General features: G+C 42.9%; 1 protein-coding gene across 1 annotated transcript; it reads right to left on the bottom strand.

Annotated features, from left to right (window-relative positions):
• Nucleotides 1-210: 210 nt before the first annotated feature.
• On the bottom strand, nucleotides 211-43,101 carry SPADH (spermadhesin family member). Its single transcript, XM_078076903.1, has 19 exons — nucleotides 42,792-43,101; nucleotides 41,328-41,396; nucleotides 39,915-40,232; nucleotides 25,343-25,660; nucleotides 22,873-22,944; nucleotides 19,406-19,444; nucleotides 17,983-18,148; nucleotides 16,764-16,954; nucleotides 15,516-15,545; nucleotides 14,856-14,897; nucleotides 13,635-13,952; nucleotides 12,117-12,146; nucleotides 11,033-11,350; nucleotides 10,411-10,443; nucleotides 6,795-6,948; nucleotides 5,070-5,287; nucleotides 3,966-4,283; nucleotides 3,534-3,579; nucleotides 211-361 (listed from the first exon to the last, which is right to left on the bottom strand). Exons 1-19 carry the CDS (start codon nucleotides 43,099-43,101, stop codon nucleotides 211-213), a joined length of 3,141 nt encoding a protein of 1,046 aa, XP_077933029.1.
• Between the last annotated feature and the right edge of the window lie 28,988 nt (nucleotides 43,102-72,089).

A 72,089-nucleotide genomic window follows, 5' to 3' on the forward strand; every position in this document is an offset into this window, starting at 1 on the left:
CAGGCCCTCACCAGACCCTGAATCTTGATCTTGGACTTTCCAGCCCCCAGGACTGTGAGAAATAAATTTCTGTGGTTTATGAAGCTAACCAGTTTGTGATATTTTTGTTACAGCTGCCAAGTTGACTAGGTACGTGGAAAGGCCACCTCCTTGAGGAAAGCATGGATTCCAGTCTAATCTGGCCTTTGAAGTAGAAAAAGGCAAAGCTGCTTACTTCAGGCTTGGGATCGCCAGTTCTATGTGGAACTTCTCAGCCACATGTATCACCCAGATACACTCCACGTCAGTGGGGTAGTTCGTTGGATACCAAGGACTGGAGAAGGAGCCCAAGAGGCCTGAAATTACTCCCCCACAAGAGTTACTTCTTCCTGTGGGCAGACAAGAGACCACTGGTTGGCTTCTTCAGGCATGTACCTTGTCTTTTCCTAGGAATAGAATCCAGAATTCCATCAAGCTCAACAGGGAATCACAAAATGGGAAGGGATCATGGTGGTTTAGGCATCGTTGTAGCTTGGCTGGTGTGTGATTGTACCCCTGAGAGGGAATGAGGGGGAAGAAAAGATGTGTGACTGGTACCGGGGTGGGACCCTAAGACTGTAGGCAAGAGTGGAAATGGGATGGGACACATATGTGACAGGTGTGGAGTGTCTAGTTGATATCTCATTAATGCTCTGCCCAGCTTCCTGTCATGCAAACCAGCTCAATTCAGATGTAGACGATCCACCCATCTGTGAGGGCTCCATCCCACCAATTCCTTCCCCTCAGGCAGCCAGGACAGGCAGACATCTATTCTGCTTTTATGAATTATCAGAGTGATTCCATCCTTTACAGGTTATACTTTCAATGAAAGAGAGTTACCTCGTGGCGTAGGCCCACCTTGCGGTGTAGGCCCTTGAGGGATGGGACCTGCAAAAACCGAAACCAAAGAAAATCAGGAAAGAGCTCAGCACTGCAAAAGCATCGTATAGTTACATACAAATGAATGAACCTGTTACTACCCTTGAGTCTTGATACGTGGTGTGGGCTCCCTCATTTCTCTTTTCTCTCCTAATGTGGGATGTGGTCTCTCCCCTTCTTTCAGTGTTTCACCAAAAAATCACCGACAACGCACAGCTACGTGACTTGTTTCTCTTCTGCCTTAGGATCCACCAACCCCAGGGCTATCCTGAGATCGATCAGTCACGAGGCATCACCCACAGTAACATCACTGCGCTTATGAGCGCACGCCACTGCAGAGCATGCAGAAAGGCGTAGGGACAAGGGACGAAAACCAGACAGCCGAGAGCCTGGGTGGGAAAGGCAGGTGGGACAAGCGTTCCATTGAGGTCGACGGGCCCCAGTGGGGAGCTTCCTCCTTTCTTGTGTCCTTTCAGCTTTGATTTCTGTGAGGCATGTATTTCTATATTCTAGATGTATCCTTAGGCACCATTGCCTGGCAGGTCAAGGGCAGGGCAGGTTTTGAAAGCCTGTCCAATGGAAAGCTGGTGCTTGTCAGAGTTTCACACCAGGGACTCGTGGGCATGGAGTTTGAAGCAAATGGGTCAGATGCATTCGAGAAATCCTTTGTCTCCATGGTCCTTCTCCTTGGGCGGCACTGCCACAAACGGCTGAGCAGTTGAGAGCCTGTGTCACCTGCCCTCTCAGTCCTTCGCCAGGAAGGGTGCTGGACAGCGGCAGAGTAAGTTTTTTTCTGACCTCAAGTTGTCTCAGAAGCAATTCCCTCTTGGGGCGCTGGGTGGTGCAGTCGGTCAAGCAGCTGACCCTTGGTTTTGGCTCAGGTAGGGATCTCAGGGTTGTGATCTCCGGGTGGTGAGATCAAGCCCCACGTCTGGCTCCATGTTCAGCGAGGAGTCAGCTTATGATTCTCCCTCCCTCTCCCTCTGCCCCTCCACCCTCTCATACTCTCTCTCCCTCTCTCTCTCTCAAATAAATAAATAAATCTTTTAAAAAAAGAAGCAATTCCCTTTAGTTAAAATGTTTGAGATGCAGTGTTTCCCTGGGAGAATTAAATGGCAAAAGCCTTATTTTGTGTGTGTGTCCCTGCAAATATATAATGCTTTATTGAGAAGTCGTTCATCTACTGGTGGATAGTATTTAGACATAAAAGGTTTCATTTTTCCCCCTAGTGTCTTTTACTCCATGATGCATTCTCTTATTTACTCAGTTATGCATCTGTGCCTCAGAAAAGGAATATTGTAGCAGAGAGAAAAGAGAGAAAAGCCTTCTGAGGTTTGCAACCCTAGATCACAAGTGGGACTTGGCACAGAGCTGTCTGATGAACTGAAAGCCATGTCCTCTCTTCTTCCTCCTCCTCTCCTGCTCTAGGCCAGGGGAGATTACTCACTGGAGAAGAAAGGAAAAGCCAGAGGGCACCAAAGGGAGCTAGCTGCTTGTCAGTCCCCGAGAAATGGTTCTGTGAGCTCTGCCTCCCCTCCACGGCTGCTGTATGCTTTGTTGGTCCCAATGCAAAATGAAAATGTGGGGCCTCAGCTGGAGGTGGGGAAGTCAATCGCCCTTTCCCATAGATTCACTTCTGCATCCTACATGAGATGGGCAGCCTCCAGGGGATGGCGACCTCAACCTGGGAGCCCTTGGGATCTGGACTAGAGTGGGTAAGAGGCCCCCCCCCACCAAGTGTCCCTCCAAATGTGCCAAGGTGGTGCCAGCCCCAGGTAGGGAGAGGCTGCTAGCCACCTTGCCTAGCCCCTAAACACTACAGGGTACTCCTCAACCTTGACCTTCCCCACACCCAGGCCCCCAGTGAAGGCAGAGGGTGGAGGTAATCACTGCGCAGGGTTGGGAAGGAGGCCGGGTGGGGCCCAGGGTGCCAGCAGGCAGGGAAGTGGGCAGCTGAGAGCCTGTCCAGAAGAGGTAGGCGGCTGCAGGAGGCAGGACCACACGTGCTCAGATATCACTGGAGTCTTGAGTTTGGAGGTCACTGCCACACACTGACTCTGAGTCGGTTACCAGAACAATGTGTACCCTTTCTCTATTCCTGTGTTGTTGGCAAAGTCCGAAGGCTCCCAGAGTAGCTCCAAATGGCTTTACTTCTCATGCTCAGCCTGTTCTTGACTCCACTGGGAGAGTGTGGCATGGACTCATCTGTGTTTTCTCCCACACTTTCAATTTCCAACTCATGTTCCTGGGAAGCAAACCTTCCTACCTTCTCTCCTCCCCATCTTGACCTTCTTCTCAGCCATAGTGATGGAACTTCTTGCCCCTTTCCCCTCTTGCCCTTCCTTGCTGTGCTGTCCAGAGGGGTGTTTTGGATGCCATCTCATTCGGGAAATGTGGCTGGTTCTCAACTTGCTGCATGTTGGAATCACATGGGAGGCTTTAAATATTACTGATGACCTGGTTGGTGTGAGCCCAGAGATTCTGATGTGACTGGTCTGGGTGCAGCCTGGGCATTGGGAATTTCAAAACTCCCTTGGGAGATCAGTGCCTAGGTCACTGTCCACCAGTGTCTAGGTCAAGACAGATTAGATTTCTTATTCACTTTGCAGAGATATTACAAGTTCACAGTATTGGACCTACCTGGGGTTGTGGGGGTCACATCTGGAGCCCAGGCCCCAGCATCTGCATGAATTAAAAAAAAAAGGTAAAGTTAGGAAATCTAAGTTACATTTTTGAAGACAAGTGGTGGTTTCCTAGTGTGAGCAGGTCTCAAGCAGGCAAGGTTCATGTGACATAAACAAGAACAAGGGCATATTAGGTTCTGGAAAAGGAGCTCGGACCCAGGAAAGGTTGTAGAGAGAAGGACCTGGCAATCGCATGGCTCTGCGTACATTTCTTTAGAGTGGAGTCAGGCTCTCAGCATTCTTTGTCAATCTGGCTGAGGGGACGTTCTTGTGGGGCCACCATTCTCAGCTCCCCTGGCCCTGCTCTGTGCACACCCTCCATCCATCACTCAAATTCTGCTGGTCGAAAGGTCAGAAAGAACCTGCCATGGGAGGAGAGGCTACCTGAGCAGATGACACCCGCGTCCTCATGGTGGCCACAATTGTGGTCCAACCAGCCGGAGCTAGGGCACTGGCCAAGGTGGTTCTCGCTTCCTGAACACTGAATGTTATCCAGGAGGATGTTTCCGGAGCCGGGGCCAAAGTGAGCCTTTCCAGGGGCTGCAATGGCTCGTCCACACCCCAGCTGTTGGCACACCACCTGGGCTTCATTCAGGTCCCAGAGGTCATCACACACGGTGCCCCAGGCCCCCTGGTGGAGGACCTCCACTCGTCCTGAGCACCGTCCAGATCCGCCCACCAGCCGCAGCTGGGGTCCATCTTCTAAATAGAGCAGGGTTTTAGTTTTGAGCTTAGGAAGTTTTAAGTAGGAAGGATTTCAAACTCCTGCATTTGTGTCTAAGGCAAATGAAGGCAAGAACAAAGCCTAAGGCCGTCTTGATTCAGTAACAGGTCTTGCTGTGTGGGTCTCTGACACAATACTGGGGTCCTGGGGGAAGGGGTCCACAACTCTGTTTTTGAACATGACTTGGGTAAGTGTAGATTTAATCCCCTGAAGGACTTGGGACACCAGGGTGTCTATGAGTTCTTAAAGCCCAATGGGGATGGCTATTTCTGGGCCGATGGGCGGTGGCCACCTGGAATGGCATGCTGTCTCCTGGAGACCTTCCCTTACTGAGTTCACAAGTTCTGCCACACTCACCTTGGTTTCTGTTTCTCTAGCGTGTCCCCAAGAACCTTTGTATTTGCTATTCTCTCTGCCTGGAATGCCCCTTCATTGTCACCCATCACATGTCCCCGAGCAAGGTCTTCTATTCCCACTCAAGCCGCAGGAGCACCCTCCCCACCCAGGCATTCTCTTCTGTCCCCCAGGCTGTCTTCCCAGGCACTACCACTACCCCCAAATCATCTTGTCATTTCAGCCTCACATCACTGCCTGATTTCAATTGCCCATGTGATGCTCTTAGTGGGAAAATCTAACAGCGACACAGCAGGGCTTATGGGGCCAATTGTGGGGTGTTTTAAAAACTGAATCCCAGGCCTTTGCAAATAGGGGAGTCTCTCAAGATAGAAAACTGTTCTGTCTTTTAAAGACCTGAAGCTTCCTACCTGACTCTCCTTCGCCCTGTGGAATTGCGTTGAACAGAGCATAAAAGCCAGTGTTGGTGATCATAGAATCACTTCGGAACACCACGGTCATGATGTCTGAGGAGGAGAAAAATATCACAGCTACTGAGGCACAGAACTTCCCCATGGACAGCGAGGCAATCCTGGGGCCATCGAAGATTTCAACGGAGTCGTAGGGGCATCCAAGGATATCCTCCAGGCTGGGGGCATTGAAGTGGAGGGTTAGTGGCAGGTTCAAGCTTCCTAGATCTTAAAACTTAAAAAAGTATGACAATCATAGGATTAAATATTTGGATTTACTTTAAACTGCATATTGACATATAGAGTATCAGTTAACTTCTACAGATGTCTTATTACAGAACTCTTATTCTGTGTGAGGGTTGTGGGAGGCTTATGGTTACAACTTAGGAACAGAAAACCAAAAATTATAATGACTCTGGCCAATCACCATCTACACGGAACATTAGAAATGCTAGTGTACATTGCAAATAAATCCTTCCCAGGCCAACACCCCGATGATCATCATGTAATCAACATCACACCCAGATTTTCCTATCTCTATATTTCACAACATTTTCCACACTCAAATTCTTGGGGAGAAAAAGCTTGATTTTAAAATAAAAATGTCAGCATGTAGAGAGTATCTGCACTTTGGCAGTCACTCATGAGGGATGTGTGTGAGGCTGATTTTGAAGGAACAGATTACCTATAATAAGAGGGACTTTGGAAGTGTGCGTTCAAGGTTCTCACTTCCTGTGGGCTCTCCGTGTCCTTAGGGTTTTAGTCAACAAAGACAATAGGTTTCTAGGGTATTCTTTGGCACAAGGTGGGCCTGGCTCCATGGACCACACAGTAATTCAGTGTATGCTGAAGGGGGATTTTCATAGCATCTCATAGTGTTGCTGTGTTTGTGGCAAGGTGAGTGTCATATACAAGAAGGGCTTTGCGCAGACTCTGCCCACAGAATCACAAGTTGGAGAAGAGGTGGAGCTTTGACAGCAGACAGACCTAGCTGGTTAGCCTTGGGCAAGTCAGTTAACATCTCTGAGCCTCAGGTTCTCATCTCTAACGGAGATGACAGGGGCATATACCTCGGGCTGTAGTGATGCTGGAGTATTACAAAGCATACAGAACACATAGTACAGAGCATGGATACACAGCCAGCATTAAAAAATGTCAGTTATTATTTCATGCCATGGAGATAAAAAATGTCAGTGCCTTAGAGAAATGTATCCCCTACATGCCAGAGATAAGGCCATGTCTGCCCTGGCTCCTTTCACTTGGAGGCAGCACTGAGAAGATCCAGGGCCTGGGGCTGGAGTAGGTGGCTCGTGGGTGTGTATGAAAGCCTTCTACTGCTTGTTTAAAATTTATAAAGGAAAAAGAAAATCTAAGAGGATAAGTATTGGTACCCATTGTATAACAAGGGCCAAGCTGGTAAGGAGGATTTGGGTGACATTCTTAGAAAAAAATAAAAAGAAAAGCTATCATCATAAGGTTGAGTTAAATATGTCAATAAACCACTTATTCAATTTTTCAAACTAGAAGTAACTTGTTGGATAGCGCTACAAAATTAATTTGATCTTCAAATTGGGAAGAATTTTGTGTTCTTCTGTCCCCCCCGCCAAATGTTTCCCACTAAAAGAAATATATTTATTCTGAATTCACATTTAGAAAGAATCTTCTCTGAAAAAGTCGTTTTCTTACTTCAAAGTTGGAATCATGAGTTCTATGCGGAATTTTTTATCCACATGAATCTCCCAAACACACTGGATGTCCGTCGGGTAGCTTTCCGGGTACAGCGGACTGGAAAAGGAGCCAGAGAGACTTGACAAGACCCCTCCGCAGGCGCTACTTCCCCCTAAAGCCAGAGGAAAAAGGATGTGAGCATGTGCCCCGAGGCACCAACTGTGGGACCCCAGTCATGACCCTCTCACACCTGGTGGTCGGGTGGAGTCAGGCAGGTCCCCCCGGGGGGCGGGGGGCACACCCAGGTGTCTGTACGGACTTTTAGCCTAAACGTCTCCAGGGAAGGAGGGCCCATTCAATCTCATCCTGATGGGGCAAAAATATTAGAATATGGGAGTTCTCTGCCTTTTCCTCTCCCCTTACCCTCTGCCAAAGAAAATATTATATTTGTCAGGTCTGTTCACTATCTCCTCCTTCTTCTAAGGCAGAAGGATTCTTGCTTGTGGGGAGAGAGGCAGAGAGGATCTACATGGGGGGTTGGGGAGGAGGGACGAAGGGACAGATTCTATTGAGCCTGGGCATGGTGCGAGTTTGGGAAGGTTTGGGGAACGAGAAGCTCCAGAACAACTTTGGGGTCTGAGGAGCCAGAGAGAAGGGGACGATGTGGCCTTCATTGAAGGGGACTATGACTGGCCACCCCCTTAAGTTCTTTTTCACCACCTTTTCTGGGTAGATTGTGTTTCCTTTAACTCAGTATCTACTGAGACTGGAACTTACAGGTCTTTGGATTTATAAGAGTTACACAAGTGAAATCTAATTTCTTCCGTATTGTATTTTACGTCATATTCATATAAATCAATACACATGCTTATGTACACACGTGCACATACACTTAAAGCAGCATGCCATGCAAAAAAGCAAAAATCTTAGAATCATCAAATTATTTTAGAGGAAACATGAAAACATAACATGAGTTGTTGACCCTGCCCCCTAAATTACCAAGCTGCTTAATTTGCTCCTTCCTGTTTTTGCCTAACTAACTGGTAATGCTCCCAGAATTCCAAGATTCTTGGTCTTTCCTGCGACAGATGGCGGGAAGTAGGGACGCGCCCAGTCATCTCGGAGCTATCCTGTTGGCTGTGTTGTAGTTACAACTGGGCCAGGTCAGACAGACACAAAAACCCTGGGACGGGTTTCTTGAAACCTCTACACATGAGCTGGGACCCATCATGGGTGCCCCCTACAGGACCATACCCAGAAAAGGCAGGCTGGGTACCACCAGGTGTGACCAGCCACAGTCTCTGTCACCCCCCCACCTACTCTGACCTGGGCAGATCCACATACCCCCTTCCTAGCCTGCCCCTTTGGCTAGCAAGTCAGTATTTACAGGCCTTAGCAGTGCAAATGGATGCCCCTTGACCGAGGGGCTGTGTCGGCTGAGGTCCTGACTCCCCTGGCGTTCTCACGGAAGGGGCCATGACAGGACTGGCCTGGGAGGTGGACAAGCAGCCCCTCACCCGTGTTGTGCCAGCCTCTCTGTGCCACATCCTGGGCACACTGCCTAGCATCTGCTGTGACGGTTCTCTCGGTGTGGAGTTACATCTCAATTTAAAACAAGTGACTACCTGTTATATAATCCCGAGAAGCTGTGGAAAGACCTAGAAGGGGGAAAAAAAAGGGAGGTCATGCTGACATCCAGGGGAAAAATACTGCATTTCATCTATAAGTTAGTGAAATGTGAAGGGTTTTCTCTGAAGTGTCAAGGTACTTAGTGCCAACTGAGAAAGGTCTGAAGGTGCTGAGTGAATATTTCTACTGTCCTGTGGCAGATTAAAGAAGGCCACACATTCTTGGACATGCCTCCTGTCATGAAGTGGGATCTACGTCTCCTTGCTTGAACCTGGGTGGCCTCTGTTTTGGCCAACAGAATATGGTGGAAGTGACACTGTGCTTTAAGAGACTAAAGCTTCCACTTCTTGTCTCTGGGAACACGGGCTTGTCTGTGGCACCCTGAGCCACCTTGTAAGGAGTCTGATTAGTCTGCTGCAGGAGAGACCGTGTGAGGAGTCCTGAGACCACCTGGAGAGGAAGAGGGCCCTGGCTGAGCCCACCCTTCCAACTCCTCCAAGCACAGAGCATGTGAGTGCAGCTGTCCTCAAGTCTCAGGACCACCCTGTAGGCGAGCTCCACCGAGTGACCCTGCTCAGAGCTACGTGGAACAGAAGAATCTCCTATCCCAGCTCTGCCCAAATTCCTGACCCACAACAACATAACATGTCATTAAATGGCTGTAGTGTTAAACCACTGTTTTTGGAGTAGCAACACATAACCAGGATGGTTTCTTCCACTCAACATGGTCTTCCTCATTTCCCTGTCATCTATGTAAGCTTCAGCATAGCTGAATGAAAACTACAGGTAGGCCTTCATTTGAATATCCACTGCCCTTGACCTCTATCCATGGCCTTGGAAATTTGGACAGTCCTCCCTCCCACTCATGATCCCACTTCTCTACGCAAGTGTCCAAGAGAGATGCTTCTGCCAATGACTTATGACTTGTGTATGTGGAGGCAGCCAGGTTCATTCAAAGGGCGAGATGGGGTCTGCAAAGTCCAGTTCTGCTACTTTCTTTCTTCTCTCTCTCTCCCTTTTCTGAAGATTTATTTATTCATTTACTTGAGAGAGAGAGGGAGAGCATGAACGAGTTGGGGGAGGGGCAGAAGGAGAGGGAGGGAGAATCTCCAGCACACTCCCCGCTGAGCGCAGAGCCTGACATGGGGCTCAATCCCATGACCTTCAGATCATAACCTGAGCCGAAATCAAGAGTTGGATGCTTAACTGACTGAACCATCCAGGTGCCCCTAGTTTTGCTACTTTCTAATTGAGTTATCTTGGGCAGGCTTTTGGATCTCCTTAATCCTCAGCTCTGAGGATGAGATAAATTTATTCATACAGAAACCCCAGCATCATGCCTGCTCTGGTGCAGATGCTCAGAAATGTCTATTGCAATGAAACAAAATGCCTTTTTGTTTACCTCCAGTATCATTTCAGAATTTACATTGCATGTGTTGGTCTGGTTTTTCTAATCTTTGGTTTTTATTACAGATGAATATCACTCAATCCTTAAGTTAGAAAATCTCTGAAAATAGGCAAAAGTCGTAAGATCCCCAAGAACATGTACTTTGTGGGCAGACTGATCCGTGTCAGTACTCGGTTCCACCATTAACTTACTGAGTGATCTCAAGAAAGTTACTCAACCTTTCTGTGCCTCAAATTTCTCTTCTGTAAAATATAAAATGCCTTTTTGCAGGATTAGCAATAGTCTGAGCAAAATGTCTCCCCGTCTTTGTGCTAATTTTACCTTGTCTTTGTGGAGCTGGGGTCAGTGAAAGGATGTGGTCAATGAGACTGGTGGCCAAGGGTTCAAATCCACTGGCTAGCCCTGGGTACATTACTAACTTTCTTTGCCTCAGTTCACCCAACTGGAAAAGTACTTGCTTCAATGCATTATTGTGGGGATTAAATGAGTTATATATGTGAGGGGCTCAGAAAAGTGCCTGTTTCTTAGCATTTGCAAGTAAATTTGATATTATTATTATTGGAAAGTTGTCTGGACTAGAAAAAAATATGGACATACCTGGAGGTGTGGGAGGAGGCAGTTCTTCTGCATCTGAATGCAAAAAGAAAGGCAATAGGTCACTCTCTTTAGTGAATCCAAAGCATGGGGGCAGGGTAACGAGGGTGCAGGTGGCAGATGGAGGGGAAAGGGTGCAGGTGGGGAATAATGGGAGAGGACCCTTGCCTTTTGGGGCACAAGACTCAGCCCTCCTCTGGCAGGGTCTCTGGTCTTGGGAGGGGTGGGGCACAGCAGCTGGATCCTCTCTGCCCCACCTCAGGCAGTGCAGGATTACCCATGGCCCCTCTTATGCTGAATCACCCAGGCTACTTGTGAAAAGGCAGATTCCAGCAGCCCTGCCCAAATTAGTTAGTCATGATCTCTGGGGCTGGGGCCCAGGATTCTGCATTGCAATACCTCAGGTGGGGCTGGTGTACACAAACATTCGAGACCTCCCGTGTGCAACCTGGCGCTGCCTAAGGGTGTGTGTGAGCCCAGGGCTTGGTGCAGAGCAGACGTTCAAGGATTGTTTTATGAAAGAATGAGCAAATGGGCGGATGGATAAATTCCATCTGGGATGCACAGTTTCAAAATGTCTTCAATAAAAACATTAGAAATTACTGCCCGAGAGGGGAGGGGCTACCTGAGCAGATGACGCCGGCATCCTCATGGTGGCCACAGTTGTGCTCCGACCAGCCCGAGTGGGCACACTGGCCCAGGTAGAGCTCCACCCCGGAGCACTGCAGGTTGTCCAGGAAGATGTTTCCAGAGCCCGGGCCGAAGTGGGCCTTCCCCAGGGCGGACACGGCCCGTCCGCACCCCAGCTGTCGGCACACGACCTCGGCTTCGTTCAGGTCCCAGAGGTCATCACACACGGTGCCCCAGGCCCCCTGGTGGAGGACCTCCACGCGTCCTGAGCACTGACCTGAGCCGCCTACCAGCCGCAGCTCTGGCCAGTCCCCTGCAGATAGAGATAGGGTGAGTGTGTGAGTCCCCAAATGACCCACCTGGGGTGCACCAGCATCAGGCCTCAGAGGCCAGCAGGACTATGGCTTTGTGGAGGGACATGGTGGGTCATGAACCCTGGGGCTTGTTCCTCACGTTTCTGAGGTGTGTTCCTAAGCTGCAGGTTGTGGGGTCTTGAGCCAGTTTAATCTCATTTCAAAGGAATTTATTGATTGCCTTTCCTGTTAGGCATTGATAATACCTTATAAGCCAAAGAGATGTGGTTCCTGCCCTTGGGGCGCCTAAAGTCCTTTAATCAAAAGACAGTGGGACACTGCACTATTCACAGTATGATAAAAACAGTCAAGGGGAAGAACAGGTGCTGGGTTATAAACAGGCTAAAGGGGGCACATGGGAAGAATCCTCTTCAAACAGTGAGGAGTGGGCCAGGGAGGAGGTGGGGAAAGGCCTTTGAGCCAGAGGGAAAAGCATATGCAAAGACACTGAAATGCCATTTCTTCTTCATGTATCTCTAAAAAATATGGACTCACATACATACACACACACACACACACAAACACACACACATGCACACACACAAACACAGAGCCATCACCACGTGTAAAAAAATCAAGAGTCATAATTCCACTGGTGTCTCAGTGGTGTGAAAACTTCTGCAATTTAGACAGAGAGTGAACTTAGAGCTGAAAGAAAATAAATAGCCCGCAGAAAAATCAGGGAGAGCTGATATTTGAGTCCCATCAAGATAAAGTCTGACTTACCTGGACTATTAATGAGCGATTCTTCAGCATCTGTTTATAGGAAGAACAAATATGTCAGTATGTTTCAGAAATCCTGCCTTCAATGACTCAATGCAAAGATTTGAACTACATCCTTGCAAGTGTTTATTGATCTGATCTGGGAAGAATTAGTCCCATTAAATAACAGTGCTGGGAGACCCAGATTCATCCGTGGACATAAACGAGAGCTTCTCTCAGGCTGTTGGCTGGCTCCTGCCGTGAGGAAACCATCAGCCATGAAGGGCATGTGTGGGGTCCGACTTGAACTGCTGATTTTGTGGCAGATGAGTTTCATTTTGAGGAGTCTTTGGGGGCAGCTCAGATGTAGATAATCATCCTCCAGAACACAGAAACAGGAATAACACGTGGCCTGTGAGGCTGCAAGTAGGTCAGCCATGCCACATGTAACAAGATGCCACGAAGCAAACAGATGGACAGATGAAGGCACCAACAGACATGCTTTTAAGTATCACCTCAGATTAAAGAGCAGGTACTGCTTCTCATGGGGGCGACTCCATGTCACAAATACCGCTTTGAGTTATAGGTACTAATCTTTCAAGTCACACCAGGTACTAGTTTATCAAAAGGCTTCTCATTATTGGAAAGGGTTATTAGTAGACATTTGTGAGGTGACTACCTTACTCCTCGCTAATTTTTGCACATGGATAAATCCAAAGTATCTGAAAAAAATTGTAATGTCATAAGGTGATTAAAATGAGCCATTTTAGGGAACCTGGGTGGCTCAGTCCTTAAGTGCCTACCTTCTGCTCAGGTCATGATCCCGGCATCTCGGGATGGAGTCCCACATCAGGCTCCCTGCTCAGTGGGGAGTCTGCTTCTCCTTCTGGCCCTCACCCCACTTGTGCTCTCTCTCTCTCTCTCAAATAAATAAATAAGATCTTTTAAAATGAGCCATTTTAGTCCACTGATTTCCTTGGGGTATTGAGTGAGGAAGATGGTAGGAAAAATGACTGAATATGCAGTCCCTTTGTCAGGTGTCCGAAAGTGCTTTACAAAAGACAGCTCGAATCCTTTCAGCACTCCTGCAAGAGAGCCATCAGTCCCCAGTTTTACAGATGGAGAAACTGAGCCTCTAAGAGTTTAAGTGTTGCCCAAATGCAGTCTGAGTGTCAGCACCGGTTCTGGGATCCAGACTCAAGTCTGTCCAGCTCTGACATCTTCTCATTACCTCTGATCGAAAGACTTTTAGATCAACTCCTTAAGCATTCCCATAGTTAAATATGTTCTTTGCACATGTCAGTTTTCAGTAAAGCACACCTACCTTTGGTAAATCTTACTACCAAATTAGAAAATCAGAAGGTTTTATTCTGGGAGGCTAGCAATTAAAATCTTATATTTTTGACCAAGTTAGAAGAGATAAAGCAAAAATTGAATGCCACGTGTTTGAGGGCCCTTTGTCCCTGGCCAACTCTCAATTCTAGCAGGGTGGTCTTGAAGACAGTGGGACTGGCAATGACCATCTGAAAGAGGAGGGGCTACCTGAGCAGATGACGCCAGCATCCTCATGGTGGCCACAGTTGTGCTCCGACCAGCCCGAGTGGGCACACTGGCCCAGGCTGCGCTCCACCCCGGAGCACTGCAGGTTGTCCAGGAAGATGTTTCCAGAGCCCGGGCCAAAGTGGGCCTTCCCCAGGGCGGACACGGCCCGTCCGCACCCCAGCTGTCGGCACACGACCTCGGCTTCGTTCAGGTCCCAGAGGTCATCACACACGGTGCCCCAGGCCCCCTGGTGGAGGACCTCCACGCGTCCTGAGCACCGACCTGAGCCGCCTACCAGCCGCAGCTCTGGCCAGTCCCCTGCAGATAGAGACCTGGTGATCATTGTCTTCTAGGGACACCGCACATTGCCCATGAGCTGGTTGAGCTCTCCACCCTGACACTACTATTAGGGTTGGGGAACTTGATAAAAGAGCCAGTCAACTGGTCAACCTCCTAGTTGGAGGTTAATACGCAATTAAGATTGTCAAAATAACATTTAGCCTAAAGCATTCATTAATCGAGTACCTATTGGGCCAGAGGTATGTGCCAATCTATTTTAGCCAAATGCAGACAAAAATTGTAAATAATATTCACAGTAATTTGTGGCTTTGTGGAACGCCTTTGTGTGTGTGTGTGTGTGTGTGCGTGTATGTATTCATCTTCACCTTTGTAATAACTCAGGAGGCAAGCAGAAGAGCACCAGTATGCCAATTTTATCCATAAGGAGACTGAAAGTTGGAGAGGTGAAATGATTCACTCCAAATCCCACATCTGGGAAGTAGCAGATCTAAAGTCAGCACTTCCGGTTCCAAAGTTCAGTATTTTTCTCTGATATTCCATCTCACTGCCTCTGGAATGGCTTTGACGCTCTACTCACTTTGAAAAAGCCTATTAGTTATGCAGATATAGGTTAACTATGAACAAGACTGGCCAAATAAAAAAAAAAGATAGAACCCCACTAAAGGCACTTGGAAGCTGCTCAGGCTTTGAAGACTCTGAAAAACACTGAAAAAATGAACTTTGCTCACCCTGGGATGCTAGAGCCAAAGGATCCCAAGAGTTTTGGATGGTCCTAAAAATGTGCATAGTGTCAACTGGCCCATTTTGCAAACAGAGGAACTACTTGCAGTTGGTCCAGTTCCTGCCCATGCAGCACGTACCAATGCAGGTACCAAGAGGAAAGGATAGTTGGTAAATGAATGAATGCATCCCAGGGCTTACCTGGTCTTGCTGTCACTGTCTTGGGTGTTGCTGTTGGGATTGCTGTGAATACAAGATGACACCCTTCAGATAAAAAGGGTCAAGATGGCTATATCCCTTAAACGCCAAGATTCTGGTTGATTCATTCTCCCTAGCATCTTTATAATAAGTGACCTGCCAAGTCAAACTCTGTTTATGTTGCTCCTCAGATGTGTAGGATCCAACAGAAAAAATATTCCCTTCTGTCCAGTCACTGGAAATATAATGACACTTAAATTGTGCCATGCTGTGCCAAAATGCAAACATGCATGGTGCCCTTCTAGGGAAAAAGCCATTTCTTCTACATGCTTCTGTTTTGTTAACTTTCCCTAAGTGTGCAGTGCTTGATTAGGTGTGTCTTACTGTTTTTGATAAAAGCAAGGAATTAAGAAATCAAATTGGCAATTATCAATTTATAGAAACCCAATTATTGGTATATTTAACTTGGTTCCATGGTGAATGGTCATCATGCTTGTGCAAAACCCGGGCTGACAGACCTCTCAGCTACTTGGACTGATGCAGGAAATTAGGAAATGTATAAGACAGAGATCGAACTATGACACTCCAAGCACCAGGAGGGCAGACAGAGGAAGACACACAATGAGGAATGAAGATAAAGTAGCAACAGTAAATGCGACTCACTGATTAGATGTGGGGTCCTTGAACTTGCCTCTGCAATGACAAAGAAGCCTCGTCAGTAATTGTTCAATCGCAGTGACAGTGACTTCTTCTGATCCACTTTGTGACACAGAGTGCCTCCTCCGTGTTTCATAGCATACTTCCCAAGCGTGCTCACTGAGCCGCCCTGGCGCTCGCTAACAGGGTGGGAGACTAGTCTGAACAGCATCTCAGCCAAGGCGGAAGCTAGAACTGCTCATGAGGTCCATGAGGCAGCGTCTTTTCTCTCAGTGGTAAATAGTGCAGGACCCATGACTGGGTGACCTCGGAACAATTACGGAACCTCTCTAGCCTCAGCTTCCCCATCTGTAAAAAGGGAAGAACCATGGGTTCGTGTGAGGATGAAAGGAGGTAACACGTATAAAGTGCTTACAGGGTTGCCTCGCATAAAAAAGGCATTCGGTAAATGTTCGTTGCCATTTTGATCACTGTTGCTGTGATTACCCAACCTTGAGTACCTGTGCTTAATCAGAAACCCTTGGCTTAGCTTCTGTCTGCCTTCTCGTCTCGCCACATGTCCTGTACTTCCCATCTCTGTGCTCACACTGCTCCTTCACCTGTGTGCCCCCTCCCTATTTCTTGACTCACAGCCTGGCTAGGCTTAAAGACAAATCTAAGGCTGTTTCCTCCTATGTTCCCTTCATGTTTATAGCCTGCATGGCTCTTTCCCTTTTCTAATGTCTTTTGCTGAGATGCATGCATGTGTCAATTTAGTATATTCTAGTCTATTCTATTTGTTTGCCTTCATTTAGTATATTCTACTTGTCCTCTAATTGTATCACATGGGTTTGTCTTGAACTCCTTCCAGGTTGTACACGAGCCCCTCTTAGGCTGGGACCACACCTTCTTCTTCTTCTGTAGGTCCTAAAACACCCACCTAGTACTAGATTCAGTGTAACTCCAGAAGTGGCATCCTAATGGGTGGACTGTAATGAGGTATTTATGGGGAACCAGGCCCAGGGTTGAATCTGCCAAGTACTGAGCCCATGATATACCATCACTGCGCAAGGGCTTGTGTCATTTCAGGTAAGCCCCACGACAAGCCTAGGAGGGAAGCTTCTCTTATCCCCATTATACAGGGAATGGTTTGAGGCACAGAGAGGTCAGGTCTCTTATCCAGGGTCACAAAGTAAGCGATGGGGTTCTAACTGGCCCCAAGGCAGGCACTCCAGCTGCAGTTCCAAAGCTCCTGCTTTTAACCAGCGTTCATACCTTTGGCTGCAGAATAATAATAAGCAACGAAGTTTTTCCCTATGTTGTTGAAGCTTCGGAAGTACACGAGGGTCAGTGAGCTGGAGGAGGACGAGTAGGTGAGGTAGGACCCAGAGCAGGTCTTCCCCAGGGACTTTGTTGAGGATGGAGGGCCGTCCAGGATTTCAAAATATTCATTGGTGCAATCTAGGCTAGGGAAGCAAAGACCAATGGCTGCCTCTTAGCCTCCCCATTAGCAGATCTTAGAGGTATGCTGTGAGGCAGACTCTTTCTTTCATGACAATGAAACTGGGGACAGATTAAAAGCCTGTCAGCCATTTAAACATAGTATAGAATCCTTTAATCCCACTTTTTCTTGAGGAGATGGGATCTTAACTGGAAGAGGGAAGAGGCGGCGGAAGCACTAGGTGGACCCCTGCTGAGGTCTGGGACTGCAGGTACCTGGAAGCCCAGGGCCAACGGCCAGCAATGGCCTGCCTCTAAGACATGGCTTCAGGCTCCAAACAACCTATTTACAAACTCTGCAGGCGACCTGCCTAGAGGAAAGTGCACTACCAAGTCTGCCCTGCTTGCTTTGTGCAAGTCATCTGATCTGTCAGCTCTTGTTCTTCATTGTGAAGTTTTGTCCAGATGCCCCTAGGGTTAGAGTCAGGAGACCATCTCCATGCCTCAGCCTGATGAGCCGTCCATTCTAAGTCATTTTTTGATTAAGCAAAATTCAAAAGTAATAAATAATTTAGGTTGCTCCTGGGAGTTAATTTCCATAAGACATTCATTTGTGAATGACATCAACCTTGACTATTTACAATATTAAAACCTAAAATTTCTTGATTTGTGAGGTCTGGGGGTTCTCTGAAATCTGCATCTTTAACCAGAGACTGAAACATACATTCTCACTCTCTCTCTCTCTCACACACACACACACACACACACACATAAGTGGATATGGAAAGTAGTGAAACAGAATAAGGTCTATGACCTAGCACAGTATTGCATTACTTCCTGGTTTGATATTGTCCTACAGTTATAGACGATGCCACCATTGGGGGGAGCTGGGTGAAGGGTACGTCGGACTCTATGTATTATTTTTGTAACTTCCTGTGTGTCTACGATTATTTCAAAATTCAAAATTAAAAAGGGCATGAAGGACTCACGGCACAGAAAAATGCTTTGAATTTTAAACTACACAGAATACTTAAATCCTGCACTTGTGACTTACTTAAGATATGGAAATGCCAGCAGTATGTGATCAGATGCATTAGCCTTGATTTCCCACACACAGGTTATGTTGTCATGCATTTCGTTCTGTGGGGGATTCCTAATAGCTCCAGATGAGTTGGTAATTACTCTGCCACACCTAGATTTTTCTAAAAGAAGAAAAATATTTTAGAATTTCAATTTTTTTTCATTGTTCAGTTCACTAATTTTATAATTCACACTTTCTTTCCCTTTCATTTTTTTTTTTTTCACCGAAAATGTCTCATTGGTCATTACCTTGTGGGTATGTCTTAGGACATATCAGAGGCATACACCAGTCTAAAAACTCACAAACTTAGGAGATTAGGGCATGAAAGTGTCTGAATTTTGAAACACCTCTCACTTGTCTAGAGAATTCTCCCCTGACGTGGCCTTGTGGGCTAGCCAGCATCAGCCAGAGTCTTTCCCTCTGCTTGTGACTCCCTAGTGCTGGGTTCTGTAGGGTTGACTTCTGTGAGGCCACCACTAGTAATGAGTAAATGGCTTCATTTTCCCAAGTAAAGCTGAGTCTACATGGAACCTCTATGTATATGAAGATGTCAGCGTTCCATCTGCCATCTGTTATAATTTATTAAAATTACACTATTAAAAATCCACTACTAAGTGGAGAGAACTTGCCCTGAGTTATCTACCCCTCCAACACTGACATCATTCTGTGTCTGCCTGTTCACCACTTGTCCGTTTGTTTTTCCATCTGCTTGTCTGTGTATCCATATGCCCAATATTCAGTACAAAATTAAAGGTAACACCTATGGCAATGGCTTTCTCCATCAGACTATCTGGCTATATGAGAATTGGACCTACACTCGATTGGCTCTGATCATCTATCTGTGGCTCTTCCGCAGGACCAGCCAGGCTCTCCAGGCATCAGTATTATTTTAACCCTTTATCTCCAAGTGGTGCTAAGAAAAGTTTAGTGGAGCTTCTGGAAGCCCAAGGTACAGACAAAAACAGAGGGGAAAAAATGGAAGATGCAAAGAAAGCATGAATAAGGAAGATAGAGATTGTCAGAGAAGGGAAAAGGGTGGAGAAGAAGAACATGGTCGTTATGGGCAGCAGCCCTCTGAAATGATGCTCTTGGGTAGCGCCCTGGCAACACTGCCATGTTAAGAGCCACATGCCTGTCTTTCACATGTAGTGTCCATGCTGGAGACCAAACATGCTGGTGTCACTTGATTATTTGGACTGCCTTTTTTGACTACATAGAAATGGAATTGGAACCATAAATTCATCTGCCTTCATTATTGGACTCTTCACTCAGAACACAGGTTCAGAGGGGTGACCCAGCCTGGGCAGTAGTATTTTGCTCAACTTCCTTGGAGAATCACTTCAGGGCTTGAGATAGAAGATGGTGGTCAGAGCAGCCAAGGATACCAAAGTCTCACCTGTGGCCATTGTTCCTGCTATGACAGCCAGTGGGCGATCTGTCAAACACACAAAGGACATGTGGCTCGTCAGCTGGCTCTGAGGTCCCAACACTAGCTGCACATGATACCCTGAGGACCTCATATCAAATACAGTGGGCCCCCCCCCCTCCGAACTGCTGAGTCATCTCTGGGGGCAAGGCCAGAACATGTAGGGGACGTTAATGTGTGGGATAGAAGAAGCACTGATCTAGATCCTCTCCAGATTTTAATAAATTATCCTCTTGTCATACACACAAATGAGATATTTTTAAATTGGGGGTTTAAGAACACTAAAGACATGAAATTCTGCCAACTGTAGCCAATTCTAGTGACCCAAGGCCTGGGAGTTATGAGACTTCCAGGAAAGAATAGGAAGAGGTACCAATTCACCCTTTCCTTTGACCTGGTGTTGCTCAGAGATGGTGAGCCAACATCTAAGGATGCTGTGGATCCTCCTTCATGCCCCCTGCATATCTCCTACCAGTGACACCTGGCCCAGAACCTCCCACTAGAGACCATTTCCTAGGACCAATCCATTCCCACCTGCTAGAGTTGACAACCCAGGAGGGAATATGCCTGAAGTTTTATCAGACCTTTTCTACTCAGCTTTATTTATGACTCACTCTCTGACCAAGAGCCAGCTGAGGGCAGATCATCAGGGAACCTGGGGATTTGATGAAGGAGAGTGGGCACTGGCATGGAAAACTCTGGGTGCTGGCATTAAGAGCATGTGGGAAAACCAATAGCAAAAGAAGTTCTGTGGGCACCAGGAACAAAGCAGAAGCAGGGAGAAGGTGGGAATGGTCACCTTGACTTTGGCCAGGTCCAGCCCACCAGCCATCTGCTCCTGGGCAAGAAATGTCCTTAACCACCTCTTATGTTTTAACCACCCCCCCACCCGTATCTCATTTCTGTTGCCTTGTAACCCTCGGAGCTGGCAAACTGAAAGTGCTATATACAAGTCTGAGAAATTTAGAATCTGCTTCCTGGGTATAAAATGGGGGAGAAGTTGAAAGTGAGGTTGGATCAAATGATTTCTAAGGAACTATCCATTTCTCCCATTGGACAGTCAGGTGACACCACATGTCCCAGTCACTCCACCGGCCTGGAGGATGACACATCCAACTTCCAGCAGCACTTCTTCCCCAAGATTTTGGGAAACTGCCCATGTAAATATCGCCTTGCTTACCCGGGGCTGAGACTGTTGAGTATTCAGCATCTGTAAGCATGAGGGATGAAAATATCTGCTGTGAGCAAGTAAAGTACTGATTCCTTTTCAATAGCTAGATTTACATTGTCTTTTGAAAGGTATTCTCTCAGAAAGAGCCGAGGCTGGGCTTTGCCTGGGAGGGCAGGGGTTTACCTGAACAGATCACGCCAGCATCTTCTCCGTGCCCACAGTTGTGGGAAAACCAGCCGATGTGGGAGCACTCCTCCAGGTGCTGTTCATCTCCCCTGCAGTGCACGTTGTCAAGGAGGATCTTCCCAGAGCCTTCCCCAAAGTGGGCCTCACCTGGGGCTAAAATGGCCCAGCCACACCCCAGCTGCCTGCAGATGATGTTTGCTTCTGGCAGGTCCCAGAGGTCATCACACACGGTCCCCCAGACTCCCTGGTAGAAGAGTTCCACACGGCCTGCGCATCTTCCATGGCCACCTACCAGCCGCACGGGGGCCCAGCCTCCTGGGGAAGAACCGTGGGTCACGGGGTGATCGTCACTCACTCTGCCTTTCGATGACTGGACTATCTGCTACCCAACCTAGCTTTTCTTATTTTCCATGACTTTGCTATTCACACTCTTCATGAGGTCATGTGAGCTCCCATGCTATTCTCTAGGTAAGTCTGCTTTAAGAAGCCTGTAATGTCTTCCTTATCCACACTCATTTAAGACTGCTTGCCTGTGGTAGAGTATTTACAAAAATGACCACCATGCTTCTCTTCCTGATATCCTCACTCTTTACAATGTGACATTGCTGCTCTGCCTATCAAGAAGTTAGCTTATTTTCCCACTCCTTGATTTTAAGCTGCGGCCTGTGACTTGCTCTGGCCAGTAGAATGTGGCAGAAGTAATGGTGCACTCATGTGGAGCTGAGGCCTCAAGAGGCATGACAGGTGGGCTTCAGTTCATTCCATGGAAACACTGAGGGGATCATGTGAATAAGCTTGAGCTAGCCTGTGGGTGATAAAGGATGCATGACCTCATCACCTCTGTCACCTCAGGTAAGAGCTATGGAACTGTAAGACATGTGAGGGAGGCCATCCTAGGCCAGCAGTCTTCAGCTGACCTGTCAGCTAGCCACAGATGCATGAGCAAGCCCCGCTGAGTCAGCCAAGACCAGCCAAGCCTATCCCAGAGTGGCAGAACAACCCAGCTGACCCTTAGACTCATGAGCAGTGGTAGATGGTAGTCATTTTAAGCCACTGTGTTTTGGGATGGTTTTACATGGCAATAGATAATTTATAGACTTGTTTATCCATACTCCCTTCTTAGATAAGTTACTTTTTGTGGTGATCATTTTGCAAAATATACAAATGTGGAATCCTTATGTTGTAGTCCTGAAACTAATATTAATGTTATATGTCAATTATACCTCAATAAAAAATTGTATGCAAAGAAGAGAGCTTGGACAGATATATAAACAATGTTAACATAAAAAACATAAAAAAGAAGATGTGGAGTGTGAATTCAGGTGATTGAAACTCACAGAGCCAACAATGGCGCCTTTGGTAATTGCCACACCCCCAAAACCTTGGCCAATGGCTAGGAGCTATGGCACCTGCTGGGCACTATTCTATCAGGGATGCTCAGATCCCTGGGAGTGATAATGGCTCCATTCTCTCCTCCCTGAATCTTTTGACTATATGGCTAGATTAAGAGACTAAAGGGTCCAATGTTTTATTCCTGCCTTATCTGACCTCAGACTAGACCTAATTTGTAAAAGAAAAAAACAAAACTTAATTCAAGGTCAAATATCCTGAAATATTACTCATCCCTGATCACAGCGGAAAATCATCTCAAAGAGCCACTGCACTGTTCACTAATTCTGTATGGTCATTGGCCAGCCCTATATTCGAATTTGGAACTCATGTTAATGTCTCCCACCCTGCAGCCCACAGGGAGTCAGTCTGGTTTCTTCCCTGCCTGGCACAATCCCATTGCCCCCTCACCCTTCAGGTCCTGCCCAGACCCCTCGGCTCTGGATGGAGAGCTTCTTCTGGTTACACATGGCACCCTGTGCTCCCCCATCAGAGTATTCAGCACACTTTTTTTGTAACAGGTTACTCCCCCTCTTCCCCCAGGAACTTAGTTTACTTGAGTTTCAGCTCTGTTTATTGCTGTATATAATCCCAGTGACATATATTCTTAGTGACACATATTCATTCATTCATCCATTGTTGGATGAAAAAAATTGTCCAGAAGACATAATATAAAAAGAGACAGCCTTACCTGGAGGTGCAGAAGAAGGTGGGTGTTGAGCTGCTGATATCACCAATGATGTGGGAAGCAGGTTCTCATAGGCTGTTGGTGGATAAAAAGGAAGGTCATCAAGGAGAAGTCAGAACATTGGGAGAAGATAACAGTTGCTTCAAGGGGCCATCTGCCTCCTCCCAGGATTCACCAGGAATAACCATGACACTGCATTCTAAGGCCAGTGACATCATAGCCCCAAGATCTTCATTTAGGGCAGAACATGGTATTATTGCCCATTGACAAAGGAACATGTACCACATGGCCATCAGAAAAGCAAAGCTCATGGACAATTTGCCCCATGTGGCCTGCCATAGGAGAGGCCATCAGTTGGGCATGATCTCTCTCTTTGCTGCCCTCTCCCCAGGTGTGTCATGACTTCACCTGAACAAAGCAAGGAAATTCACACAGCAGTTTCTGGAAGTGGAGTGGGGGGAAGGAGGAGAGCATCAACCCTGAAACACGCGAGGAAACCTTTCAGGGCAAGGGACCTGTATTATATTTTCACTGCGGTGGTGATTATACAGTGGCACACAATTACCAAAATCCATCAAACTGGACCTGAAAATGGGTGAGCCTTATGGTACACAAATCAAACATTAATAAAAATATGATGGGTTGATGGATGAGTAAAGAGATGATAGAAAGATTGCTAAATTTATCATGGGATCTAGGTAGGTAGGATCTCATTGTTAAATCCTTCAAACTGCTGCCTATTTGAAAATTCTCATAATAAAATGTTAGGTGGGAAAGTGTCCCTCAATTTCTAGTACAAGACCTACATCTCTGTCCTTCAACGACAACCTCTTGCTTTCCACAGTGGCATACACTTCATTCAACCAGTCCACATGGCTGCTTATCCTCTCTGTGTAGTCACTGAATGTCAAAGGCATAGATTTTTAGGGAGCGTGGAATCCCCTGTGCCTATTCTAATGACATGGAGAGTGACGGCCAAGGTCATTCATCTGGAGAGAGACCAGCCAGGATCAGATTCCTTCAGCTCAGGGCCCTTTGCACTCCCCACACAACCTCCCTTAGTCAGCAGTAGACCAAACGGAGGAACTATGTGAGTGCTTGTCAGGTGCTAGGTGTCTTTGGGCATTGTCATATTCAATTCTCAATCATTCAATTCTCTATGTTTTTCCTACTCTTGCAAAGAGAAATCCAGATGAAATGGGATCAAAAGATGATATAACTTGGCTGAGGTAACATAACTGAGGGTGATCCTATGCCATGTCTGTCCCTCCCATTAGGGTGCAGACCCAGTGACAGAAGGGAGCTGGGGGGGGTGGTGGTGGTTTGATCACTGCTGTGGCCCCAGTGCTTATTGGCACAGAGTAGCACATAGTTCAGTCAGTATCCACTGAATGAACAGATGAGTGAATGAATGAAGCTGGGAATCAAACCAGGATCTGACTTTAAACCTCATGATCTTTCTTATATCATGCTAGGTCTAGTAGATGACGCCAAATGTAACACGGGTTCTACCTGTAGGCTGAGCAGCTGTGGAATCAGCACCTGTAAACATGAAGAGAGATTGTGCATGTTATCATGTCTTATTCAGTGACTGTTTATTGGGAACGTCCTAGATTTAGGGAGCTGGGGGAAGCAGAGAGAGGCAGAGACCCTGCCCTTGAGGGTCTTAGCATTTCCTGGGGATTTGAGACATGAGACCAGGCAGCAAATGCTGAGTGTCCCAGGGGAGCTTCAGAAGGCAGTGCCCCCCCCCCCGGGGGGCCTTAGGTGTTGAGAGGCTCAGGAAGGGCCAGGTGCAGCCTGGCAGAGCTTGTCATTTGTAGGTACATTACTCCAGCTGCCAGTGGGATGGAATCAGGAAAGATTCTGTTGCGACAGAGAGTCAAATAGAAGGACACATAGGTTTGGGAAGGTCACCCGGTCTAGATGTGGAGGGCCTGGAAAATCAGCTGACAAATTTGGCCCATCACCCAGAGGTTACAAACTCAAAATCTAAAGTTTCCAAGGGCCATGGGAATAAAACAAATAAGGGATTTGAGTGATGGGGACTGTGTGAACTAGAAAGCTGTTTCCTGACCAAAGGGTCAGCTCTTTCTCAGATCCAGCCAGTTAATATAATAAAATAATTTGTTGTTTTGAGCCTGAACTTCTGTTTTTATTTTTTTCACAAATGCAAGAATTTGGATTTTTATGCCAGATATTCTGATTTGGCTGAATTCAAGTTCAGTCTGAATTTTCAAACCAAACAAGCCACTTCTGAGCCTGCATCAGTGATTATGAGCCATACTCAACAATCTTTGCAGTCAAGGGGATGGTCAGGCTGATGCATAACTTTGAAAGGATGTAGACAACACCAGTTGCCTGTCTCAATCCACTGACATTTCTAGGCTGTGCTACATTGTGTGTGTGGAGGAATGAGAAGTGAGGGGATAAGAGTAGCCCTCCAAATGAGGACTGCCAGCCAGCCCCTCACCTGCGCAGATGACGCCGGCGTCCTCCAGGTGCCCGCAGTTGTGCCCGGCCTCAGCTCTGTGCACGCATTGCCCAAGGTGGCTCTCACTGCCCACACACTGCACATCATCCAACAGGATCTTCCCGGACCCTGCCCCGAAGTGGGCCCCTGAGGGGGCTGCCACAGCCTGGCCACATTGCAGCTGGCGGCACACCACTGTGGCCTCAGCCAGGTCCCAGAGGTCATCACACACAGTCCCCCACCTGCCCTGGATAAGAACCTCCACTCGGCCTGAGCAACTCCCTGTGCCATTCACCAGCCTCAGGGCCATCCAGGTTCCTGGGGAGATACAGAGCAATGGGAAATTATGAGATTGGCCTTGGTGTCAGCATATTGCCTTGATCCTGTTATAGTGGTCTGATAAACTGCTGATGTCATAATTCCTCTGGGTTGGGCAGATAGAGAGCTCTATGGTCTTAGAACATCAAGGCTAGACTTTCTTCTTCCTGGAAGTGCCTGAAGGGGCTGGAAGACCCCAGGAAGCAGCAGCATCTGACTTCTAGAGGGGGAAAGCCAGAGGCCCTGGGTTCTCAGCCTTACACATGTCAACTCATCCCACCTACAGCAAAAGAACTTCAGGGAATCCTAGACCTGAGGGTTGCATGGATGGGACCCCTGTGACAGCCTTGCCTTGGTGGATAGCTGACCAGAGTCTTCTTATAGAAGTTGCCCAGTGTGTTGTAATCTGGAGATTACAGAGCACTCTTTTTAGCACTAGAGACATTTCTTTGTTGCCAGCATGGTTGTACTTTCAAACATAGAATTTTCACTTAATGTCTATTAAGGTGCAAAACTGGACAGAGTTCACTCCTCAGGATTTATACCCAGTGACATGATGGAGAAACCACACACACTGCACTATCAGGGCAAATAACAAGGAATACCTCTAGGAGTCTAATAGTGCTATCGGTGATGGACACTTCATCTATTTTGGGAGATCAGCCAAGAAATGGCTTTGAAACATGAAGACGATTTCTGCACGTTGATCATAAGGGAAGGGGGCTCGCTCCCGACAGAGTGAAGGGAAGGGCAAGTTCACATAGGAGGGAAATTTGTGGTGCTTCAACTGCAACACGATTTGAATAAATGAGCTCATTTTTTCTTCCTCAAGCACGAGAAAGTCATGCAAATGTTGTGATTTACAAGGACATAGAAAATGGGAAGGATAATCAGAGCTAATGGAAAATTTCAGAACATTCTTTTTAGAAACTAGAGAGCAGACAGAGTGGGTTTGGGGGGATGTTTGCAGAGCATTAATTTGGGCTGTAGTGGGCTAGGCAGGGATGGCTACCCACCAGAAGTGAGCGGACTCACCCCAGAGAAACCTTGCAGGTGATGTGTTTGGAGGAATAGGATGCCAACCAATGTAGGAGTGAGGTGCTGGCAAAGAAGGGGATCATGGTTAATTGTATTTTTGAAAGATGTCTACAAAATATCTCCCATTCCTCAAGCCCTTCTGGAACCTTGACTGTCCCATGTCCCAAGGAGGAGCTTCTGCATCATCCTTCCAAACCTGGGCGGGTTGTGACTTTCTTGACCAATGGAGTATGGTGCGAGTGACACTAAACCTTTTTGAGCCAGGGTGAGGGAAGTGCCATGCACTCGTGTCCTGTTTCCTCCAGGGACTCATGCCTGGGACTTGGCCACCATCCTGGGAGAAAGGCCAGGCCTCATGCTGACATCTGAAAGCTACTTCTCAATGTGTTTAAATTTCTCTGGGCCAATACTCTCACTTCAGCAAAAAGCAAATATTTGATCACAACAATGATGACGACAGTTATGATAAGGTTAACATTTATATAGACTTCCTAGTGTCCAGCACTAAGTAATTGACACCATCAGCTCCTTTAACATCCACCATGTACACAAACCACATCTATGTATATATATGTGTGTGTAGATGTGTTTATATAAATAATAGTGTGTATACATGCATATACACACACTCACAGATGTATTAGATACAAATATATTCTATTATTATACCCATATTGTGGACAGGGGAATTAAGGTACAAAGCAGTTGAGTAACATGCCCAAGATCACACAGTTCTGGGGAACCAGTATTTGAAATTAGGAAATTTGGTTCCATGGTCCATGCAAGAAATCTTAGTAAGATTTATTTAGTAGAAAACAAAATAAACAAAAACTGGAGAGCAATCCCAAAAAGAATCAGATAAATATTTTGTGGGTATAGAACCAAGGTAGTGGGTGAAGTTGGAGAAGGACGCCTGCATGACAGTAAGCCTGTTAGCACTGTGTAATTGTTAGTTCATGTGCATAGAACACCGTGATGGAAGGAAGGAAGGGAGGGAGGAAGGAAAGAGGGAGGGAGAGAAGGCGGGGAGAGAGGAAGAAAGGAAAGAAGGAGGGAGGGAAGGGGGAGAGAGGAAGGAAGGAAAGAAGGAAGGGAGGAAGGAAAGAAGGAAGGAAGGAAGGAAGAAAGGAAAGGAGGGAGGGAAGAAAAGCAGAGAGGAAGGAAGGAAGGGAGGGAGGAAGGAAGGAAGGAAGGAGAGAGGGAGGGAGGGAGGGGGGAAGAGCCCTTTATACTGCAACATTAACTGCGCCTAATTTTACAAATGTGCCTCTGTGGGAGAGGGAAAAGATGGCGGAGGAGTAGGGGACCCTATTCCAACCAGTCCCCGGAATTGAGCTGGATATCTACCGGACCACTCTGAACACCCACAAAATCAGCCTGAGATGTAAGAAGATAGATCTGGATCTCTACAAACAGAATATCGCAGGTGGTTGGTTTCGAGGTATGAAGTGGGGAGCTGTGATTCCGCAGGCAGATATCGGAGGATAAACAGAAGGGGGAGGGAGCCGTCAGGATCCTGCACCACCGGTGAACGATAGCCTCCCACGCTGGGGATGGGGCACAGACTCGCAGACCAGTAGCAGAGGGGAAAGGACTTTAGGGCAGCCCCCCAGATGGAAACCGGAGTGGCAGGGCTGTGTGTGCAATGTGGGGCAGCTGGCTGTTTTAGAAGCACAAAGGGCGGAGATGTGCTCTGACCTGCAGGTGAGGACTGGGAGGGAGGCTGAGGGGCGCACAATCCAGGACTGCAGTTTATAGCAGCACAGATAGAAATGGAGATAGTGTGGCCTGGAGAGCTCACTGAAGAACAGACTGCAATCTCTCTGCTCTGAGGCAGAGGGTTGGAAACGGTCTCTTCTTCTTCTCCTTTTTTTTTTTAAAATTAATTATTTATTTATTTGACAGAGAGAGACAGCGAGAGAGGGGGAATGGGAGAGGGAGAAGCAGGCTTCCCGCTGAGCAAGGAGCCTGATGTGGGACTCGATCCCAGGCCCCTGGGATCATGACCTGAGCCGAAGGCAGACGCTTAACAACTGAGCCACCCAGGCGCCCTGGAAACGGTCTCTTCTGCTCTGACTCTCAGAAGAGACACAGAAAGCCACCAGGGAAAGCCACCAGGGGACAAAATCCCCCCAAAACCAGTTCCCACTGAGCCCATCCACTGCCACAGGGGGCAGGGCAACTTTGCCCAAACAGGGTTGCCGGAGTAACAGCGTGGCAGGCCCCTCCCCCAGAAGACAGGCTGGGAAAACAAGAGGCCAGCAACCCTAAGGTCCCCATAAAACAGGTGCATCTTGCTTGGGTTGTGGTCAATAATTTGGACTCTATACATTCCTTCAACCACCCCTCAACAGAATGACTAGGAGGAGGAACCCCCAAAATAGGAAAGACTCAGAGACTATGACTTATGCCCCAGATTTACAAATGGATTCAGATATAACCAAGATGTCGGAGATGGAATTCAGGCTAGCAATTGTGAAGACAATAGCTTCACAATTTACAGGGACAATCTATAAAAACAGGGTCTTCACAGGCAACATGATGACAATAAATTCATATCTTTCAATAATCACTCTCAATGTGAATGGCCTAAATGCTCCCATAAAACGGCACAGGGTTGCAGATTGGATAAAAAGACAGGACCCATCCATATGCTGTCTACAAGACTCATTTTGAACCTAAAGGTACATCCAGACTGAAAGTGAAGCATGGAGAACCATCTTCCATGCCAGCGGACCTCAAAAGAAAGCTGGGGTAGCAATTCTTATATCAGACAAATTAGATTTTGAACTAAAGACTGTAGTTAGAGACACAGAAGGACACTATGTCATTCTTAAAGGGTCTATCCAACAAGAAGATCCAACGATTATAAATATCTACACCCCCAACATGGGAGCAGCCTTCTACATAAACCAACTGTTAACCAAAATAAAGTGTCATATTGATAACAATATGTTAATTGTAGGAGACTTCAATACTCCACTCTCAGCGATAGACAGATCATCTAAGCAGAAAATCAACAAGGAAACAAGAGCTTTGAATGACACACTGGACCAGATGGACCTCATAGATATATACAGAACATTCCACCCTAAAACAACAGAATACTCATTCTTCTTGAGTGCACATGGAACTTTCTCCAGGATAGAACACTATACTGGGTCACAAATCAGGTCTCAACCGATACCAAAAGATTGAGATTATTCCCTGCATATTCTCAGACCATAATGCTTTAAAACTGGAACTCAATCACAAAAAAAATTTGGAAGAAATTCAAACACTTGGAAGCTAAAGACCACTCTGCTCAAGAATGTTTGGGTCAACCAGGAAATCAAAGGAGACCTTAAACAATTCATGGAAACCAATGAGAATGAAAACACATTGGTCCAAAGCCGATGGGATACTGCAAAGGTGGTCCTAAGGGGGAAATACATAGCCATTCAAGCCTCACTCAAAAAAAATAGAAAAATCCTGATTTCACCAACTAACTTTACACTTAAAGAACTAGAGAAAAAGCAACAAATGATGCCTAAGCCATGCATTAGAAGAGAAATAATTAAGATTAGCACAGAGATCAATGAAATAGAAACCAGAAACATAGTAGATCAGATCAACGAAACTAGAAGCTGGTTCTTTGAAAGAATTAATAAGATCGATAAACCACTGGCCAGACTTATCCAAAGGAAAAGAGAAAGGACCCAAATTAATAAAATTATGAATGAAAGGGGAGAGATCATGACTAACACCAAGGAAATAGAAACAATTAATAGAAATTATTATCAACAACTATATGCCAATAAATTGAGCAACCTGGATGAAACGGATGCCTTCCTGAAAACCTATAAACTCCCAAGACTGAAACAGGAAGAAATTGATAACATGAATAGGCCAATAACCAGTAACGAAATTGAAGCAGTGATTAAAAACCTCCCAAAAAACAAGAGTCCAGGGCCTGATGGATTCCCTGGGGAATTCTGCCAAACATTCAAAGAAGAAATAATACCTATTCTCCTGAAGCTGTTTCAAAAAATAGAAACAGAAGGAAAGCTTCCAGACTCATTCTATGAGGCCAGCATTACCTTAATCCCCAAACCAGGCAAAGACCCCATCAAAAAGGAGAATTTCAGACCGATATCCCTGATGAACATGGATTCCAAAATCCTCAACAAAATCCTAGCTAATAGGATCCAACAATACATTAAAAGGATCATCCACCATGACCAAGTGGGATTTATCCCCGGGATGCAAGGGTGGTTCAACATTCACAAATCAATCAATGTGATAGAACACATTAATAAGAGGAGAGAGAAGAACCGTATGTTCCTCTCAATTGATGCAGAAAAAGCATTTGACAAAATACAGCATCCTTTCCTGATTAAAACTCTTCAGAGTATAGGGACAGAGGGAACATTCCTCAAGTTCATAAAATCCATCTATGAAAAACCCACAGTGAATATCATCCTCAATGGGGAAAAGCTGAGAGTCTTTCCCTTAAGATCAGGAACACGACAAGGATGCCCACTCTCACCACTGTTGTTCAACATAGTACTAGAAGTCCTAGCAACAGCAATCAGACAACAAAAAGAAATAAAAGGTATTCAAATTGGCAAAGAAGAAGTCAAACTCTCTTTGCAGATGACAGGATACTTTATGTGGAAAATCCAAAAGACTCCACCCCCAAATTACTAGAACTCATACAGCAATTCAGTAATGTGGCAGGATACAAAATCAATGCACAGAAATCAGTTGCTTTCTTATACACTAACAATGCAACCGTAGAAAGAGAAATTAGAGAAATGATTCCATTTACAATAGCACCAAAAACCATAAGATACCTCAGAATAAACCTAACCAAAGAGGTAAAGGATCTATACTCTAGGAACTACAGAACACTCATGAAAGAAATTGAAGAAGACACAAAAAGATGGAAAAAACTTCCATGCTCATGGATCAGAAGAATAAACATTGTTAAAATGTCTATGCTACCCAGAGCAATCTATACCTTCAGTGCCATCCTGATCAAAATTCCAACGACATTTTTCAAAGTGCTGGAACAAACAATCCTAAAATTTGTATGGAATCAGAAAAGACTCCGAATCGCCAAGAAATGTTGAAAAAGAAAAACAAAGCTGGGGGCATTACGTTGTCCGATTTCAAGCTATATTACAAAGAAGTGATCACCAAGACAGCATGGTACTGGCACAAAAACAGACATATAGACCAATGGAACAGAATAGAAAGCCCAGATATGGACCCTCAACTCTATGGTCAAATAATCTTCGACAAAGCAGGAAAAAATATGCAGTGGAAAAAAGACTGTCTCTTCAATAAATGGTGCTGGGAAAATTGGACAACTATATACAGAAGAATGAAACTTGGCCATTCTCTAATACCATATACAAAGATAAACTCAAAATGGATGAAAGACTTCAATGTGAGACAGGAATCCATCAAAATCGTAGAGGAGAACATAGGCAATAACCTCTTTGACATTGGCCACAGCAACTTCTTTCAAGATTCATCTCCAAAGGCTAGTGAAACAAAAGCAAAAATGAACTTTTGGACTTCATCAAGATAAAAAGCTTCTGCACAGCAAAGGAAACAGTCAACAAAACAAAGAGGCAACCCACAGAAAGGGAAAAGATATTTGCAAATGACACTACAGACAAAGGGCTGGTATCCAAGATCTATAAAGAACTTCTCAAACTCAACACCCAAAAAACAAATAATCAAGTCAAAAAAATGGGCAAAAGACATGAACAGACACTTCTCCAAAGAAGACCCACAAATGGCTAACACACACATGAAAAAACGTTCAACATTATTAGCCATCAGGGAAATTCAAGTCAAAACCACAATGAGATACCACCTTACACCAGTTAGATGGCAAAAATTAACAAGGCAGGAAACAACAAATGTTGGAGAGGATGTGGAGAAAGGGGAACCCTCTTATACTGTTGGTAGGAATGCAAATTGGTACAGCCACTTTGGAAAACAGTGTGGAGGTTCCTCAAAAAGTTAAAAATATAGCTACCCTATGACCCAGCAATTGCACTACTGGGTATTTACCCCAAAGGTAGAGGGGCCAAAGAAAAGAAGGGGCCCCCAAAACCCCAATGTTCATTATCAGCAATGTCCACTAATAGCCAAACTGTGGAAGGAGCCGAGATGCCCTTCAAAAGACGAATGGATAAAGAAGATGTGGTGCATATAGACAATGGAATATTACCCAGCCATCAGAAAGGGTGAATACCCACCTTTTGCATCAACATGGATGGGACTGGAGGAGATTATGCTAAGTGAAGTAAGTCAAGCAGAGAAAGACAATTATCATATGGTTTCAATCATATGTGGAACATAAGGAATAGCACGGAGGACATTAGGGGAAGGAAGGGAAAACTGAAGGTTGGGGGTGGGAATCAGAGGGGAAGATGAACCATGAGAGACTACGGACTCCAGGAAACAATCCGAGGGTTTCAGAGGGGAGGGGGGTAGGGGGATGGGTTAGTCCAGTGATGGGTATTAAGGAGGGCACGTATTGTAATGAGCACTGGGTGTTATACACAAATAATGAATCATGGAACACTACATCAAAAACTAATGATGTACTGTATGGTGACTAACATAACATAATAAAAAAATAATGACTAATGCTCTTTTTTTTCTGTTCTTGTCTTTAGTAATAAGATGTATTTTATTTTGAAACATTTAAACATGATAATATATGCAGGATATAAGGTACCAATTTATATTTCAAAAATTATATTACTATACATCTTCATATAGGCTAACCTAGAGCTAATAATTCAGTAGCTACGGTAAAAATGGAAATACCAAGACACCAAACAAAAAACACAACTGAGTCAAAAGGAAAGAAAATGATGTCTCATACTTAAATGAAAGATACTCCTTTTTTTTTTTGGAGAGGGCTGCTGCCCATGTAATGTAGGAATTTATTAAGCAGTAATGGATTTTCATCCTACAGAATTTTTATAATAAATTTTAATTTATTAGAGATGAAGATCTGTTTCTGTAGATGCAAAACATATATGCTCACATTCCTTTTATCAAAATATTTTTTCTTTTGTTTTCTGATCCTTATTGTAAGTGTGAATTTACTCAGACTTGCTCTTTTCCCTCACTGCTAACCAGAGAGATTCTAACAGCTCCTCACTGCTGCCTGGGAGAAAGATCTCATCAAGGTAAAAAGGAAGAAACTTCCTTCTTTTCAGTTAGATACAGAAAAACAAATACTATTTTGCTTTATCAAGTTATCAAGTTGTCTTTGCAGATGAAATTTTTGATAAAGGAGAAATAATCTGTGAAATTATGTTTGTCTAGTGAAAGGGTCTGCAATTTGGTGGTTGTTTTATTTGTTGCCTTGGCCATGATATTGATAGTCTGCATTCTAGAATGTTCTTAAAAAAAAAAAAAAAACCTGGTGGGTTTCTCTGTTAAGTCAACAGTGATCTTCAGCGTGTCTCAGTTCCCTACATGGAAGAGAGAAGAAGCAGAACTCACTGCCTCACTGGATTTCTTAAACAAAGAGTTTAAGAGTTTAAAGTCTGTGTCTCTTTGTATGAAGTTCTCTAGCTTACAAAATAGGAGTAGAAATATAATACAGTATAATACAATATAATACAACATAGTATTACTACAAATAAGTAGTAATATTTCTCTAACACACAGGTTCTTTTGAGATCAGTTAGCATATACATGTGAGTAAAATCGCAGGTGGAAATGTGCACCATTAGTATAATCACAGGAGATTATGCTCAGAAAAGAAGGTGAGGAAGCCTGACAAGAGGTTGTAGGTCAAGCTCAGAATGATATATGCCCAAATCTTGGCTTCATCATATTGTAAGTGGGTGATGCTAGAAAGTGATCCTTTTTGTGTCTCACTTTATGAAACAATGATGGAGTTGTGGGGAGAATAACACTGGTAGGTTGTTGTGAGTGCTCAATGAACTGTCCGTTCTATGAACGCATCTGATTCTCTATTTTATCACATTTTGGTTGTTCCACAAACATTAGCTCCTTCGCCCATTTTCCCAAGGACTCACCTGCCAGGGGTGTAGGTGTGGATAGTGGGGCTGCAGGCTCTGATGTGACTGTGGTTGCAAATAATCCATCACCTGTCAGTGGGGACAAACAGAAGCATCTCCAGTAATTGGGACATCTCCTAATCTCAACTTCAGAAAGACCAAGGTTCAAACACCACCCCAGCTTGAAGGTCACAGTCAAACATAAATGTCAGTTCCTGGCTCTGCTCCTATGCAGGCAAGGAGTCCTCCCAAAGCTGTGGTCAGCACTCAGCATGGCATCAGGTCTGGGAAGGGCCAGCCCAGTGTTTGGTCCACAGAGCCCTTCCTCTATTTCCCGTAGAAGAAATGCCAACCGACCTGTCGGAGTAGTTGTCACAGGAAGTGTGGCAGGCTCTGCGGTGGGCACGGCTGCTGGCAGTACGTGTAATGCAAAGAGACGCCTTGTTCACTGCTAGATACCACCCCCACCTCCTCACATCGGGAGAGCGAACTTCTGACCAAAGAGAAGGCTGGCGCAAGTCTGTACTGTTGGGGTTTTTGGTCTGCATTCCCACCTCCTTTCCTGCCACACTCATCCAACCCTGGATCTCAGACTCACTGTGGGATGAAAATGCTCATACTTGGACGGTGTGCCATTTTGCTCAGTGCCCACAGAACCAATTATGGAGTTTTTCCTCTTTTCCTTTGAGGAGCAATCCAGATGTGTTCTACCACAGGGACACGCAATCAATTAAATGGCTGAACGTTTTCCATTTATTTGTAGGGGCTTTATCTGGGCTCTGAATAGCCTAAGCTATGTGAGGCTTCCATAGGGCATTAAGGCAGCCCTGTTTTCATCTTAACTCATAAAACGGCAATAAAGTGTTGTTTTGTTTCCTTTTAAAAACAGCTTTATCAAGGTATCCTAGATATCCAGAGAGCTGCACATATTCAATGTGTATGGCTTGCTGAGTTGGAACATATACAATCACTTGTGATACTATCACCACAGCCATAGTAACAAGACACATCCAGCACCTCCCAGAATTTCTCTGTGTTTTTCCCCTCCTTTTTTTTTTTTTGGTGTGAACTCTTAACATGATGTGTATCCTCTTTACAAATTTTGAAGTGCACAATACTGTATTGTTAACTATAGGCATTATGGTATATGGTGGATCTCTAGCATTTATTCATCTAGCCTAACTGAAACTTCTTCCCCAGTAAACTCCCTGTTTCCACCTCCCCTCAAGCGCTGACAGCCACTATTCTATTCTCTGCTTCTGTGAGTTTGACTATTTTAGATACTTCATATAAGTGAAATCATGCAGCATTTATTCTTCTGTGACTAGTTTATTTCACTTAGTATTATGTTCTCTAGATTCACCTATGTTGTTACAAATGGCAGAATTTCCTTCTTTTTTAAGGCTGAATAATATTCCATTGTGTGTATATACCACATGTTCTTTATCTGGTCATCTGTTGATGGACACGTAGTTTTTTTCTATATCTTGGCTATTGTGAATGGTGCTACAATGAACATGGCAGTGCAGATATTTCTTTGAGATCCTGATTTCAATTCTTTGGACATATTACCCAGAAGTGGGATTGCTGGATCATATGGTAGTTCTATTTTTAATTTTTTGAGGAATCTTTGAAATGCTTTCCATAGCAGCTGAACCATTTTACATTTCTACTAACAGTGTACAAGGTTCCAATTTCTCCACAACCTCACCAATACTTGTTATCTCTCTTTTTAAAAATAGTAGCCATCCTGGGGTGCCTGAGTGGCTTAGTCAGTTAAATGTCTGACTCTTGATTTTAGCTCAGGTCGTGATCTCAGGGTCATGAGATCGATCCTCACATCGGGCTCTCTGCTCAGTGCAGAGTCTGCATGAGATTCTCTCTTCCCCTCTCTTTGCCCCTCCCTGTATGCATGCTCACACGTGCTCTCTCTCTCTCTCTCAAAGAAAGAAATCTAAAAAAAACTAGTAGTCATCTAACAGGTGTGAGGTGATATCTTACTGTAGGTTTGATTTGCATTTCCCTAATAATTAATGATGTTGAGAATCTTTTCATATACCTGTTGGACATTTTTATGTCCTCTTTGGAGAAATGTCTGTTCTTTTGTCCATTTAAAAAAATCTGGTTATTTGATTTTTTTTTTTATAAGTCTTAGGAGCTTCATATAGATTTTGGAAATTAATCCCTTAGCAGATATATGGTTTGCAAATATATTCTCCCATTCCATAGGTTGCCTGTTAATTCTGTTGATTGTTACTTCTGCTGTGCAGAAGCTTTTCAGGTTGATACAGTCCCATTTACCTATTTTTGTTTTAGTTGCCTGCATTTTGGGTGTCATATCCAAGAAGCTATTGCCAAGACCAGTGTGAAAAAGTCATCCCCTGTTTTCTTCTAGGAATTCAATAATTTCAAGTGTTATATTTAAGTCTTTAATCTATTTTGAATTAATTTTTGTGTATGGTATAATGTAGGGGTCCAATTTCATTTTTTTGCATATGAATATTCAGTTTTCCCAATATCATTTGTCAAAGAGACCACCCTTTTTCCATTGTGTGTTTTTGGTACCCTTGTTAAAGATCAGTTGACTATATATGTGTGGGTTTATTTCTCTATTCTCTTCCATTGGTCTATATGCCTATTTTTATGCCAGTACCATAGTGTAGGTTTATAATAAATTTTGAAAACAGGAAATGTGATGCCTTCAGATTTGTTCTTTCTCAAGATCACTCTGGCTATTCTGGGTCTTTGTAGTTTCATATGAATTTTAGGGTTGTTTTTTTCTATTTCTATAAAAATTGCCATTGGGATTTTGGTGGAAATAGCTTTGAGTCTGTGGATCTCTTTGGGTAGTATGGACATTTTAACAATATTAAGTCTTCCAATCCATGAACATGGGATGTCTTTACATTTATTTGTATTTCTTTTAATTTCTTTCACCAATGTTTTGTAGTTTTCAGTGTACAGATCTTTCACCATGTTGGTTAAGTTTATTCCTAAGTATTTTATTATTGTTGATGCTATTGCAAATGGGATTGCCTTCTTAATTTTCTTTTTGGATGGCTCATTGTTAGTGTAGAGAAACACAATTGATTTTTGTATGTTGATTCTGTATCTTGTAACTTTACTGATTTTGTTTTTTAGTTCTTTTTTTTTTTCCCTCTGTGGAGTGCTTAGAGTTTTCTACATATAGGATCATGTCATCTGGAAACAGAATTTTACTTTTTCCTTTCCCATTTCATTTCTTTTATTTCTTTTTCTTCCCTAATTGCTCTGGCTAGGATTTCCAGTACTATATTGACTAGAAGTGGCAAGAGTGAGCATCCTTGTCTTTTCTTCTAATCTTTAAGGAAAAACTTTAAAATTCATTAAAAGCATGATGTTAGCTATGGTCTTGTCATATATGGCCTTAATTATGTCGAGGTACATTCCTTCTACACCTAGTTTGTTAAGCATTTTTATCATGAAAGGGTGGTAAATTTTGTCAAATGCTTTTTCTGCATCATGTGATTTTCTTTTTTAAAAAATTATTTAATTATTTTTTAAAATTGTAATTCCAGTATAATTAACATACAGTGATATATTAGTTTCAAGTGTATAATATTGTGATTCAACAATTCTATATGTTACTCAGTGCTTATCACAATAAGTGTATTCTTAATCCCCTTCATTGATTTCACCCATTTTTAAAATCCTTGTGTTAATGTGGCTTTTCACATTTATTGATTCGTATATGTTGAATCATCCTTGCATTTCAGGGAAAAATCCCACTTGATCATGATGTATGACCCTTTTAATGTGCTGTTGTATTGTTTTCTTTTAAAAAAGATCTCAAACAATTATAGCAAAATATTAGGATTTGATAAAGCTCAGTAGTGGGTACCAAGGAGTTCATGATACTGTTCTTAACATTTGTCAGTGAGTTTGATACTTTTCATAATATTATTTTATATATGTAAACAATCGACTAGCCACTTCATTATTGTGATCTGTTTAAATAATTTGGAACTAGACTATCTAGAAATTGTTAAGCCATCAAACATGTTATTTAAAATGGGCTGGAATAGAGAAGGGAAAATAATCACATAACCTATTTATTTTTTTTAGTTGGACATATGGTTCATTGTACATGGTATAATGTAGAATCAGTATGTCAAGAACACCAGAAACTTTACTCCTAATGGTGAAGCAACTGAGACTCATTTCCAATCAGAGCAAAGAAGGGGACCCTGTGAGTGTGTGGCTACTGCCAGTGAGAATTTCACTAGCAACCATTTTATTATGACACCCATGTATCATGTACTTAAGGAAACAGGCTTGACTGCTCTCCTATCAAATATCTACAGAGAGAGGAACTATTCATTTTTATACGGGGTGTCCTCTTCTAACCACTTATTTGTTCCTGTATTTTTCAGATTCTTGAAATTAAAAGGATGCTACATAATGATCACACAAATATCTACTGATATGTGAATCTTTAAGCAGTTTTTGAAATATGTCTTGATCACCATAAACATCACTTGGGAAAAATTAATTCAATCTTAACCTGTTTTATTTTAATAGACTGAACCTCTGAACCCTTTGGAGACAACTAAACATTGTCAATATCTAGGCTTTGTTTTAGCAAGGTTAGGAATTATTTAAGAGGTCTAGGTGATGAAATGAGAAACCTGATTCCCCTTCTGCTCTGTGCCCTTCTGTATGATGTGGTACCATGTAGAATGGCTGATAACTATTCCATCCTGGAGTGACTCAGCCACTTGGGACTATTGAGCTACACAACCTCAGGAATCACCATTCACATATAATATGTGATGACCTGCATGGGGATTCAATTCAGAGTGCATTCTAGGAGAGGGTACCCCCTGAAGTTGTTCAATGTGAAGACCCTGCTAACTGGCTTAAGAAAGGGACATCATAGGGAGGAAAATCTTCAAAGCAAAAGAACTGAGCAAAGAATGGACTGATCTGACAGTGTGTATGAAGGGGTGGCAGTTTCAGGCTCTGTGTTTGGAGTGGGGCCTGATGAATCATCAGCACCTGATGGCCAAAAGAAAACCACATGCTAAGGTCTATGGTGCCATTTATAACATAAGAGTTATTAAAATAATCATTGAGAAATGTCTGAGGGGGGAGTCAAAGAAGTAACGTCATGTTAAAAAACAGCCCCTTACCTGTGCAGACGACACCAGCATCCTCCAGGTGCCCGCAGTTGAGCTCAGCCTCACCCCTGTGCACACACTCCCCCAGGTGGCTCTCAGTGCCAGCACACTGCACATCGTCCAGCAGGATCTTCCCGGAGCCAGCCCCAAAGTGGGCCCCTGTGGGGGCTGCCACAGCCTGGCCACACTGCAGCTGGCGGCACACCACTGTGGCCTCAGCCAGGTCCCAGAGGTCATCACACACGGTTCCCCACGTGCCCTGGATGAGAACCTCCACTCGGCCTGAGCACCTCCCTGTGCCGTTCACCAGCCTCACAGCCATCCAGGCTCCTGTGGAGGCACAAGCAAGAGAGAATTTGGAGACCTAGCTCTCTGAGGTCAGGGAGATTTCCTATATTGGGGTATAGTGGTAGGTGATAATTGCTCAAGTTTTCAGAAATTTTGTCACCTACAGTAAACGAATAGCTTTTATCGCTTTCTTTATCTTTTCTATTTTTTCTTATTGAGAGGACTTGTCTTCTGCCAGTGTAGCCCAATAGACCTGGAAGTCAATATCCCCAGATGATTTTTTTTTAAAAGGTTTTATTTATTTATTTGACAGAGAGACACACAGCGAGAGAGGGAACACAAGCAGGGGGAGCAGGAGAGGGAGAAGCAGGCTTCCTGCCGAGCAGGGAGCCTGATGCGGGGCTCGATCCCAGGACCCTGGGATCATGACCTGAGCCGAAGGCAGACGCTTAACGACTGAGCCACCCAGGCGCCCCTCCCCAGATGATTTTTAAAGGAATTGTTCATTGATTACCTGGTGATATATAGGAGATATGACTTATGGAAATGTCAGTTCTGCAGTTGAAGGCAAGGAGGCATTGGCTTATGAGCTAAGAAGGCCTAGATATAGCCGAGGAGATCAATGTTGCTCAACTGGAGCAGTGAAGGGAAAATGGATAATCCAGATTACTAGTTAACATTCTGTCTTTCATATCTTCTGTTATAGTAAATTCTCTGTTGTAGGCAGCCTATTCATATACTTAACATGCAACATTTCCACATAATTTTCTCAGATCTTCTTGGGATGAGCAGTTAGTCCTTGCTCACACCTTCCTCCTCTAATACACCAGTGGTAACATTGATCCATGTGCCCAAGAAAAACACAGTGAAACCAACATGACCCTTGTAGTTGGGTGGGTCTGGGTGATCCAACCTTCATCACGTACGGTTGTGTGACTCTAATCACACAATGTCTTCTGTTCATGTGTCTTTTCTGAGCCTCTGTTTATGCCTTTGTGAAATGTTGGAGATCACACCTTCCTTTATGGTTATTGTGGAGGAACAATATTGTGAAAGCACGTACTTCTGTGCATGGCACAGACTAGATGCTCATAAAACATGGAGCACAACACTAGGCAAGTCACAGGGAGGCATTACCTGCTGGTGTGAGTATAGAGTGAAGGGTAGGAGGGCGTGTTGTGGGTATGGTAGCTGACAGCCCATCACCTGTAAAGGGGTACAAACAGGGACATAACTTGTGACCAAGAGCCTGCTAACGCCATATAGGAAAGAAGATGCTTACAATGAGAACATTCTGAAAATATGACATGGAATCTTCCATTGGTTTCCCCTACAAAGTTTTGGGCAGGGAAGCCCTCACTTTGCCCATCTTTACATTTAGTTCTCCAGTCTCTAAGATGAGGTTTTGTAATATTGCCCACGGCCTGTACACTCTAGCTCTTGAAAGCCCGTGAGTCCATTTCTGGTTCTTTCTGTTGCCATCTCTCTTCTTTCTCTTTTAGGAAACCACCGGCTGTGAGCAATCAGGGGGACATGGCATTTGTATCAGTGACTGGACTTTTTAGGCTTGTCCTAGGTGTTTGGCCAACTTACCTTACAGGATGGGATGCTTACCCATTACCTGGAATGGATTCCTCATTTTGTTCCTCATTTTGTCTCATCAAACATCCATCCAAATGACCTTACTGCCATAACATTTTGGGGTCAGTTGAGTCAAATCAGAGTTTAAAATGTCAAGTAGCAATTAACCCAGCCAACTGGATATTTAATGCGGAAAGCAGATTTGTGGTGTCTTTTTTTCCTTGGCAAAGTCGTGGTGGTAGAGCCGGCTTTAACTTTCAGTAATAACTCACAGGTGCTGCTGCTAGAGGAGATGGAGACCCAGCACACGTCGGATGCTGGAGGGACAGTGCCCACTCCGGGTGCCTCAGCTTGGGAGCTCGGCAGCCTTCCTCATTCTTGTAGGCTCCACAGGCACCAATTTGAGTGAGTTCGCCCCTGCCAGCATCTGATAGGTAGTCAGATGTACTGGGCATCATCTACTTTTTATAATGCTTTTAACCTTTTTGGGACCTTTTAAAATTGATTAGATAGCAATGGATTGAGCTCCTGAAACAGTGCAATACAATTTGGATTTCCCAGTAGTAGAGACAGAAAATGAATGTTTTCAGAATTCCTGGTGATGGATAAGCAACCCATCTTGTAAAAGTCTTGCCTCTTTTTATTCTTATCTACAGTGTTTGCACAGTAAAGAGGAACTGGGCAGCTCTGCCATCTCTAAGTACCTCTAGCACAGTGTAGATTGAGGAAGTGTCTTCTAGAGGGTAAGTAGAACCAAAAGCAAATACAGCAAGCAAAGATGACCTACCTGAGAGTATGTACAATGAGGAAGAAGCCTCAGGCCCTGGGGTGGGGTTGGGGGCTGGTAGACCATTCGAACCTGCAGAATGAAAGACATAGACATGGCTTCTAATAATAAGGCTTACAATATGGGGCTTATTCAATACATTGCTTAATGGCTGGTGTGAATGCAGGCTGAGAATGCCTGAAGGGGTATAAAAGCAGTGACATCATGGGAGGTGACAGCCCCTCACTCCTCACCTGCACATATGACACTGGCATCCTTCAGGTGCCCGCAGTTGAGCTCAGCCTCACCCCTGTGCACACACTCCCCCAGGTGGCTCTCAGTGCCAGCACACTGCACATGATCCAGCAGGATCTTCCCGGAGCCTGCCCCAAAGTGGGCCCCTGTGGGGGCTGCCATGGCCTGGCCACACTGCAGCTGGTGGCACACCACTGTGGCCTCGGCCAGGTCCCAGAAGTCATCACACACGGTTCCCCACGTGCCCTGGATGAGAACCTCCACTCGGCCTGAGCACCTTCCTGTGCCATTCACCAGCCTTACGGCCATCCAGGCTCCTGGGGAGGCACAAGGAGGAGGAACACTGGGGGACTGACCTTCTCATCTCTGGAAGGTTTCCTTCATCCTTTTGAATCCTTAGGTGGTCTTATCCCCGCTTTATAAATATGCAAGATCACACAGTCCTCATGTATCCACACAGTAATAGCCAGAACAGTCTTCAATTTCAAATCCCTTCCATGAGTCTTTACTAGATCCCCCTTTCAACAATGAAACTCTCTTTAAGAAATTTTCAGAATTCCTAAGTTCTCCTAATCATTTTACCTATATGTTATTCCTCTGCCATGAATAGGGTAGAAATATGAGATGTCAATATATCGATGAAATAGGAAACTAGACTATCCATATGCAGGTCATAGCTAAGTAGACCCCTTGTTGGCCAGACTATATTAGTCTTATAGCAACTTGGTGCCTTTTGTCCCATCATCTTTCTTTATGGCTTTACTATGTAAAGGAAACTGAGACAGGAACTATCATTTGTTTTTGGTAAGTGAAGTGCCAAACCTTAGAAAGCTACTAACTTAAACATTTCTTTCTTAATCTTTACAACCCCATGTGGTGGGCATGGCTTCCATTTTACAGATGAAGAAGTTGAGGCACAAGAAAAGGTGAAAATGATTAAGGAAATTGCTCTAAATGCTATGATTTGTAAGTAGGCCATCTCCCACTTTAACTGTGCTTTCTCTCTAGCTTGGAGAAATGCTTCTCTCCGTGTTTTCCATCATCCCTTAATTTCTCAGCAACTACCTCCCATACCTCTAGGTGGACGTGTCAAGTCCTCAGGGGCTGTGATCAGTGAGGGCTCTGAGAAGCTGTCAGCTAGGAGGAACCACAAAGCTAGGTTATCATCAGTCAGTCGAGGAGGAAGAAAGAAAGCAAACACACTGCTGGGAGGATCCATTATAAGACCCTTCTGGAACTTTGTGTTTTCTTTTGATTCATCTAAGTAAGTCACCATCATCACCATCACCATCAGGTAAGACTGTTTAGCTTTGTAGACATGTGTTAGATATTCATGGTAAACTTATCCCTGAATCCTTGGCTCAGTAGAAATAAGTCCTTAAGAAACAAGATAAACTTAAGAACATCATACTTAAGGAGATATAAAGGAAATAAAATCAGCTTTGCAAATTACTAATGCTGTGTGTCACCATTCATAACAAATACTTATTCAATGCAAAGAAACTGAGACAGAGTACCTGCATTTAAAAGGCTTATAACTCACTCAGAAGCTAGAATATGTATACATGTAACTGTAATATGAGGTGGATTATGAGGGATGTCAACAGAAAAGACACAAATATACAGGAAATGTCTTCTTGTGGAGACCACGGGAACCTACCTTGAGAAATGCTAGGAAGGGGAAGGGGGAGAGTTCCTTTCATACATTACAGGTATTGGAGGACATTGACCTTGAATTCAGACATTCAGGGACATGAGGGAATAGGCATTTTTTTTAAGATTTTTTTTTTTAAGTAATCTCTACATCCAACGTGGGGCTCAAACTCACAACCCCAAGATCAAGAGTCGCATGCCCCACTGACTGAGACAGCCAGGTGCCCCACATTTTAATTTGATTAGAATATTGTGGTAACATATGTATTAATCCCAGATACTTGGATTTTACATTTTACTTACTGATAATATGCAGAAAACTTCCTAAGAGATGATACATAAAGAAAAGGGATTTGGGTCAAGTATATTTCATGAACGTGGCCTGCTATGACTTCTAGTGGGGATTTTATAGGATTAATTGTATATTAAAGGCTCCTAGACATCCTGTAGTAAAGAATCCTGTTTAATTTGTTTAACGCAATGTTTTCTAAATTCATCAGATCATTGAACCTGTGTGTGTGTGTGTGTGTGTGTGTACAATTCATCTTAACGTGTTGATCTAGTAGTTCTGGGAGCACAGTCTCAGAAATATCTTTAACTACCTCAAGGATTCTGGTAGGGACTGGAGACTCCTAGCAATGTTTGGTATTAAATTTCCTTTTTTTTTTAATCTGTAGTTTTATTTTTATTTTTGTATTTTTATTTTCTTCTTATTTCTAGAAATACAAAATAACTTGTAAACCTGAATAAATTATAAGATAAGATTTCAGTATAAACTCAAAAAAGCTGCATTTTAAAGTACCTATTGGTGTTTGCTCTTCCTCAGAGGTAATGGGTGCCATTGTCATTTCAGCAGCTACAATGAAAAGAAAACATGGATTAGTGATGAACAGCCCCTCTTAGATGCACAACTAAAGCTGAGAAAAGGGAAAGTTATCTGGCACGCCAAACCAATTTCTAGTATCTTTTGGTGAAATAGAAAAGCCAGTTCTAAAGGGCTTTAGTGAATTTCCAGCCCAAAGACAGGAGTGTTCTAATCTGGAATCTAATTATTACTCCACCACATATTACAAATGAACATCTGTTTTCTGATCTGTAAAACTGGGAATCAAATCTGATAATAGATAGGAAAGAGGTTTATAAACTAAGAAATGAATAAATTCAAAAATTACTATAATATCTCCAATGATAAATACTTCATTGTTTTGGGAAAAAAATTAACTCCCTAGCCACAAAGATAAATATCAAAATAGAAAGTTTTTAAAATATGTTTTACAATAGCATCAAAAATCATGAAATTATTATGGATAAGTCTGATAACTATGGGCAAAATTTGTACATGGAAAAATATATATTGAGATAAATGAAAGACCTCAATAAATGAAGAGATACACTGTGTTGATGATCAGAAAACTGTGTTACTAAGATGTAAATTTTCTCCAAATTTACATATAGACTCAATACAATCCAAACTAAAATTCCCAGCAGATATTTTTTGTAGAGATTGACAAGTTGACTCTAAAATTTTATATGAAAGGCCAAAAACCTAGGTTAGCCAAAACAGTTTTAAAAAAAGAAGAAAAAAGAGTAAAGTTGAAGCACTCACACTACCTGATTTCATGATTTACTCTAAAGCTGCCGAAATTGAAACAATGTGATACGGGCATGAGAATAGTCACATAAATCAGAGGAACAAGAGGGAGTTTAGAAATAAACCCACGTATTAATGATTATTTTATTTTTGACAAAAGTGCCAAGTTATTTCAGTGGAATTAGGAGAATCTTTTAGACAAATGGCATTGAAATGATTAAAGATCTATAGGGAAAAAAAAATCCTTGGAACCATATTAAAAAATCAACAAAAATGGATCATAGAACTAAATGAAAAACCTACAACTATGAAACTTCTAGAAAAAAACAGGAAAAAAATTTTGAGACTTCTGGTCAAGTGAAGATTTCTTAGATAAAACAAAAACACATTTGACTAAAGAAAAAATCTTGGGAAATTGGACTTCACTAAAACTTAAAAAATTTTGCTTTTCAAAAAACACTTTTTTTAAAAATTTTATTTTATTATGTTATGTTAGTCACCATACAATACATCATTAGTTTTTGATGTGGTGATCCACGATTCATTGTTTTTGTATAACACCCAGTGCTCCATGCAGTAGGTGCCCTCCTTAATACCCATCACTGGGCTAACCCATCCCCCCACCCCCTCCCCTCTAAAACCCTCAGTTTGTTTCTCAGAGTCCATAGCCTCTCATGGTTCATCTCTCCTTCTGATGTCCCCCCCTTCGTTTCTCCCTTCCTTCTCCTAATGTCCTCCATGCTATTCCTTATGTTCCACAAATAAGTGAAACCATATGATAATTGACTTTCTCTGCTTGACTTCTATCACTTAGCATAATCTCCTCCAGTCCCATCCATGTTGATGTAAAAGTTGGGTATTCATCCTTTCTGATGGCTGAATAATATTCCATTGTATATATGGACCACATCTTCTTTATCCATTCATCTGTTGAAGGGCATCTCGGCTCTTTCCACAGTTTGAGTATCGTGGACATTGCTGCTATGAACATTGGGGTGCATATGGCCCTTCTTTTCACAACATCTGTGTCTTTGGGGTGAATACCCAGGAGTGTAATTGCTGGGCCATATGGTAGCTCTATTTTTAAATTTTTGAGGAACCTCCACACTGTTTTCCAAAGTGGCTGTACCAACTTGCATTCCCACCAACAGTGTAAGAGGGTTCCCCTTTCTCCACATCCTCTCCAACATTTGTTGTTTCTTTCCCTGTCAATTTTTGCCATTCTAACTGGTGTAAGGTGGTATCTCAACGTGGTTTTGATTTGAATTTCCCTGATGGCTAATGATGATGACATTTTTTCATGTGTCTGTTAGCCATTTGTAGATCTTCTTCAGAGAAGTGTCTGTTCATGTCTTCTGCCCATTTTTTGACTTGATTATTTGTTTTTTGGGTGTTGAGTCTGAGAAGTTCTTTATAGATCTTGGATACCAGCCCTTTATCTGTAGTGTCATTTGCAAATATCTTCTCCCATTCTGTGGGTTGCCTCTTTGTCTTGTTGACTGTTTCCTGTGCTGTGCAGAAGCTTTTTATCTTGATGAAGTCCCAAAAGTTCATTTTTGCTTTTGTTTCACTAGCCTTTGGAGATGAATCTTGAAAGAAGTTGCTGTGGCCGATGTTGAAGAGGTTATTGCCTATGTTCTCCTCTAGGATTTTGATGGATTCTTGTCTCACATTGAGGTCTTTCATCCATTTTGAGTTTATCTTTGTGTATGGTGTTAGAGAATGGTCAAGTTTCATTCTTCTGCATGTGGCTGTCCAATTTTCCCAGCACCATTTATTGACGAGACTGTCTTTTGTCCATTGCATATTTTTTCCTGCTTTGTCAAAGATTATTTGACCATAGAGTTGAGGGTCCATATCTGGGCTTTCTATTCTGTTCCATTGGTCTATATGTCTGTTTTTGTGCCAGTACCATGCTGTCATGGTGATCACTGCTTTGTAATATAGCTTGAAATCGGGCAATGTGATGCCCCCAGCTTTTTCTTTTTCAACATTTCCTTGGTGATTCGGGGTCTCAGAGATGGAATTCAGGCTAGCAATTGTGAAGACAATAGCTAGAATGGAGAAATCAATTAATGATAACATAGAGTCTCTAAGGGCAGAAATGAAAGCTGAATTGGCAGAACTTAAAAATGCTATCAATGAGATCCAATCTAATCTAGATAATCTAACAGCTAGGGTAAGTGAGGCAGAAGAACAAATTAGTGACCTGGAAGACAATTTAATAGATAAAAAGGGAAAAGATGAGGCCAGGGAAAAACAACTCAGAATCCATGAAAATAGAAGCAGAGAAATAAGTGACACCATGAAACATTCCAGTGTCAGAATTATTGGAATCTCGGAGGGGGTGGAGAGAGAGAGAGGACTAGAAGATATATTTGAGCAAATTGTAGCTGAGAACTTCCCTAATATGGGGAATGAAACAAACATTCGTGTCCTAGAGGCAGAGAGGACCCCTCCCAAGATCAAGGAAAACAGGCCAATGCCCCGGCATGTAATAGTAAAACTCCCAAATCTTAGAACCAAGGAAACCATCTTAAGGGCAGTTAGGGGGAAGAGATTCCTTACGTACAGAGGGAGGAACATCAGAATAACGTCAGACCTATCCACAGAGACCTGGCAAGCCAGAAAGGCCTAGCAAGACATATCTAGGGTACTAAATGAGAAGAACATGCATCCAAGAATACTTTATCTGGCAAGGCTGTCATTTAGAATGGATGGAGAGATGCAGAGCTTCCAAGACTGGCAGAAACTGAAAGAATATGTGACCACTAAGCTGGCCCTGCAAGAAATATTAAGGGGGGTTCTATAAAAGGAGAAAAACCCCAAGAGTGATATACAACAGAAATTTACAGGGACAATCTATAAAAACAAGGTCTTCACGGGCAACAAGATGACAATAAATTCATATCCTTCAATAATCACTCTCAATGTGAATGGCCTAAATGCTCCCATAAAATGGCACAGGGTTGCAGATTGGATAAAAAGACAGGACCCATCCATATGCTGTTTACAAGAGACTCATTTTGAACTTAAAGATACATCCAGACTGAAAGTGAAGGGATGGAGATCCATCTTCCATGCCAGCGGACCTCAAAAGAAAGGTGGGGTAGCAATTCTTATATCAGACAAATTAGATTTTAAACTAAAGACTGTAGTTAGAGACACAGAAGGACACTATATCATTCTTAAAGACTCTATCCAACAAGAAGTTCTAACAATTGTAAATATCTATGCCCCCAACATGGGAGCAGCCATCTACATAAGACAACTGTTAACCAAAATAAAGCATCATACTGATAACAATACATTCAATACTCCACTCTCAGCAATAGACAGATCATCTAAGCAGAAAATCAACAAAGAAACAAGAGCTCTGAATGACACACTGGACCAGATGGACCTCATAGATATATACAGAACATTCCACCCTAAAACAACAGAATACTCATTCTTCTCAAGTGCACATGGAACTTTCTCCAGAATAGACCACTATACTGGGTCACAAATCAGGTTTCAACTGATACCAAAAGATTGAGATTATTCCCTGCATATTCTCAGACCATACTGCTTTAAAACTGGAACTCAATCATAAGAAAAAAATTGGAAGAAATTCAAACACTTGGAACCAAGCTAAAGACCACTCTGCTCAAGAATGTTTGGGTTAACCAGGAAATCAAAGAAGAACTTAATTCATGGAAGCCAATGAGAATGAAAACACATCGGTCCAAAACCTACGGGATACTGCAAAGGTGGTCCTAAGGGGGAAATACATAGCCATCCAAGCCTCACTCAAAAAAATAGAAAAATCCCGAATTCACCAACTAACTCTACACTTTGAAGAACTAGAGAAAAAATGCCTAAGCCACGCATTAGAAGAGAAATAGTAAAAAAAACACTTCTAAGAAAATGAAAAGATAGGGGCTCCTGGGTGGCTCAGTCATTAAGTGTCTGCCTTTGGCTCAGGTCATGATCCCAGGGTCCTGGGGTCAAGCCCGGCATTGGGCTCCCTGCTCAGCAGGGAGTCTGCTTCTCCCTCTCCCACTCCCCCTGCTTGTGTTCCCTCTCTCACTGGCTGTCTCTCTCTCTGTCAAAAAAATAAATAAAATCTTTAAAAAAAAGAAAATGAAAAGATAGGTTATAGACTGAGAGAGAATATTTGCCGAACACATATCTGAAAAAATATTTGCATCTAGTATTTTAAAATATATAATATTTGATATATAAAGACCTATCTTACAACATGATATCTCAGTAAAAAAAAAAAAGATAAAAGATTTGAACACACACTTCACCAAAGAAGAGATGCAAATAAGCACATTAAAATGTACTTAGTATCACTAGTCTTTAGGGGAAGGCAAGTTAAACCACAAAGAGATATCATTCTCATTATAGGAGAGACTATAATGACCAAACAAAAAATAGAAAATCCAAGTGTTGACAAGTATGTGTAGCAACTGTAACTCTCATATGTTTCAGGTGGGAATGCAAAATGGTACGACCACCTTGGAAAATGGTTTGCAATTTGTATATGAAGGTTTTAAGCAGCTTAATTAATAATAGTCAAAAATTAAAAATAAACTCAATATCCATCAAGTGGCAAATGGATACACATATTTGGAACATCCATACAATGGAATACTACTCAGCAATAAAAAAGAATGGATGTCTAATACATGGAGCTACATGGGTGAATCTCAAAAGTATTATGATAAGTAAAGAAGCCCAACACAAAATGCTACATATTGTCTGATTAAATTAGATAGTATTCTGGAAAAGTCAAACCTATAGGGGCAGAAATCATATTGGTGGTTGCCAGGACCTGGGGATTAAGAGAGGGGATTGACTACAAAGAGGCATGAGGAAACTCTTTAAGGTAATAGAAATGTTTTATATTTTGATGGTGGTGATGGTTACAGAACTTTAACCGTTTATCAAAATTCTTTAAATTGCATGGTGATTTTTACTGTAGGTGAATTATATCTCAAAAAGCCTGACTTTTATTTTCTTTTTTTAAAGATTTTATTTATTTTTTTGAGAGAGAGAGAATGAGCAGGGGGAGGGAGAGGGAGAAGCAGACTCCCTATTGAGCAGGGAGCCCAACGTGGGGCTCGATCCCAGGACCCTGAGATCATGACCTGAACTGAAGGCAGAAGCCTAACTGAGTGAGCCACCCAGGTGCCCTCTGACTTTTATTTTTGATAGGTAACTCTGATTGCATGTAAACAACGGACTATAATATTAGGAGCCAGTAAGCAGGGAAACCAGTTAGGAGAATTCTGTGCTCATCCAGGGAAGAAGAGGTGATAGGATTTGGATTAGGACAGTGGCTATCAGATGAAGAGGAGGCCATGAATGCAACCTCAGGCTCCTAGCTATAAATGGAAAATGAATCATCCACATAGAGACCTGACTACTTACATACTAATGGATATCCAGATGTTTGCAAATATCTTAATAATTTACTTATACTCTTGTTTGGATGTTTAGCTTTGTATATACATATTGTTAAAAAGCACACAAAGTAAAAACAACCAGAGAAGTGATTCATAAATACGAAGTTTGACTTACTAGATAGAATAGTTTTTGCTGATAATAGTGATGGTGTTGGCGTTGGTAATGAGGATGTGGATGGTGATGGCATTGAGGATGGTGATGACAGTGATGTTGGTGATGATGACAACACTAATGGTGATGATCATAGTGATGATGGCAATGACATAGGTGATGATGACAATGATGATATTGACAATGGTGGTGATGATGATGACAATGGTGATGATGGTGATGGTGACAATGATGATGATGACAATGGTGGTGATAACAATGGCAGTGGTGATGATGACGATGACAATGGTGATGATGGTGATGGTGACAATGATGATGATGACGATGGTGGTGATGACAATGGCAATGGTGATGATGGTGATGGTGACAATGATGTTGATGGTGAGAATGATAATGATGATGAAAATGATGGTAATCCTGCTCCTATTTATTAGGATAAGAAAGATTCCTTCTTTCTTTTAAGACAGAGGTGCTCACAGTGTGGCCCCCAGACCAGCAGCATAAGCATCCTGGACTTGTTGGAAATGCAAATTCTTACACCCACCCTAGACCCACTGAATCAGAAACCCTGGAGGTGTGGCCCAGCAATCTGTGTTTTAATAGGCCCTCTGGGTAACTATGATACACAATAAAGTAAAACACCAACTGCTTTAGAATGAAAACAAAAATGATTGCAATGGCCCAGGGTTTTTCCTAATGGCAGAGGTACTCTAAAAGCACATAAGGATAAATTTTTAACTGGTGTCATTTCTTCACCTGTTGGAAAGGATAAGATCCCACAGACTCCAGAAGGATGATTTTCTGATCTAATTACTCTGGAAAGTGAATGGCAATTTTCTCTCAAATAAGTGGTTTGTGATGACTGATGGGCATAGTCATAGAAAACTATCCTAGGCCAATGACCATTAATCACAGTCCTTCATGGCCCCATAAGAGTGCTGTCTTGCCTGCAACTGCCTGGTAATTTCACTCTGATTGAGGAAGATTCCTACACCTGAGTGATTGGGTAGTTAACTGATTCCCGAACTCCCTCTTTGCTGATATTGCTCTTCACTGTTGAGCTCTCCATCAAGCTGCACCCTAAATTGTGCCTGAGATCTACCCTCAAGCAGCTGCCCAGAAGAAGGGCATTAGGCCATTCAGGCCAGGATTAGCAGATTTCCTCGAGGAGAGCCTGAGCGCATGACAGCAAGGTCAGCACCATGCCTGTATTCTGAGTTCCCTGTGTTATGGTGGGGTGAACTATAGACTGGGAAAACCTTTTAGGTTTCAAGCAAAATGTACCAATCAAACCAACTTCTGTAAACTGCTCACAGCTTGATTTAACGGGGTCATTTTCATTCCACTTCTATCACACACATAAATATTAGCTATCCAGGACTAGAACTAAGAATGAGATATAAAAATGGTCGGAATCAGCCTTACCTGGAGGGAAGGGGGTCATCCTCAGAGAACCTGTTAGTGTAAAGAGAGGAAGCCATTACCCTCACTGGATGGGACCACTGGCTCATTGCTCAGTTTCTGTAATAACCCATTCTGTTCAGAGTCATTCAGACCACACAAAGACCTTCTGTCAGTCGGGAAATGCATAATTTAGTGGCTTATTTCAAAAAACATAAAACTACAGCAGTTAAAAGCAGTGAAGTATATATATATCTCAACATGGGTGAATCTCAAAAACATAACTCTGAGTAAAGAATAAGAGGTACTGAATGATATAAAGGGAATAATGTAATTTGTGTGAAAGAAAAACACAACATATATAGAGATCACATAATTCCTATTTGTAAAGATATTAAAACTGAAGATACCTACAAAATTCAAGAGAGTGTTTGTCTCTGAGGAAGAAGGAGAGAACAGAGATTGGGACTGAGGAATTGGGGGAACTCCAAATTTATCTATGATGCTTTATTTCTTGGTAAGACTGGAAAACCAATATAACAAAATGTGAGCATCAGTCATCTGTAGGTAAAGGGGACATGGCTATGTGTTTCTTTATCTCTGTATTTTCTGAACTTTAGAATGCTTTGCTGGAACAGCAGGAGAGTGAGAATGATCAGGTGCCAAAGCAGTCGGAGGCCCAGACCCGTCCTGGAGGCTGTGATCTCTCTTCCTCTAACTGTGGTCTTTCCTGGGCACCTCCAAAGCCTCTAACTGCAGCCCCCAGGCTCCTTCCCCCATTGTGGTGACCCCCTGTGGTCTTCAAGGGCAATGGCGCATTCTGTGGGGAAGGCTGCTGACCTGATGAGTTGGGCCAAGGAACATTGGCTCTGTGGCTGGAAGACAGTGAGTCAACCACAGGTAGAACTGGAACAGCATAGAAACAGTGATTAGAACTGAAACTCTTAACTCTAGGAAACAAACTGAGGGATGCTGGAGGGGAGGTGGGTGGGGCGATGGGGTTAATTGGTGATGGGCATTAAGGAGGGCATTTGATGTAATGAGCACTGGGTGTTATATGCAACTGATGAATCACTAAACTCTACCTCTGAAACTAATAATACACTATATGTTAATTAATTGAATTTAAATTAAAAAATCATTGAATACTTACTAAAAAAAGGAACTGAAACTTCTCTTCCTGAGACAGACACAGGACAACATGTAAGAAAAGGGCTTAACTGGTTGCTATGCCACACCTTTCCAAAACGCCTGGACTGACCACACACTCATGAAGAATGACTTTCTAATGAGATTGAAGTCAAGTTCAGGCTGCTGATAGAAAGCTCCTAAATGTGATCCTGCTGCCCCCAAATGCCTCACTTTCTTTAGCTCTACATCAACTCCACGTTCTGAGTAAGGTGCTCTACAGCAGTAAAATAAGTCATTGTTGAATTGAGCAAAAGTTTTAAAAGGATTATACTTATAAGGATGCTGATTATCTTGGATGACCCCGCAAAGGACATCATATAACCTAATGGCATGACCCATCTGTTTGCACCTCCCATATGGATAGTGAGGACCTGCTGATGGAATCATTGTTCTACTTGATATGATAGTTGGTAACTTTTCATTATCTGCTGAGGTTGAAAAAAAATATTTGTCAGAAGGGTTTGGCTTTGTTTGGCTTCATAGTTTGCTCACCTGTGAAATACTAATACTTCTTTTTGAGGAGGGATATTACTACAAGTAGGGGCTACTGGTGTTTTCCAGAGTGATGCCAGTGTCCTTGAGCAGAGGGATTTGCCTCCACTCTGCCCTCTGCACTGACTAGCAGGATGTTTCTTAGCCAAGACTGAAGTTACCGCAAGAGGGGTTAGGTAGTCCACACATGCACCACTTGCACATTCATTTATTGATTCAATAAACTTTGTTGAGCGCTTACGGTGTGCCAACCCCTGTGATAGCTGCTAGAGGTACAGAGATGAGCAAGGCAGACAAAACCCTTGTCCTCATGGAGCATAAAATCTGGTATTGAAGCTGACACTGGTATCACATTATCATTAGATTCCTTGGTAGTGAATTTTCCTTGGCCCTAAGCCTCAGTTCATCCTTCCTATGGGCTCGAATGCTGGAAGTGGCAAATACAAGGTATCATACCCATTCTTGGTGGTTGTAGCTCATAGCTTGTTGGCCTCCCTGATGATGTGGTTGAGTGGTTAACATCTTCTGGGATGGTGGAAGTTGAGAGTGCTGTTGGGAAACGATACAAGGAAAATGATTCCTGATGTTTGACACCAAATGGAAAGAGAAGGACTTTTTTCATCTGCTTCACATTTCCAGGAGAAGAATTCAATTAGCTCTATATGAGCTCATTCAACATAGAGAATTTTAAAGCGAACAGCAGCCTTGAAAATATTATGCCAGACACAAAAGACCACATATTGCATGACTCCATTTATGTGAAATATCCAGACTAGGTAAATCTGTAGAGATAGAAAGCAAGTTGGGGATTGCTGGGTGCTGGGGAGGAATTTTGACAAAATGGCCATGACTATTAACAAAGAGCAGATATGCTGTACCCTGTTTACCCAGCTTAGCAGGCATGGAGCAGAACCCTTCTTCCTTGAACAGTGCTGCTCCACAGGACACACCTGAAGGCACAGAAGTCTACACTCATGTCACATGGTGGCACCACACTCTCCACCAAGTACTTTACACAAGCTCACTGATTTCCTCCTTACAACTCATTGAAATGCATAGTTATTACCCCCATTCCCAATAAGGAAACTGAGTGCAAAGAGGCAAGGAAAAACTGGTGAGGACCACACAGCTGAGAGGTAGGAGAGAGTGTCCCCAAATCCAGTGGTCCAGCGCTTGGCTCTGAGCATTGTACTGGCAAGTGAATGGAATATGTCACTCAGGTTTCAAAAGAATCCTTAGTCACTTAGGCATAAGACCTAAGAATTTAATGTGTTTGCTCTCTCTTTCATTAATATTTGAAAGTAGACACAGATACGCAAACTGGGGAGCCAGATGGGATTCATTTATCCAAGCATTTACTTATTTCTTCATTTAACAAACACTGAATGCCCGTCAGAGAGCGGGCATTGTTCTTGAGACTGTGTGTCTGTGGCGGGGGGCGGGGGGGGGGTGGACAATGTCATGGATGAAAAACATATGGATTCTGCTCCAAGAAGCTGACCATGTTATTGGAACAACAAATGGATACAAACAACAATCAAGAAAGGAATGGGAGATAAAAGTGAGGACAGATACAGAGCTGGGAATCTAGAAGAGGGGAGCGCTGCTGCCAGCTTGGGATGGAAAAGATTGGACCAGGTGTGCAGAGGGGGTAGACACTGGTGTCCTAGTGGACCACCAATAGGCAATGGACATGTGAGTGTGGGAGAAATGGAAGAATACGAAAATCAATGCAGGCCTGGCTCAGAGATCAGCCCATCTTTTAACTCTTAGCTTTCCTTGCCTCAAATGGATCCTCGTGGTTTCTAAATAGGTTACATGCCCAGTCAGAATTTTTTTAGTAGTTTAAGGATTTTTAAAAAAGATTTTATTTATTTATTTGAGAGAGAGAAAGAGAGAGAGAATGAGCAGAGGGGGCAGACAGAGAGAGAGGGAGAAGCAGACTCCCTGCTGAGCAAGGAGCCCAATGCGGGACTGGATCCCAGGACCCTGGGCCATGACCTGAGTCAAGGGCATATGCTTAACTGATTGAGCCACCCAGGCTCCCAGTAATTTAAGGATTTTAAAGTGGTTTAGAGAGTTAAGATAGTTCAGAGATTAAGCTCTAGGATTCTGAAGTCAGATTGTCTGTATTAATCACTCCATCGACCTTGGGGACAATATTTGACCTAGTTGAGCATGAGTTTCCCCCATTCAGAAAAGGGGGTGATAGAAGTTCCCTCTCCAGGTGTTGGGAAGATTAGATAAGAAAATTCATGTCAGGCTGTCATGGGGATTGACATTGCATGAGACAGTGCTATCTAGTAGAAAAAAAATGTAAGCCACATATGTAATTTAAAATTTTCTGATAGCCACATTTTAAAAAGTTAAAAGAAACAGGTGAAATTAATTTTAGCAATATATCTTTTTTTTTTGAGGGAGAGAGAGCGCACATGCCTGTGTGCTCATGTGTGCAAGCAGGGTGGGGGAGGGGCAGAGGGAAAGGGAGAGAGAATCTCAAACAGGCTCCACACTCAGTGCAGAGCCTGATGCAGGGCTCGATCTCACGACCTTGAGATCACGACCTGAGCCGAAATCAAGAGTTGGATGCTTAACTGACTGAGCCACCCATGCGCCCCAGCAATATATCTTATTTAATCCAATTTATCCAAAATATTATCATTTCAACATCTAATCAATATAAAGATGTTAATAAGAGCAATTCTACATTCTTTTTATCATATCATATCTTTGAAAGACCCAGTGTGTATTGGACACGCACAGCAGGTGTCAGTTCTGCTGAGCCACATTTCAAGGAGTCAGGAGCCACAGGGACAGTGCAGGTATAAGGGCTTATTCAGGGTTATCATTATCATTGTCAGAATATGGATTATTTGATGGTATAATTGAAATGTCGATAGTTACAGATGAGTCAGCATCGAGGAGCACAATGATAAAATAATCGTGACCACTATTCCCCACAACTAGGAAGAGGTGTCCCTTTTTTATGTGACTCACTGATAACAGAAAATAATGAGGTCTTTCCAGGTTGGACACTTTCCAGACATAAGGCCAGATGCTGTAGTTTATTTCTTAAATTCAAAAGGTAGAAGGTGACGCTTTTAGTAATATCACTCTCTTACTCTGACACACACACAAACACCCCTACGTCATTTCCTCTTACTTTTTACATTTGTGAAATATGGGAAATGAGGAGCCTTATAGGTAATAAACATAAAGTGAAGCTGGACAACATGAAATCCCAACTCTCTCAGGGTCCTCTTGTCTCTTTCTTCTCAAATCATTCAATCTCAAATAGCACATCAGCAGTGTCTAATGGTGGTGGCAGAACAGCTGACTATCATGACAAGAGGGGCCATAAATCCAGTAATGACAGTGGTAGTGGGTGGGGCTGGGAGTCCTACCTGGTGGTGGTGAACGTGCCACAGTCATGGGAGAGAGCTGAGTTGAGCTGGCAGCCGGTAGAACTGTAATAAAGAAACATCTGTTAGCAGTAAGTAACTGCTCACAATGACTGGAGATGTGGCTGACCAAGGGCTCCCTGTGGTCTCACAAAAGGTCATTTTGCTTCAACTCTGAAGTGATCACTGCATAAATGATAGAGAGCCTAGGTCACCTCTCAGCTGCTGACCCTCAGCCCTGTGGATCCTCAGCTCAGTCAACTGTATCCCCTCTCTCCCAGCCTCAACGTCCAGGTGCAGGTGTTTGGTGTTTTGTGACACAAATGATGTGATTTGGATCTGAATATTCTCCCTAAGAGTTGGTTGGTGGTCTGGACCTTCAAGACCCCCTGGTACTTGCATTCACTTGCTCTGCTTATTTCCTTCCTCAGCCTGTTTCCTTACGGACGTGTGGCTCTGTGGCTGTCATAGGTATTGCCCTAGCATGAGAACTCTCCACAAATCCACACAATCCCACATTCTCTCCTTTCTCCAGACCTGACTCTGCACCCTACATAGCCCTGGGAATTACTTGCAATATCCCTTAGGAACACTCACAGAAGGAACAACAGTGGATGACAATATTACTTTTCGTTTTGTATTGACTCGGGTAGATGCTACCCCTTTTTTATCACACCCTTCCTCTCTGCTTGCTTTTTGGGTCACCATATTTCAGCGTACATCCTGAGAGATGTGTCCATCTCTGTGCCACTGAGCGTGGCAACTACAGAATTGTATTTAAGTGTGGGAGACAGAATACTGGGCCCCCCAAAATGTCCACATCCTAATCCCTGGAACCTATGACTATGTCATGTACAGGGCAAGGGGAATTAAGGCTGCAGATGGAATTAAGGTTGCTAATCAGCTGTCTTAAGAAAACGGACATTGTCCTGATTATCCAGGTGAGCCCCATGCAATCACAAGCATTCTTAAAAGTGGAAACAAAGGCAGAAGAAGAGAGTCAGAGAGAAATCTTAAGACACTACACTGTTGTCTTTGAAGATAGAGGAATGGGGCCATGAGCCAAAGAAAGCAGATAGCCTCTAGAAGCTGGAAAAAGCAAGAAAATGGATCCTCCTCTAGACTCTCCAGAATGAACATAGCTTGGCTGACACCCTGATTGTAATTCAGCGAGATTTTGGACTTCTGACCTCTAGAACTACAAAACAATATATTTGTGTTGTTTATGCCACTAAGTAGCAATTTGTTACAGCAGCTATTTGAAACTCATACAATAAGCAAATATTACATGTGATCAAGTGATGCTTCCTTCAAAGAAAATTTGAGACATAGCATTTATAAAAGTTAGAAGAGTTTGTATATTCTCAGAGCAGGTGGCCGAAATGAAACTTAAAGACAATTAGAAAAACACTATGTTCAAAACGGTTTCTAGTATTTATTCAAAACAATGGCATTGTAAATTCATTTTTTTAAAGAAGTTAGTGAATCTATTGGTGACAACACCCTGAAAATCAGCTCCACATATACTCACAAGTAAGGGGCAGGTTATAATGATTCACTCAGCAAAACAACTCAAGAGTGACTCTTTCATTTATTTCTTTTCTGAATTTGGTTGGGTACTCAGAAATATTCCAGGAGAAAACAGCACAAAAATGTTCTCTTACCTGATGATATGGTTGCTGAATTTCCATCACCTATTGGTACAAACAAATGGACATGTTTTTTATTCAATTAAATTGAATAGCTTTTACTTTACCTACTTATTGATATTCAACAAATCTTTAATGTGACAGGTCCAAAATATAAAACGTAAAATATAGTGGACTCCTGGCAAAATACAGTTCTTTGGACATGATAGAATCTCAGAAGTATTTGCTGATTTGATTGTTTTGAAGAGACTCTAGAGGCAATAGCTTTAACATGTGATGCTAGCTCTTCAGGATGCCCACACATTGAGAACAAGCAAGCATTCCTGGAATTTGGGGTCCCCTGCCTGTTCAGGGAAGTGGTCCCAACAAAGAGTAAGCAGGAGGACCATGGCCTATCTGTATCTGACCTGCTTTCCCAGCTCATGCTTCCCACAGGAACTAGTTGCATGATATGTTCTTCCTGGACCTTTGGTGAACATTTCTATTAATCTGAGTAAATATACCCTGCCAAAGATTTCCAATGACTGACAGTAAAACATATATATCTGCATAGGAAAACCAGAGAAATAGGAATACAAGTTTAATGACAATATGGACGAAAGAGAAATTAATAGAAAAACAATCAACTAACTAATACAACCAATAATTGACCAAGAAAACTCTTAGCTAATTATTAGGACTGATTATTCAGCTAAACTCTGAACTTTCTGGAATTTGAAGGGAGATGGAAATCATGGTGCACAATGGGATTATACTTAATAAATAATTTGTAGGAGGCAGAACTGTTTGATAAGTGGTATCTTCCTAAAGGGAGTTATTGCTTTTGTTTGGGGACCACTGAGCATGTTAGTGACTAATACATTGTCTTCAACACCAATTTTATAGGAGAGGCAGAGTGCTAGCATGTGTGTATTGTTTTTTCATTCAATAGGTATTTGTTTAGGGGGAACCTGGGTGTCTCAGTCATTAAGCATCTGCCTTCGGCTCAGGTTATGATCCCGGGGTCCTGGGATTGAGCCCTGCATCGGGCTCCCTGCTCGGCAGGAAGCCTGCTTCTCCCTCTCCCACTCCCCCTGCTTGTGTTTCCTCTCTCGCTGTGACTCTCTCTGTCAAATAAATAAATAAAATCTTTAAAAAAAATAGATATTTGTTTAGAACCTATTATGTACCAGGAACTGCCCTTGGCTCTGACATAAACTTGCCAAAATTCCTGCTCTCATAAAACTTACATTCTGGAAAGTAGAGTGGAAAGGGCACATGATGAGCAGGTGAACAAAAGAAAACTCTGAAGACAATATCAGATGGTCTAAGTACTACAAAGAGATAAACAAGAGGTTGATAAAATAGAACATGATTAAGAGGGGTCTATTTTGGATTGTATATTCAGGGGAATTCTCTCTGAAGGAATGATGTCTTAGTTAGAGACTTGATTACAAGGAGTCAACTGAGGAAAAATCTGGGAGAAGAGCATTCCAGACAGAGGGAAGAGCCAGGGCAAAGGCCCTAAGGTGAGTACTATCTTGTCAGTTTCAAAGGATGGCAAAAGAAAGTCCAATAGAGAGCACAGCACAAGATGAGGCATTTTCCCAGTCAGAAACATAGACAAGGATTAGATCATGGAGTCTTGCAGGTCACTATAAAAGATCTGGGCATTGTTCCAAATATAATAGAAAACCTTCGGAGGGTTTTGAGTTAAGAGGAATGGTCTGATTTATGATTTACCAGCCAGGTCTAATTTCTGTGCCAGGAAAAGATTCCATGTGTGATGGAGGGGAGAGACAATGCAGAAGACTACTTAGAAAATTGTTCCAGTAATTTGAGATGCTGAAGGTTTGGAGAATAGAGTAACAGTGGAGTTGGGAGATGCTAATGGGTCTAGCATACATTTCGGAAGTAGAGCCTGAGAATTTTCTGATGCATTGGTTGCATGGAGTGAAGGAAAGGAAGCAGGTGGGGTGGCCTCTGGTTCAAGAAACTAACTGAATAGGAAGAATATGTCTATTTTTAACATCAACCCTCCATAAAAGCCAAGCTTATCAAGGTATCATAATCTAACAGACCAGCAACTGTGCCTCTTGCTAATTTCATGGCCTTGGGCGAGTTGATTAACTTCTCTATGCTTCAGTTTTCTCATCAAGATAAAGCAGGAATTACAACCATACCTACTTCATAAGGTTGTTGTGAAAATTAAATAAGTCATGCATGCAAAGTGCTTCGAATTAATTCATGAAAGCAGGAGTCAGGACAATGAAGCCTGTGGTTCAAATCCAGCCCAGTGCCTACTTTTGTAAGTAAATTTTTTAGGAACACAGGTGTGCCCAGCAGCTTACAAATTGTGATGGCTGCCGCTTTCATTCTACAGAAGCAGAGCTGAAATATAGCAGTGACCATCTAGCCACAAAGCCTAGTAGATTTACTGTCTGACCCTTATGGAAAAGGTCTGTTGATCCCTGAATTAGAGAATCAAATAATAACTGTGCGGGCAAAGGTCTAGAAAAATGCCTAGGATATCCTTAACACTCAATAAAAATTGGCTCTTATTTTCATTCCATGTACCTGACCTTATTTTAACCCAAATGGAGCTCTGTGAAGTGTTTTTACCTCCTTTTAAAACAAAGAGAGTAGATTAACATAACAATAAAAAATTAAAAAAATTAAAAAAATTAAAAATAAAGAAAAATAAACTTCTATGCCCACAAAAATAAAAAATAAAAAAAAATAAAACAAAGAGAGTAAGTGGCTTGCCCAAGGTCATACTAAGCAAGGGGCAGAGATGGAAATTAAACTCAAACCTCCTGTTGCCAAACCTATTGTCCTTCCCTCATCCCAAGGCCCACTGGGGCTAGTACACAGGCCTATCTTGAACATGTTTCCACCGGGTTTACTAGTTTCAGAACTCACCAGTTTCCTAGTACACTGATAAATTGTTTATGTACAAAATATGTGATATGTTCCTCCCTTCAAATTTGGCTCAGCAATCCCAACAAAAAAACTTCGGTTTTAAACCAAAAGGAAAGTTTGCATTAAGACAGGACAAATACTGCAAATTCAACATGAAAATACTTCCTACCTTGGGGTGTTGGCAGTGATTCTTCTGCTTTCTCTGCAGGGAGAGGGGTTGAGAGTTCAGTGGCTGTTAGCATGTAAAGGTATTCATCCCCTTCTACAGCCATATGAAACACACAGTAGGAAGGAACAGATGCTGAACAGTTGTGTAAGCTATACAAATAATTTACCAAGGTATTTCCTTAACAATGCTTTTAACAGCAATTCCACTGGATTGAAAAAGATCGATACCAGAGAAAACCTTAAAACTCTCATGACTGAAATGAAAATAAGGCTAACTCTTGTGGAAGGGAGAAAGTGGCCCAACCACATTTTCACCTTTAAGATCATCTTTAATAGCCCAGGAATGTGCAAATGGCAAATAATGATTGTTAAAATATGTCAATCCAAACCCTCCCCCACCATTATTCCCTTTTTTTTTCCCTTTATGATCTACCTATACCTGCCCAGGTAGCACATAGAATGAAAAATGTCATGTCGATAAAACAAAAGCATGCACTTACCCAATGCAGGCTTGAAATACTCAGTCTCTGTGAATGTGTGGGAAAAGAAAGACTTACAGCTGGAAAAGGGAAGTTGTTTCTAGAGATACTCAATTCAAAATGAATTTTAAAATGAAAGAATGTGTTTCTTAGATATAAAAATTTTGATTCTCCCTGCCTTAGTTCAGATGACTTTAATTAACCATCGAACATACAAACGTTTGCTAATACACTGTGTCTAACAACACATCTTCACCCAGCTGTGCCTGTGCTGTTTCTTACCTGCAGACTCTATAACACCTCCAAGTAAGAGGCAAACACTCATCACACACCCACACACACGAGACAGGTGGGACCCAGTTGCTTTACAGAATAGACATGCTTTGATGGAATTCTAAACCAAAAATCCAACTAAACAACCAAAATAAAACAAAGGCAAATCAAAGGGAAAAAAAGAGAAACAAAAAATAGATGAAAACGAAACAAAACACCCCCCCAATATTTTTGCTGTTTGAATTAACTTACTAATTACCTTAGTGTAATATGAATACAGTCTTTCTACTTGAATATGATTGGAATTTTTAGCAAGTGACTAAGTTCACTGCTTTAGACCCACTACATTTTTTCCTTTATTTCCCACTGCCATACACATTTATGTCTTTAACATTGGTAGTATAAACCCATTATACTAGTCATGTATTTGGTGGAAATTCATCTGTATGTCTAGACCAGTGGTTCTCAATCAGGAGCAATCCCCCACCCTCCAAGGGACATTTGACCATGTCTGAAGACATTTTTGGTGGCCATAGCTGGGGGGGGGGGTGTGTGTCATTCAGTAGGTTCAGGTGAGGGATAATGCTATTTATAGCTTATATGCATGGGACAGCCCCTTCCACAAAGAATTATGCGTCCACAAACATCAATAGTACTGAGATTGAGAAACCCTGGTCTAGAATGATCACAGTCATTACTAACTGGTTGAAGACTTATGATTAGAAATACATAGCCTGGACTCAACAATCAACAGGACAAAACTCAGTGCTATTCTGATTTATAAACCCCCGTTTTCTTCACTTTCATTAGACTGCAAACTTTTAGTGGGAAAAACTACCTTTTAGTCCCACAGTGTCTTGAAGAAAGGTAGATTGCATTCAGTGAGTGATTAATATCACTGTTGACTTATGTTGTCTTTTACCAGTCATTTTGAAATCTAGTCCTCATAATGGATCTAGATCCATCTAAGACCTTCCACTATTTTTCTCTTTTTAAAAAAATCCATTTCGGTCCGGTCCCAGGAATTCAGCTGCATAGGGATCAAACCATTCTGAACACCTACAAACTCAACAGAAGATCGAAGAAAAGAATAGCAACAACTCTCTGAACAGAAAAGCGACCACTTTCTGGAAGGTAGGACGTGCGGAGAAGTGAATCCGAGGCGTTATTCGGGAGGATAGATGGCAGGGGAGGGGGCCTCCGACCGCCACTTCTGGCAAGTGATAGAGCCGCGGAGCACAAAATCGGAACTTTTAGAAGTCCGCTCCTCTGAGGGACGTCACTCCGGTGGCTAAGCGGGGGGTGGAACCCTCGTGGGACAGTGTGGTCTCAGGACCCTCAGGGTCACAGAAAGACCGGGGGTGCCTGAGTGTGGCAGAGCTCCCAGGTATCGGAGCGGGGAAGCCGGCTGCAGAGACGGAGCCGAGGCGCGGGCTCTCAGCTCGGGGTTGCCATAAACCGTGATCCGCGGCACAGTCGGGCCACTGCTCCTCCAGCAGGGACCCAACAAGCGGCAGATCCGGGGAGACTCACCTTCTTCCCCCGGGAGGAGCGGCGCGGGAGCGCACCGCAGGGATCTGCTGGGTTTGGAGACTCCGCACGGGGTCGGGTGCCAGATAGAAATGCGCGGTCACAGGCCGGGTGAGCACGGAGTGCGGCCGGAGACCGGGGAGACGGGAGTGGCTGGCGGCTTTTCTCTGGGGCGCACTGAGGAGCGGGACCCCGAGTTCTCGGCTCCCCCGGGGCGGAGACTGGGAGGCCGCCATTTTCACTCTCCGCCTCCAAAGCTGTACGGAGAGCTTGCAGGGAACAAAAGCTCCCGAGAGCAAACCCGAGCAGATTACTTAGCCCGGACCGGCAAGGGCGGGGCAATTCTGCCTCTGGCAGAGACATTTGGGAACCATGGCAACAGGCCCCTCCCCCAGAAGATCAGCGAGAACAGCTAGCCAAGACCAGGTTTACCGATCAATGAGGACGGCAGAACTCCAGCGCTAGGGGAATACTGCACATAGAATTCATGGCTTTTTTCCCCTGATTCCTTAGTCTTTCGAAGTTAATTTTTTTAACTGTCTTTTTTTTTTCTTTTTGACATTTTCTTTTTCCCTCTTCAACCAACATTTTATCAATCCCTTTTTAAAAAATTTTTTTTCTATTTTCCATTTTTAGAGTCATATTCTATCCCTTCATAGTTGTTACCCTTATTTTTGGTATATATATATAAGTTGTTCTCTCTTTAAAATTTTGAGATACAGTTTCTTCTAACAGATCAAAATATACCCTAAATCTCTAGTGTATGGCTTTGTTCTAGTCTCCTGCCTGATCACATTCTCTCCCCCTCCTTTTTTTTAAAAATCCTTTTCTTTCTTTTTTTAACCAACTTCTTATCTTATCAATTCCTTTTTAAAATTTTTTATAATTTTCATCTTTACAGTCATATTCCATCCCTTCATCGTATTAACCCTTATTTTTGTGCATATATAAGTTTTTCTTTCTTTAAAATTTTGGGAGGCACTTTCTTCTAACAGACCAAAATACGCCCAAAATCTAGTGTGTGGCACTGATCTATGCACCAGTCTGATCATATTTGATCATATTCTGTTTTTTTGTTTTGTTTTGTTTTTGTTTGTTTTTATCTTTTTATTTTTCTTTTTTCTTTCTTTCCCTTTCTTTTCCCCCAGTTTCAGGTCTTTTCTGATTTGTTTAGTGTATATTTTCTGGGGACTTTGTTACCCTGTTAGCATTTTGTTCTCTCATTCATCTATTCTCCTCTGGACAAAATGACAAGACGGAAAAAATCACCTCAACAAAAAGAACAAGAGGCAGTACCAACTGCTAGGGACCTACTCAATACGGACATTAGTACGATGTTGGAACTAGAGTTCAGAATGATGATTTTAAAGATACTAGCTGGGCCTGAGAAAAGCATGGAAGTTATTAGAGAAACGCTTTCTGGAGAAATAAAGGAACTAAAATCTAACCAAGTTGAAATCAAAAAGGCTATTAATGAGGTGCAATAAAAAATGGAGGCTCTAACTGCTAGGATAAATGAGTCAGAAGAGAGAATCAGTGATATAGAAGACCAAATGATGGAAAATAAAGAAGCTGAGAAAAAGAGAGATAAACAACTACTGGATCACGAGGGCAGAATTCTAGAGATAAGCGATACCATAAGACGAAACAATATTAGAATAATTGGGATCCCAGAAGAAGAAGAAAGTGAGAGAGGGGCAGAAACCATATTGGAATAAATTATAGCAGAGAACTTCCCTAATTTGGGAAGGAAATAGGCATCAAAATCCAGGAGGCAAGAGAACCCCCTCTCAAAATCAATAAAAATAGGTCAACATCTAATAGTAAAATGACATCTAATAGTAAAACTTACGAGTCTCAGAGACAAAGAGAAAATCCTGAAAGCAGCTCGGGAGAAGAGATATGTAACCTACAATGGTAGAAACATTAGATTGGCAACAGACCTATCCACAGAGACCTAGCAGGCCAGAAAGTGCTGGCAAGATATATTCAGAGCACTAAATGAGAAAAATATGCGGCCAAGAATACTATATTCAACTAGGCTGTCATTGAAAATAGGAGAGATAAAAAGCTTCCAGGACAAACAAAAACTAAAGGAATTTGCAAACACAAAAGCAGCCCTACAAGAAATATTGAAAGGGGTCCTCTAAGCAAAGAGAGAGCCTAAAAGCAACATAGACCAGGAAGGAACACAGACAATATACAGTAACAGTCACCTTACAGGCAATACAATGGCACTAAATTCATATCTTTCAATAGTTACCCTGAATGTAAATGGGCTAAACGCCCCAATCAAAAGACACAGGCTATCAGATTGGATTAAAAAACAAGACCCACCGATATGCTGTCTGCAAGAGACTCATTTTAGACCCAAAGACACCCCCAGATTGAAAGTGAAGGGGTGGAAAACCATTTACCATGCTAACGGACACCAAAAGAAAGTTGGGGTGGCAATCCTTATATCAGACAAATTAGATTTTAAACCAAAGACTGTAATAAGAGATGAGGAAGGACACTATATCCTACTTAAAGGGTCTATCCAACAAGAAGATCTAACAATTATAAATATCTATGCCCCTAATACAGGAGCAGCCAATTTTATAAGGCAATTAATAACAAAAGCAAAGAAACACATTGACAACAATACAATAATAGTGGGGAACTTTAACACCCCCCTCACTGAAATGGATAGATCATCTAAGCAAAAGATCAACAAGGAAATAAAGACTTTAAATGACACACTGGACCAAATGGACTTCACAGATATATTCAGAACATTCCATCCCAAAGCAACAGAATACACATTCTTCTCTAGTGCCCATGGAACATTCTCCAGAATCGATCACATCCTAGGTCAAAAATCAGGTCTCAACTGGTACCAAAAGATTGGGATCATTCCCTGCATATTTTCAGACCACAGTGCTTTGAAATTAGAACTCAATCACAAGAGAAGTTGGAAAGAACTCAAATACATGGAGGCTAAAGAGCATCCTACTAAAGAATGAATGGGCCAACCAGGAAATTAAAGAAGAATTTAAAAAATTCATGGAAACCAATGAAAATGAAAACACAACTGTTCAAAATCTTTGGGATACAGCAAAGGCAGTCCTAAGAGGAAAGTATATAGCAATACAAGCCTTTCTCAAGAAACAAGAATGGTCTCAAATACACAACCTAATCCTACACCTAAAGGAGCTGGAGAAAGAACAGCAAATAAAGCCTAAACCCAGCAGGAGAAGAGAAATAATAAAGATCAGAGCAGAAATCAATGAAATAGAAACCAAAAGAACAGTAGAACAGACCAATGAAACTAGGAGCTGGTTCTTTGAAAGAATTAACAAGATTGATAAACCCCTGGCCAGACTTATCAAAAAGAAAAGAGAAATGACCCAAATCAACAAAATCATAAATGAAAGAGGAGAGATCACAACCAACACCAAAGAAATACAAACAATTATAAGAACATATTATGAGCAACTCTATGCCAGCAAATTAGATAATCTGGAAGAAATGGATGCATTCCTAGAGTTGTATCAACTACCAAAACTGAACCAGGAAGAAATAGAAAACCTGAACAGACCTATAACCACTAAGGAAATTGAAGCAGGCATCAAAAATCTCCCAACAAACAAAAGCCCAGGGCCAGATGGCTTCCCAGGGGAACTCTACCAAACATTTCAAGAAGAATTAATACCTATCCTTCTGAAACTGTTCCAAAAAATAGAAATGGAAGGAAAACTTCCAAACTCGTTTTATGAGGCCACCATTACCTTGATCCCCAAACCTGACAAAGACCCCATCAAAAAGGAGAATTACAGACCAATATCCTTGATGAACATGGATGCAAAAATTCTCACCAAAATACTAGCCAATAGGAATCCAACAGTACATTAAAAGGATTATTCACCACGACCAAGTGGGATTTATCCCTGGGCTGCAAGTTTGGTTCAACATCCGCAAATCAATCAATGTGACACAATACATTAATAAAAGAAAGAACAAGAACCATATGATCCTCTCAATAGATGCAGAAACAGCATTTGACAAAGTACAGCATTCTTTCTTGATCAAAACTCTTCAGAGTATAGGGATAGAGGGTACATACCTCAATATCATAAAAGCCATCTATGAAAAACCTACAGCGAATATCATTCTCAATGGGGAAAAACTGAGAGCTTTCCCCCTAAGGTCAGGAACACGGCAGGGATGTCCACTATCACCACTGCTATTCAACATAGTATTAGAAATCCTAGCCACAGCAATCAGACAACAAAAAGAAATCAAAGACATCCAAATTGGCAAAGAAAAAGTCAAACTCTCACTCTTTGCAGATGATATGATACTTTATGTGGAAAACCCAAAAGACTCCACTCCAAAACTGCTAGAACTCATACAGGAATTCAATAAAGTGGCAGGATATAAAATCAATGCACAAAAATCAGTGGCATTCCTATACACCAACAAGACAGAAGAAAGAGAAATTAGGGAGCCGATCCCATTTACAGTTGCACCCAAAACCATAAGATACTTAGGAATAGATCTAACCAAAGAGGCAAAGAATCTGTACTCAGAAAACTATAAAATACTCATGAAAGAAATTGAGGAAGACACAAAGAAATGGAAAAACGTTCCATGCTCATGGATTGGAAGAACAAATATTGTGAAGATGTCAATGCTACCTAGAGCAATCTACACATTCAATGCAATCCCCATCAAAATACCATCCACTTTTTTCAAAGAAATGGAACAAATAATCCTAAAATTTGTATGGAACCAGAAAAGACCCCGAATAGCCAGAAGAATGTTGAAAAAGAAAAGCGAAGCGGGCAGCATCACAATTCCAGACTTCAAGCTCTATTACAAAGCTGTCATCATCAAGACAGTATGGTACTGACACAAAGACAGACACATAGATCAGTGCAACAGAATAGAGAGCCCAGAAAGAACCCTCAACTCTATGGTCAACTAATCTTTGACAAAGCAGGAAAGAATGTCCAATGGCAAAAAGACAGTCTCTTCAACAAATGGTGTTGGGAAAATTGGACAGCCACATGCAGAAGAATGAAACTGGACCATTTCCTTACACCACACACAAAAATAGACTCCAAATGGTTGAAAGACCTAAATGTGAGACAGGAGTCCATCAAAATCCTAAAGGAGAACACAGGCAGCAAACTCTTCGACCTCAGCCACAGCAACTTCTTCCTAGAAACATCGCCAAAGGCAAGGGAAGCAAGGGCAAAAATGAACTATTGGGACTTCATCAAGATAAAAAGCTTTTGCACAGCAAAAGAAACAGTCAACAAAACCAAAAGACAACCGACAGAATGGGAGAAGATATTTGCAAATGACATATCAGATAAAGGGCTAGTATCCAAAATCTATAAAGAACTTCTTAAACTCAACACCCAAAGAACAAATGATCCAATCAAGAAATGGGCAGAAGACATGAACAGACATTTTTCCAAAGAAGACATCCAAATGGCCAAAAGACACATGAAAAAGTGCTCAACATCACTCGGCATCAGGGAAATCCAAATGAAAACCTCAATGAGATATCACCTCACACCAGTCAGAATGGCTAAAATTAACAAGTCAGGAAACAACAGATGTTGGCGGGGATTCGGAGAAAGGGGAGCCTTCCTATACTGTTGGTGGGAATGCAAGCTGGTGCAGCCACTCTGGAAAACAGTATGGAGGTTCTTCAAAAAGTTGAAAATAGAGCTACCATATGATCCAGCAATTGCACTACTGGGTATTTACCCCAAAGATACAAATGTAGGGATCCGAAGGGGTACGTGCACCCTGATGTTTATAGCAGCAATGTCCACAATAGCCAAACTGTGGAAAGAACCAAGATGTCCATCGACAGATGAATGGATAAAGAAGATGTGGTATACACACACACACACACACACACACACACACACACACACACACACACAATGGAATATAATGCAGTCATCAAAAAGAATGAAATCTTGCCATTTGCAACGATGTGGATAGAACTGGAGAGTGTTATGCTGAGCGAAATAAGTCAATCAGAGAAAGACATTTATCATATGACCTCACTGATATGAGGAATTCTTACTCTCAGGAAGCAAAGTGAGGGTTGCTGGAGTGGTGGGGGTGGGAGGGATGGGGCGGCTAGGTGATGGACATTGGGGAAGGTATGTGCTATGGTGAGCGCTGTGAATTGTGCAGGACTGTTGAATCACAGATCTGTACCTCTGAAACAAATAATACATTATATGTTAAAAAAAAAAGAAGAAGAAGAAGATAGCAGGAGGGGAAGAATGAAGAGGGGGGAAATCAGAGGGGGAGATTAACCGTGAGAGATGATGGACTCTGAAAAACAAACAGGGTTCTAGAGGGGAGGGGGTTGGGAGGATGGGTTAGCCTGGTGATGGGTATTAAAGAGGGCACGTTTTGCATGGAGCACTGGGTGTTATACGCAGATAATGAATCATGGGAACACTACATCAAAAACTAATGATGTCCTGTATGGTGATTAACATAACATAATAATAAAAAAAATTAAAAAAAATAAAAAAATAAAAAAATCCATTTCAACTCCTGTGGCTGGAAATTCCTGAGCTCAAAGTGAAGGTCTAGAATTACCAAAGCTTCTTTACTTTTGGCTCATACGTGTGGTTGGAGACAGTCTATGATTACACTGGTGCAAGCGTCACTGAGGGGATTAGTGGAGATGCCATCTGCTTAATGAGATGGGCACCCTCGGAGGGAGAGGGGACGATTACCTGAGCAGACAACACTGGCATCTTCTCTAGGACCACAGTTATGGAGGGACCAGTCGGTATGAGGACACTGTCCCAAGAAACTCTCTCTTCCTGTACAGTCCACATCATCCAGCAGAAACTGGCCCTCTCCTTCACCAAATTGAGCCTTGACAGGGGCTGCGAGGGCACGGCCACAGTTCAGCTGCCGGCACACCACACCAGCTTCGTTTATGTCCCAGTGGTCATCACAAACCCTGCCC

The sequence above is a fragment of the Halichoerus grypus genome, chromosome 7, assembly GCF_964656455.1.
Source record: "Halichoerus grypus chromosome 7, mHalGry1.hap1.1, whole genome shotgun sequence".
NCBI classification, from domain to species: Eukaryota; Metazoa; Chordata; class Mammalia; order Carnivora; family Phocidae; genus Halichoerus; species Halichoerus grypus.

Bases quoted from the DNA above. Each gene is read 5' to 3' on its own strand.
- SPADH (XM_078076903.1), bottom strand. From the start codon at position 43,101: ATGGCCGTAAGGCTGGTGAATGGCACAGGAAGGTGCTCAGGCCGAGTG. The intron at 12,147-13,634 runs GTAGCCCCTCCT...TCCTATAAACAG, and splicing joins TGCTGGCGTCATCTGCTCAG to ATGCTGAAGAATCGCTCATT. The intron at 362-3,533 runs GTCCAATACTGT...CACAGGAAGAAG, and splicing joins ACCCCCACAACCCCAGGTAG to TAACTCTTGTGGGGGAGTAA.